A 55,892-nucleotide genomic window follows, 5' to 3' on the forward strand; every position below is an offset into this window, starting at 1 on the left:
CAGCATCTCCAATTCAAAAAGAAACAAGTTGTAGGTGATGTGAAAGACCTCTGCCAGAGATCTAGGAGAGCTGCCACCAGTCTGAATTGGCAATACTGACCTGGCAGGACCAAGGGTCTAATTTGGTATAAGGCAGCTTCATTTGTTCACTTCACTTTTAATGGCATTGATCTATCAGATTTTATGGCCTGCAGCTGAAAGAGATCTTGGGCTGGCGGGAGGAGGTTTGATGGAAATGTCAACCACTGTGTGACAGCAGTGAAAAAAGGAAATTCCATGCTAGGAATTATCAGGAAAGGGACTGAAAATAAAACAACTAATATTGTAAAAAAAAAAAAGCTACAAAACGGCCTCATTTGGAGCACTGTGTCCAGTTCTGGCCGTTGCTGTATCTTTAAGAGAGAATTGCAAAACTGCACAATATAGAAAGGAGGGCAACCAAGATGATTAAGGGATTGGAGCAACTTTCCTAAGCGGAAAGTATGGAGAATCTAGAGCTTTTCAGTTTATTTAAAAAAGAAGGCTAAAGGGAGACTTAAGAGAGGCTTATAAAATTATGCATGGAGTGGAGAGAAATGGATAGTGGGAGGGTTTTCTCCTATAATACTGGAACTTGGGAGTGGCCAAGAAAATTGTTGGGGGGAAAGATTAGGACAAATTTATCTAAACACTGCTTTACTTCATGGGTCATTAATCCGAGGGGTTCACAGTCAGTGGAAGTGTTGAGGGACACAAGAGACAGGTAGCTTTAAAAGGAGGTCAGACAGATTCAATGGCAACCAGTCATGGTGACTGAAGGAAGCCTCCATGTCCAGAGGCAGGCTACCTCCAAAAGCCAGCATTGGAAGCAGCTGCAGGGAAAGGTTTTGATGTCGGGTTGGCTACTGTGTAATACAGGATGCTGGACCAGATGGAGCGCTGGTCTGATCCAGCCAGCTCTATTTACAGTCTTATGTTATTAGGTTAACCACGCAGGGTGGGCGGGCTAGAAAAAGGAAGTGGTTATATTGATGGAAGGAACCTTTCTGATGAGGCTCAGATGTCAGACAAGCAATAAATAAACTCACCACAATGGAATGGCAAATATCAAATTAATTATACAAGTAGAACAGGTATACAGATATTCTTACAATTAGAAAAGGTATACCAAAGGTATAAACACAATTAACTATCTTCTATTTTCTTTATAAATGAACAGTAACTCCCACTTTGTGGATACTCCCAACAGGAGCCAGGAGCTCTGCCTGTTTCGCAGCAGCTTATGCCAGGGACCAAAATTTTCTTTTAATAAGAAGTGGATTATAATTTGTGTAGAAGAAGGAACATAAGTCCTTTGTTGGTAGCCAGAGCCAAAAACAGACCATAAAAAGGCTTAACTCTTCAGCCGAAAAAGGTTTAAGCAGGGGGTACCAAATAAGACATGATTGGGTACAAAAAAGACGTGCTCATAAAATATTTATTTACAGAAACAATAAACATATGTGCAATAAACTGACATAGCACCTTGAAAGTTTTAGCTCACAGGGGGAAGTTTCTCTCTTTCCTGCTTTTTAACTCCCTCTTTATTGTACAAGTTCACTCTTCTCTTCCAACTCCATGGCTACCAGTTCAGCCTTACTGATGTGTGTCATGAACTGTAGGCTGGTCCAGCTGACCATAGGACACCCACTCATAGAGAACTGCTCTGTATACATGTGGTGCGAGGAAATCAGTCTTTATTGAGGGATTCCATGGGGTAAAGCGGGACAGAGCTTGGCAGGAAGAGGATCATTGACAGAGACAAACACAGATGTAGCCCCCTCGGGTCTATAAATAGGGGTTCGTTTAGGCGGAAAAGCATGTTCTCATAGAGAAGGCATTTGATCTAAAAGGCGCGAATTCAAGAGATATTCAGTCTGTGCCCTCTGCCATTCCTGGCAGTAAATTTTCAACCCCTACTATGTGAGCCAAGGACAAAGATAGATAAGGGAGAGCTCTTTGCAAAGGGGAGGATGGGCTCTACCAATCATAAACTGTAGGCGGGAAGGGAGGAGGGAAGGTACAGAAAAGAAACAGGAATGTGGGGTTGGGGATGGGTGAAAGACATGCATATCCGTTGAACCTCTAAACTAATATTCCCAAGGAGACTGGGAGGGCAATTATGACAATGTGAAAACATCACTTGCAGCAGCCGTGGGGGAAATCTTTAAGATACGTAACAAAAAATCCAACAGAATGGAACTGATCTTTGACTGGCAAAATTGAAAAGACATGGAGACATGAGCTGGTATCATCCAGGAGACCAAGCACATGATGCACATTTCACTGGTAAGGCACCCTCTGTATGGTACAGCCGCATGCAGCAAGCATAATGCTCCAGCATTGCATTGTGACATCTACGTTATTCTCAGGTTATTTCAAAACTTTAAAAACCAATAATTTCATCTCGTTGAGATCTTTAATTGATATAGAAGTAATTTGGCATATAAAAACTGAAAAACTTTTAAAAGCAAAAATTCTATGGAACAATTACAGTTTTCAGGATAGCACTGCCAAAGTCGACTGCACAGTGTAAGAGAGATCAGTGACAGAAGCATGGGATGACATTGGCAATTATTCCTCTCTAAATTACCATTTTAATTAATTGGTTACAAAGATGGAACATTTAATTAGTAAAATTATTCTTTGTGAAACAATCCGGTGTTTTAATGTTTGATGTTTTCACATGTGGCAATCCAATTCTTGCAACTTTTCTTTTTCTCAAGAGAACTCTGACAGTACCGCATAAGAATTTAAGGTAGAAGTCTCTGCTTCACAGGATGCCTTTTAATCTGCACAACCAATCAGAAGCCCTGTTGGGTATCACATGATAGGGGGCACTCTTCAGCCAATAATAAATGCAAAGGACTCAGACTTCTGCCGTATCTTTTCATCACTTCAAAAAACTGCAGAGGCGGTCGCTATCAAAAGAGTCAGAGGTCACCACACCAGCTGGTATCTGGGACAATGTTTTGGCTCTCCACCAGGAGGCTGACTTGCCTAACCATGCATTTTCTAACATGGGACTCAACAAATGGATGCATCGTGCAGGTATTTTTGAAGGCAGCACCTTCTTTTGCCTCCTTCCTGGTGGTTTCCCATCTCAGTACCGATCCCCAGTCCTGCTTAGTTTTTAGGACAAACCATTGGAAACTGTCTCTTTTTTGAGGGGGGGGGGTCTATTTTTATTCATTATTATTTTAAAAGTTTGTCCCACCCTCTCGCAGCAACTGCAGGGCAGATCACAATATAGTTAAAATGACATGAATAAAATCCTAAAAGTAAAAAGTAAATTCTAATTCAGATTAAAATTACGAACACTAAACTAAGGTCCAGTGTTGCTCATCAACTTTCCTATTATATTGTATATCTTCCTATCTACCCCTCTGTACATATTCATGCAATGTAACATTTCATCGACTTCAGCTTGTGATTACAAATCGAATCATCGCTTTGTATAATTACTGTTGACTAACAGGCAGGGATTCTTGGGGCAAAGCGAGACTCAACTCAGATGTTGGCATAAACATGGCCACAGTTTATTTGACAACAAATCCTCCCGCTGGAGGGCTGGCCCAGCACAAGAAGAGCCACCCCGCAGCCGTCCAGCTGACTGAATACGCAAGGGTCGGTGGCACTCTGGGTCCTGCCCTAACCCACCCAGGTGGGAAGGCCCTTGCCTCCTGCCACCTTTCCTGGGAGACGCCATTCCCAAAGGGCAGAAGGGCACCCACCTCATTCTACCCTTCAGGCATTGGGCTCCAAGCCCCTGGTTACCCAGCTGGGTTAACCCCGCTTGTATGAGCCAGTCTCTTATTGGGACCCCCACCCTCAGGGGACCAGTACGCAAAGCAGCCCCCTGCCAAGGCTTCTTCTTGTGCCCTTAAACTGCAACTGTGATGAATATATATTTGGAACAAAGCCAGAACAAACCACATAACACAGGAAGGGAGGGAGGGAAGCTGTCCGCTCTGACTGCGGCAAAGAGGCCGGGGCCCGGCCGCATGGCACAATAAATAGGCGCATGCTCGGTCCCACCCCTTGCGCCTGCTGTGTGTCGCTGACGCACGGCTGCTGAGGCTGGAAGCTGTTTCGTCTTGCTCGCCCTGCCCTGCCGCCGCGTCACCGGGCTGCCCCACGCTTAGGGCGTCCACCACGCCTAGGGCGTCACTTTTTTGCTCCCAATTATTTCAATCCTTATTTCTTTTAATCCTTATTGGTTCTCAATCGCTCGTTGGTTTCGTTTCAGGGGGGTTATAAGGGTAGGATTCTGCTCCAATCCAAATTGAAACAGGAGAGGGAAATTCTGAGCCAAGTTTCCCATGTTTAAATATTCTTAGGGAGGGGGACCTGCTGCCCGGCATGCTTCTGTGCCCCAGGCTCGGAAGACGTGTGCCTCAAGTCATACTTGCAGACGTCTTGCATGGCTTTCTTCTAGCTTCGGGAAACCCCCAGCTTTTCTGCTTTCTCCCTAAACAATCACTTGTCAGATCAGGTTGATGGATTATCCCACCTGGCCCGCTCCAGTGTTCAAGCCAAGTTGCCTCGTGCAGGAAAATGAGGCTTCTTTCTGCTCTCAGGAATAGCAATTCAGCGTGAAGGCGGCCTCAGCCACAGCTGTGTGGAATTATCTGCCCAGTACAATATTCAGCTACATCAATGAAATTCTTGTCACCAAGTATTGCAGTGAACTTTTCAGAACGAATTTTGAGTCCAGCGGCAACTTTATGGCCAACAGGGTTTTATTCAGGGTTTGCGCTTTCATGGGCATGCACACGTCCTCTGATACAATGGCATGGAATGGAAGTAACCACTTCATAAAGGTGAAGGTATCCCCTGTGCAAGCACCGAGTCATGTCTGACCCCTGGGGTGACGCCCTCCAGCGTATTCATGGCAGACTCAATACGGGGTGGTTTGCCAGTGCCTTCCCCAGTCATTACCATTTTACCCCCCAGCAAGCTGGGTACTCATTTTATCCACTTTGGAAGGATGGAAGGCTGAATTGACCTTGAGCCGGCTGCTGGGATGGAACTCCCACCTTATGGACATCGCTTCAGACAGCATTTCTGCTGCTTACCACTTTGCGCCACAAGAGGCTCATCCATAAGACACTAGCTTGGGTAAATTAAGAGGGGGCTACCATGTTGAATTGTCTCCTTACTTGACGCTTACTCACTCTCTACCACCACAGGTAAATGGTGCTGCCTACTCCGTGCCTTTCCGCCTGGCTAGTGGTGGGGTGTGTGTCTTCTACCATGGTGAAAACCTCACAAGAGGTTCACTCTTCTTACTGATAGGGAAAGGATGAGAGTAAATCAACATGCAGCAAAATGAAAATGGTTGATTCCAGAGATAAATAGGGCAAAAACAGCAGGCATTTCCGCACCCCTTAAATGTAGTGAAATGGTTCTCTTACGTAGTCATTATATTCCACTCCCTCCATATGACGTCGCCAACATCCAGCATCTGGGCAGTAACTGTGCAGCTACATCCTCCATTTTAAAGCACCAGTTAGGGAATCACATAAAGTGAATTCACCAACTTATTTAGCAAGAGCTACAAGAGAGCAACCCGCAGGCAACCGGCAGAGGGAAAGTATGGAGGCTCAAATGCGCTAAAGTCACCTGCCTCGTCCCACCCTCACACCCACCTCACTCTCCCTTGTTCCCGGGGATGGGAATTTCTTTTTTTAAATGGCTAACATCCTGGAGCAACGAACAGAAGCATGCAGGCAATGCCAGAAATAAAAGATTTCCCCCCCAAAGTTGTAACGCAAAGCATGCCTCTCTAAAGTCCCCCCCACACACACACACAAAAAATCAGGAATGAGATTAATTTTTAAAAGTATCAAAAGACTCATGATTCCACAAGTGGTCGTGTTCAAAAAGCAGTATGCGTCTATTATTCTATGCATAGGCGTTTCAACAGAGAAGTACGATTTTTTAAAATAAATAATTAGTGGGCATTGTGGGACCTTTAACACATATAATCAACCGCTCACAGCAACTAGCTGAGACCTTGCCCTTATGCCTCCTTCCTCTCCTCCCCGGCACGGAAGCATCTTTTCAGTTTGCTCTACTTCTATGATTTCCCGGGGAGATTCTTGGAAACACTGGCTCAGTTCCGACTTTGCACATTTGTTTTTGGAATGTACTTTTAGCACGTGGGCTGTTTCTGCCAGTTTCATCTGCAGAGATGCAAAGAGTGCTTTGCCAACTCTGGGTTTGGAAATGCTTCAAGACGTGAGGGTAGAGCCTGAGGAGGGTGGGTTTAGGAAGAAGAGGGACCTGGGTAGGTTATTATGCCATGCAGACCACCTTCCAAAGCGGCCCTTTTGCCTAAAGGTAAAGGTAAAGGTGCTGTGCAAGCACCGAGTCATGTCTGACCCTTGGGGTGACGCCCTCCAGCGTTTTCATGGCAGACTCAATACGGAGTGGTTTGCCAGTGCCTTCCCCAGTCATAACCGTTTACCCCCCAGCAGCAAGCTGGGTACTCATTTTACCAACCTCAGAAGGATGGAAGGCTGAGTCAACCTTGAGCTGGCTGCTGGGATCAAACTCCCAGCCTCATGGGCAGAGCTTCAGACTGCATTTATTTATTTTATTTATTTATTTCAGACTGCATGTCTGCTGCCTTACCACTCTGCGCCACAAGAGGCTCATTCCCTTTTGCCTAGAAGTGGAATAAATATTTTTGACACAACTAAGCAAACTATGTAGTCCAGGAATCAGCTGTAATTGCAGGAGGACTCCAGCCCCCACCTAGAGGTTAGCATTCATAACTCTGGCCTACGCACTGGTGAAGGCAGCATTGCAGAATGGACCAGGATGCCTGTTTTTTTCATGGGAACTGGGTAGCCAGCTCTGGGTCAGGAAATTCTGGGCCATTTTGAGGGTGAGGCCTTTGGAGAGGGGCCTCAGCAGGGTCCAATGCCACCGACCCCACCCTCAAAGGTCATAATTTTCTCCAGGGAAACTGATTCTGGTCATCTGGAGATCAATCGTACTACTGGGGCGTCTCCAGGTGCTACAGAGAGAACTGACCGTGCCTGTCCGATAAACAGCCTAGGTACACGTTTCTATCATTTTTGAAGAATTATTATCATTGAAGAACATGGGCGTTGGTTATTAAAAATATAAAGCACAATTTCAATAAATATATTGCTTTATTGAACAGCCGCGGTCGGTCCTTCTCTTGGCTTGCGATCTCTTCAGACCGACGGTCTTTCTCCAGTGCTACCTGGAGGCTGGCAACCCTAATGCAGAAGCAGATTTAAAATGAACTGATCCCAACTCGCTTTGTGGGCCTGTCTCCAGTCACCACTGAGTACACATCTAGAATTCCCCCAAGGGAATTCTGAAGAAGGCTTGGTTCACATTGTGGCTAGAAATTACACATTGATGGTTCTCTTCCCCACATAGCAAGGCCTGCCACCCATCATATAGGGCTGCCTTTTTCAACCTTTTAACCATGGAGGAGTCCCTGAAATACTTTTTCAGATTTCAAGGAGCCCCGGAAGTGATGTCAGCTGATCATGTCCCCCCCTGCCACACCCCCAGAAATGACATCACTAGCCACACCCCTAGTCCTCCCTTTGCACCCTCTTCCCAGCTTCCCTCCCACTGCTCTGTATTATGTAGGCCAGAAAGAGCAGGAGCTGAGAAGACAGCCAGAACCCCCAACATAACATGCTGCTTCAGAGCTCCCATGGGACCCCCTTCAGAGCTCCATGGACCCCTGTTTGGGAATCCCTGATCTAGGGCTTCAAACTCCAGGTTGGGAAGATCCTGGAATCCTGGGAGCATGGAGCCTAAGAAGGGTGTGGTTTGGGCATGGGAGCGACCTCTGCAGGATGTACTGCTGTAGAGCTCATTCTCCAAAGCTGTCATTTCTTCCCCAGGAGAACTGATCTTTGACATATGGAGATCGATGATCATGCTGGGAGATCTCCAAGTCCCATCTAGCTGTTGGCAACCCTGTGGCTATCAACAGGAAGACAGGGTAGCTGGACATTTGATGTGGTGCGTGCAGAAAGAAAGCCAGAGTCTCCACCAACGGAAGCGAGCGCCCTCGGTCCCTTCTCTGTCCCTTCCATTGGTGAAACTGGAGACTGCCCACAGGCTCACTCCCGCCCCGTGACATTTCCCTTCCCCTTTTCTGAGGTTTCCTGCCTAAGCCATTTCGTGCTCTTCAACCAGAGACCGCCTCTGTCCTTTCAATTTCGGGATTCCTGCCTGTCGAGAACCAAGAATCAGCTCATCCAAGCAAGAATATCTCGGTATGAGCTCAGCTGTCAACTTGGGAACCTGCTCAATGGGTCGCCCACAATTCCCAATCCTCCACGTCCTTCTAGGCTTGGCTTCAGCACAGCTGGGTGAGTTGGATCAAATGCCTTCTCTCACTTCCCCTATCTCGCTCTCTTGATCCCTTCTCTCTCTTGCACAGGGTTGACACTTGGGCAGACCATCCCTTGCTAAAGGCAGATTTGTCAAAGCTAGGAACAAGCTGCCCTCAATAATTCAATGTAAAGAAAATCATCTGTGAACTTTGCCAGGGCTGTTGTAGCCATCCCAGAACTGGGCCACAAACTGAATTTGGACACTTCATCTCTGGATCTGATTTTCCTCCAGCGCCTCTGGAAGGGGGCTGTGGCTCATTAGGTTCCAGACACAACCCCTTGACTTCCCCAGTTATAGGGCCTTTGTCTTTCAGTCTGAGTAGACAGTACTGACCTTGGTAGACTCAGTAGAACGCAGGTTCATGTGGTCTTGCAAGGAAAAGAGCTGCACCTAGGCTGGCCAACCTCCTGGTGGTAGACCAAAACCATGAGATGCTTATTGAGAAGTTAAATGTAGGTTCACAAAATCAAAGAGTCCTTTTTATTTAGATAAGAGAAAACATAGGCCAGAACATGAACTGTTTAGAGACATGTTTTCAAAACTTCTTTTTCCTCAGTGTCATAGAGTTTTCCCATACATCAGTATTAGAATCTTGGCCTCACAGGATACCATAATCCTTATATAATTCATTAATAATGAGAATTTATAATTCTTGCAGAACATTCTCTGTGGGACAGAGTACCATATATTTCTATCCATCGCTATAGTCCAGTGGTGGCTGGAGAACTCCTGATCTCCAGGTGATAGAGATCAGTTCCCTGGGAGGAAATGGGCACTTTGGGAGTCTGTATGACTATCATGTTCTGAGGCAATTCTTCTAAAAGGCAAACTCAGAGCCCTGGGTGGAAAGCTCAGTAGTCTATTGAGGAGACTACAAAACGGCTACATAGGACATTTTGTTGCTAAAGCTAGAAACACACAAAAGCTTGGAGCAGATATAAAGCCAAGTAGATATAGAGCTCTTACCATTAGTTCCCACAGTCTGTGATCTTACAGGATGCATCACCTTATCATCCAAGAGCATGCATGGTTTACAACTTGACACCTAGAGACAGAAAAGGGACAGAACAGAATTGGAGACCAGAAGGCCCAAGGGATGGAGATTTGAGAAAGGAAGCTAGCCAGCTGCCCTAAGAGGATCCCAGGACAGTGGTCAACCCACTGTGATGTGAGCCAGAAGCAAACATGACGACAACATTATTTTCTATTGAACCCATCCCCTCCCTATATCCTGGCCTCCTCAAGCTTCACCCCCAAACTCTCTGGCTATTTCCAAATCTGGAGTTGGCTGGCAGCTCTGTCTGTAGCTCAGTACCAGAGCATTGGTTTTGCTTGAAGAAGGGCCCCAGTTCAATCCTTGGCATCCCCATTTCAGAGGAGCAAAAAGACGACTGCAGGAGCCCGGAGAAGTCCTGCCTGACCGATAACATGCTTAGGATGTCTTCCTGTCCTGAGAATGTTGAAAGCAAATTCTGCCATCTGTATGGGTCCAACCGGAAGACATGAGCAAGGATACAACATTATTTTGCAAGAGTATGGTGCATTGGCCAACTACCATTTATCAACCAGCTGTCCTCTAAGTTTCCTAACAGCTGTTTCATTATATGGTCTGCTCTGTCACTGACAGGAGACCAAGGCATTCTCTAGAGGACAGGAAGCCCTGATCTGGGACATGCAGTCAGCTCTGTGCAACATACTTGAAAGTTAATAGGGTATTGATTCGTGGTGGCTAACCTCTTTGGGTTAGTTTGCTGCACGGGTCATAGTGTAAGCTCTGCGGGACAATGTCACGCCATACACTTTCGTGAGGCTTTGCTTCTGGTGTGATGAGCTAGGGAACAGACATAGGGTTACCGACCTTCAGGTGGGGACTGGAATTCTCCTGGAATTACCACTGATCTCCAGACTACACAGGCCAGTTTCCCAAGTGTGTGCAGCAGTTTGTGGGGTCAATGTTGTGGCATCACATCCTGCTGCACTCCAGTCTCCAGGACCCCCCCCCCCCAGGTATAGTTGACAGCTATAAAGGACCAACATCACCGTGGTGGAGAGAGAGGCTGAACTGAAGGCCCATGGGCTGCCATCTTTTGGCTGGGAAATTCCTGGAAATTATTTTTGGGGGGGTGAAGCCTGGGGAGGGAAGGGTTTGGGGAGAGGATGGACCTCAGGAGAAATAATATCATAGTGTTGAGCCTCTAAAGCAGCCATTTTCTCCAGGGGAACCGATCTTCATCACCTGGAGACCATCTGTAATTCCAGGAGATCTCCAGATGCCACCTGGAGACGGTAATCCTATGCAGGACTTGGGTTGCCAGTTCTGGGTTGGGAAATCCCTGGAGATTTGGGGGATGGAGCCTGGGGAGGGCAGGAATTGGAGATGAGATGGACCTCAGTAGGGTATAATACCATGGAATCCTCCTTCCAGCCATTTTCTCTAGGAGAGCTGTGCATCAATTGTAATACTGTCTGGATATCGATAGTGATAGTGGGAGGTCTCCAGGTGCCACCTGGAGGTTGGCAACTCTATCCATAGCCTCCTTTCTCCTGCTCAGGAGTGACATACTTTATTAGAATCATAGAATCATAGAGTTGGAAAGGACCTCCAGGGTCCAACCCCAGCAGGATGCAGGAAATTCACAACTACCTGCCTACCCACAGTGACCCCAATTCCATGCCCAAATGAATAACCCCCCCCCCCAGAAAACCTGGAATCCCTGGCCAGTCTTGCCTGGAGGAAATTTGCCTCCCAACCCCAAAATAGCAATCGGCATTTCCATGGGCATGCAAGGAAATGATTTATTCATTTATACCCATCTTTCTCCCCAATGGGTACTCAAAGCAACTTAGTTCACCTTCATTTTGCCATGTCCCTCACCTCCACTTTATCCTCAAAACAACCTTGTGAGGTAGGTGAGACTGATCCAAGGTCACCCATAGCAGACTGAGGATTTGAACCTGGGTCTCCCAAATCCTAGTCGAACCCTAGTCTCCCAGACCCATTCTAAACACACGTTCAGGCAGATCTGCCAAAATGGGGAGGACAACATTCCAGCTGTATTTATCCAGGAGAGCCCAGCAGTGGTCTGCAAACTTCTCCTTGGTTATTGGCTGCACAATGGTCCACCCATGGGTTGGGTGGAAATGTACAAGATGAGATAGTGTATCAGGGTGAAATAGCATTCTATGCAAGAGATCCATGATAGGTTTCCCCCTGGTATTTTCCTTGTTATGGAAATGCAGACTTAAAGGAATGCCAATTTGATCAGAGCTGGAGATGGGGGTTAGGCATTGAGAGAGATCTATCTTATGCCATTTTTAAGAACTAAAATCTTCGCCCTCCAAGCTGTGGTTTATCTAAGGTTTCCAGTTGTAGGTTGGGAAACTCCTAGAGTTTTGGGGATGGAGCCTGAAGAGAAGGGGATTTGGGGAGGGGAGAGTCTTCAATGGGGTATAGAGTCCACCTTCCATAGAACCCATTAGCTCCAGGGGAACTGACCTCGGTAGCCTGGGTACCAGTGGTAACAGCTGAGATCTCCAGCCACAATCTGGATGTCACAACGAACAAACAAAAACCGGGTTGCACAGTGAATGGAAATCACAGTGGGAAAAGGGGGGGGGTGTAATAGTAGCTCTAAAATAAATAACAAATTGACTCAGAAGAATTCTCCCAAAAGTGAACTAATTTATTATATCTAATGGTACTTTTCCAATCAGCATGTACCCTGCTCCATGATCCAGGGAAGGAAGAAATTACAGTTCCATAGGATTTATTCCCTTGAGGAACTTGATATTATTATATTCCTCCTGTTGAGTCCACTGTAGAAGCCACCCTGCAGAATGAGGGACTGCCGGACCCCCATTTGGACCTCATTTGGAACTAAACTATTGGGCTTTTGCCTACTTCTTGTATTACATTTGTATTATTGTACACAATTTTGCAGCATTGTATGGTCATTATCAATTATTGCAGGGGTAGTCAAACTGCTGCCCTCCAGATGTCCGTGGACTACAATTCCCAGAAGCCCCTGCCAGCATTCGCTGGCAGGAGCTTCTGGGAATTGTAGTCCACGGACATCTGGAGGGCCGCAGTTTGACTACCCCTGAATTATTGCCTTTATGATGCTTTATAAATTTTTTGCACTTTTGGAGACATTATTTACTGTCGTTTCAGAGCTACTATTACACTACCTGTAGGTTACTTAACAGGTTTTTGGATTGCGTGCTTTCTGCACTCTTGTGGAACTTGTCTATCATCTCTCCCAAAAATGTGACTTCTGTTGTTTCCTTTGAGGGCAGGGTACCAGCCTTCAGATGGTGGTTGTAGATCTCCTAAGATGACAACGGTCCTTCAGGTGACAGAAATCATTTCCATTGAAGAAAATGGCTGCAGCTTTGAACAGCGGACTCTATAGTACCGTACCCCCACTGAAGCCCCTCCCCTTCACAAACCCTGCCCACCTTAAGCTCCACCCCCAAAATGTTCCCAACCTGGAGCTGGAAAACATATTCAGAGGGAAACCTGGGGGAATTTTGACCTAAAAAACAGTGAAGTTGAGAAGGTTATGCACCTCTGCTTACTTCACCACCACTGTTTCCGTGACACTAACGAAATTTCGTTACAAACACGAATTTTGAGAAATCCCTTCATGGATTTCCTGTGTAACCTATGGCTTGGGCCTAAGTCTCATCTCTTCCTCAATACTAAAAAAATTCCCCTTGGACCAAATTCTCATATCTTCCCCGAGATCAAAAGAAAAGACAGCAGCTATTGTTGATATTTTCTTTTCTTTCATAAGAATTGCTTCAAGAAGTATGACCGTTTCTAACGCAGTCAGTTTTTCCCTGAATAGAAAGTCCCTCTGCTGCATGCATCTCATTTGAAGAGGCATTTCTCTGCTGTTTTTCCATTCCAAGGGCTGAGGGCCTGCAGCAGACAAGTTGGTTCAGCTCCTCCACTTCTCTCCTTGCGCTCTTTCCTATAAACTGGGGTCTCTGGCTCCAGGCTGAGTAACTGCTAGAGATTGGGAGGGGGGGCTCATTAGGGCACAGGGGTGCCAAGTGTCATGTCCCCCTCCCCCCAGCCACCGGTGGGGGAGGGGATAGAGAGGGTAGGATTGCCAGAACGAAATGAGAACACTCAGAGATATGGGGGCGGAGCCTGGAGCAGACAGGGACCTGAGTGGGGTACAATGTCACAGAGCCCACCCTCCAAAGCAGCCATCCTCTCCAAGGGAAATGATCTCTGTACTCTGGGGATGAGCTGTAATTCGGGGTGGGAGGGAATCACCAGGACTGTTTCCACACTGGGAACTTTGCTGCCCTGGCTCCTGTGCAGGAGCACAAATCTGGGGTGGATGAGGTGCACCAGGCCAAATGCTCCCCTGGGCAGGAGCAGGAAGAGGCTGAGAAACCTGCCCTGCCTCAAATTCCAGCCTGGACCCCAGCATAAAGCTTCTGGTGCAGAAGTGATCCAGGTCCCACCTGGAGGGTGCCATCCCTATTAGGTCATGGTTTGGGGTAGGGTTGCCAGGTATGCTTTGGAGAATACCTGGAGAGTTCGGGGGTAGAGCTGGAAGAGGACAGGATTTGGGGCAGGGAGGGACCTCAGGGGAGTCTAATGCTAAGAAGAATTGGGGAGCTGGAGCTTGAAGAGAATGGGGTTTGGGGAGGGGGATGCCTTCAATAGGGTATAATGCCCTAGAGTTCATTGTCCAAAGCAGACATTCTTTCCAAAAGAACTTTCATCTGGAGATGTTTGGGGAGTAAATGAACCTCAGCAGGGCATGGAACCCCTCTGGGCAAAGGCTGTGCCCATTCGTTGCTTGGGGTTCACAGTGGGAGCAGCTGTGCCCTTTGTGCAATGTTTTTTGGTTTCTGCAAAACATACGGTTAGCCGTAGAAAATGTGATGCTGAACTAGATGTGTGTCAACGTCATCGTTTGCCTAGGCCCCAAGCTTTGTGCCCATCCTGGATGGATCACTATCCCCAGTAAATCCAGACTTCTGGGTCACCACACTGAAAAGGTTGGGAGCCGCTCCTGTAGATTGTCGAGGAGTCCCCATCTGTCTGGAAAGCAAAGCCTGGGAACATTAAAATAACACGTGAGGCCTCAGCAACATGCCCTGCAACCCACTGCCTTTTTCCATCTTGTGGGAGGAGAATGACCTCTGCAGCCATTCCATTTCCCGACTTTGACAAGAGCAAAAATAAGGTTAAGAATTGCTTTGCCGGATCAAATTAAAACTTCCCCTAGTCGAACTTTCTGTCCAGCTTGATGCCTTAGGTCTCTTGCAAGCAGGAAACAGCAAGAGAGAACCATCTCCCCTGAGGTTTCTCTCTGACACCTGACAATCAGAGATAAGCTGCCTCTGATAAACGATTCCATTTTTAACTCTCCGTGGCTATCAGGAGCCCCAGGCTGATCTCTAAAAAGTCTCTGTCTCGCTCCTCCCTCCCGGCTCATCTCCCAAATGTGGCAAATCACTTACAAAAAGGGCAGAACTGGATAAAATCGATAAAATATCACAAGTGCCTGATAAAACATCCAGCAGGAACCAGAAGGGGGGAAAGGCTGATCTAACTTTGAGAAAAGCTATGATTCTTGGTTGAGATGTTTTGTGTCTATTGTTTGTCACTGTAAACACCTCTGGGAATTCTAAAACTCTGGGAGGGGGGATGTTGGTAGGTTACGGCCAGTTGTAGAGCAAGGCTTAGGCCCATTCCGCACCAGGATCAATGTGGTAAATTGGTTTCGGAAAGAAAAAAATGCAATTTTAAATAGTGGAATTTGTCGTTATGCATACCTGCCTTTGTAGTGGAATCCAGTCGCGTTTCAATCATTTCCCACAGGTTTCCGGTCTCGGCAAAAATCGCTAGGAATGAAGCGATATTTGCCGTGCTTTGTCCCGCCCCTGGCCATCAATCAAACGAGCAGCCAATGGGCGGTTGTCGGAGGGTGAATCCACTTTTTGGGATTTCCCTTTAAGTGCTACAACGAAGCACTTTTTGCTGATCGGTTTCAGGAGTGTGGCAGATTGTGTGCGACGTAGTGCATAACTGCAAATTAGTAGCGATTACAATTTGCCAAACTCCTGCTACTTTGAACTCGTGCGGAATGGCCCTTAGTTTAGGTTGCCAGGTCTCGCACCCCACGGCCCCAGGATGGAGGGGTAAGGTTTCCAGATCCAGATTGGGAAACTCCTGTAGACTGAGGGAGGGGTGTACCTGGGGAGGATAGGAGCCTCAGTGGGGTACATTGGGTTTACTGTCTACTCCTGTCATGATCTTCCATGAGCAGTTGGTGGTAGTTTGTGGACAGAATGGAAAGCAGGGGTTTAAAGGGACACAAGAAAGCCTGAAACAACTTTCTGCAAATCCTGCTTAAAGGAACTGTGGTACCTTTCAGTAAGGACCCGTTCTGCATGCACTGCTTGATTCTGCTTAAAGAGATGGTGAGCTCCCCGTCACTAGCAATCTTCAAGCAGCAGCTGGACAGATACTTATCTTGGGTGCTTTAGGCTGATCCTGCATTGAGCAGCAGGTTGGACTAGATGGCCTCTATGGCCCTTCCAACAATATGATTCTATACAATATGAATACAATGCAAAACCTTTAATGGCATCCAGAATATAAAACAGCATTCAAATTAGTTCTGTGGTACACACCTATAAAACTGTAAAAATTACAGCAGACAAGGGAGCAGCAAGAACAAAAAGATAAAGATTCTAAGCTTTTAGAGTTTGTAAGGAGTGATTCTTAAAGCTACTTTTATTTCCAGCTTACCATCTTAGTAGAAGATCCCCCCTTCATCTTGTCCAAGTTGCAGTACTGCCTAAGAATTTAATTTTTATAAGACCCCAAGGTTCAGTGTTAGTGTCAGAACTATAGAGTAACCTTTCATATGCTTCCCCAACTTCTTCCAGCCACTCCCCTCTTTTTCTTCCCAACATGTGCATCACACACATACGCGCACACATACACACATAGAAATATATATTATCCTGAAGATCAGAAGGTTATAAGCTCAAGACTGCCCTAGGTATTAATTTGTTTTCCTCACAGAATTGGCCATGCTGATTGAGCTTATATTTTTAATTTTTGAAAATATGGACAGACTTTTTTTTTAATGAGCATCTAAAAACCAAAAAAAAAAAAGTAAACCGAATCAGCATAGACAATACTGCAAGAAAAAAAAAACGCCCATAACATCTTCTGTTCAAAGTTCAGGTATTGTGAAGCAACAACTTCTGTGGCCCCAAATATGTATTTGCTTGCTGAAACTAGGGGCCATTTCGCACGGGAATCTTTGTTGCAAATTGGTCACTGAATGAAAAATCGCCATTTAAAATAGTGGAATTCGTCGTTTTGCACACCTGGCTTTGTAGTGGAATCAGTTGCGTTTTTTAGCGTTTCCCACAGGCTTCCGGTCTCGGCAGAAATCGCTAGAAAGGAAGCGCTATTGCCAAGCTCGTCCCGCCCCTGGCCGTCAAGCAGCCAATGGGCAGCCGTTAGCATGCTCCCAAACAGCCCCTCTCCCTTTAAGAAAGGTTTTTTTAAAAAAAAAAACAGACCCATAGCAACGAATCTGGGTAGATTCCTTGCAATGGAGAGACCCATCCAGCTGCCTAATGTGAGCTGTTGTTTTATCGTGTGATTGTTGCCACGCTGCCTCGAGTGATAAAAAAAAAATCCCCCCCCCTCTCACGGGCCCGATTTTTGGCTGAATTAATGTGTAAAAAATAAAGGGACTTTATTTCAGCAAACGGGCTTTTATGTGGTTTGTGCTTAGTGACTAAAGGTGAAGGACTGAAGCCAGGGAAGCCTCTAAACAGAAAGAGGCTCGCTGGTGCGTTTATCCCCGCTCGCTCGGAGAAAAAAAAAATGGCGATCGCTTCGCCGGAAGTTTGGAGGACAGGCTCAGGAGGAGGGACTTTGAAGAAACCGCAACAATGGTAACGCACAGAACTTTCCCGCTATTGTTGCAGATTGGTTGCAGGAGTGTATCGCTTTCCAGAGGGTGAATCCACTTTTTGGGATTCCCCTGAAAGCGCTAAAACGAAGCGCTTTTTGCTGATCGGTTTCAGGAGTGTTGCAGATTGTCTACGACGTCGTGGGTAATGCCAAATTAGTAGTGTTTTCAATTAGCAACCATTGTGCTATTTTTAAGCCGTGCAAAATGGCCCTAGGAATTGGCCTTTGGAGTTATGAATCCAGTTCAACAATGATTTATGTGTGTTTTTTCCCTTTTAAAGCCATTAAAACAGAACTCATGCAACACCTTTTATTGTGATGACTCAAACCAACACAATGCAGTGGGCAAGGAACTGAGTTTGGTGAACACCACTGCTTCATTCATTAGACCAGGGATTTAAACTTCTGAGATACACAGTACATAATTCTTACAATCAATATACAAAATACAGTAATCAATGTATATTGAGTCCCATGAAAAGCGAAGAACGGCGGACTTATGGAGCAAACGCTATCACTAAACAGTCAGTGATGGTCCTGTATAAGGAATCAATGTACACAAATGCACCGAGGTGTTTACAATGCTGTTTAAACCTAAATCCACATCTGGCTCTGTTGCTCTGAATTTAAAGTGCAGCACTGAGGCATTGTGTCTTGTATACTATGGTGGAGTTCATGTTTCTGATAATATATAGTTCCTCTGATTACTACATCTGAATTTCTGCTCTCAGTGCTATTTTTCTGTAACTGGCTGGAGGGTTGTGACCCTAAACCTTACAATGCTATTAAAAGAAATCACCTAGGAACTCCTAAGCAGAATCAGGGGGAAACTCCCCAAATGATGGCTCAGCCATTGACACTGCAGCCCTAAATGGGTCTACGTAGATTCCTACTGAGGCTATACAATAGGCCTTACTCCCAGGAAAGTATTCTGAAGACTGCCTTGTAAAGCACCTGCTGGATTGTATAACTGGGACTTAGAGAGCAAGCCTAAAAAACGGATCTACTCAAAAGTAAGTCCTATTTCATTCCAAGGGGCTTGCTCCCAGGGAAGTGTTCTTAGGATTGCATCTTCAGTCAGTCACACTTTATCAACAATCAGACAGCAAATGGGGAAATCTACGCAAAGGAAAAGAGACGTCCATGCTAATCATATCATTATGCTATGTAACCATCAAAGCAGCCAAATCTGAGCACCCTTAAAAGTCAAGATACACATTTCTGCTATGGTTGCAGGGGTCACCCTCTGCTTGGCCCTGCCCCCCAACCACCGACTTACTGGTGGGCAGGGGGACTTAAGAGTAAAAAGAAGAAGGCCCACCGTACAGGAAGTGACATCATTGTATCAGCAACTTCCTTGTGGCACTCTGGTATTTGAACAAAATCTCTATGGTAGAAGCACGTTTTACCATAGAGGTTTTACCCTAGAGTTTTACCTTAGAGTTTCCAGAGTGCTGTCTGGAAGTCAGTGGCATGATGACATCTGTGTGACAGCAACAACATGGCCTAGGCCCCCTTGTTCTACTGATAAAGCCCCCTTCCCCCACTGTTTGCCAGAAGCAACCTAATCTCTGCCCTTTTCCTGAGGGAGCAGCTACTTTCTCCCATCTCTGAGGAGTACTTGAAGACCATCTTCTAACAGTTAAGCTGCATGGAAATTGAAGTTCTCAGAGATACAAAATGCCGTGCTCCGTACCCATTCCTGCGCTTGCGAATTACAGTTTCAGAATCTCCAGAGAGACAGACACAGCCTGGCTTCTAACCAAGTAATCAATAAAGCTGATTTCCTACCCTGGACCAAAATGAACAGGTCCGCAGAGCTGGAGCTGATCTGAAATAAATCTCTTCCTGCCGTAAGAAAGCAGATCAGATAATACACAAGCGTCATGACATGAAAATCTAGGCGGGGATACAAAAAACCCCAAAACACCCTGTATCTTTATGGTTGGGGAAAGCAGACTTCTACTCTAAGCAGGGCCCATTCTGCACACATTGGATAATGCACTTTCAATGCACTTTAGAAGTAGATTATCCTGTTCTGCACTGGAAAATCCAGCTGCAAAAGTACATTGAAAGTGCATGATCCTATGTGTGGACTTCACCCAGGTCTACTCAGACCTCTGTTCAGGGTCACCAGTGGGGCTTAGTGCTCTTGGGCTGGCACCCTAAAGCCGCCTGCACAATACAGCTGGTAGAGAACTGAAAGTTTTGCAGTAAGCAGTTGACTCCCTGACATCTGCTGATTTGTGAGCTTAAGAAGAGAGTTTCCAATTCCCTCCTGAGAAATACCTGGATATTTGAGCCTGAGGTAGGTGGGGTTTGGAGAGGGAAAGGATCTCAGCAAGGTATAATGCTATAGAGCCCACCTTACAGAGCAGCCTCCCCCCCCCTCAGGGGAATAAGAGACACGATTGCTCTCTTTAAGTACTTGAAAGGTTGTCAGTCACTTGGAGGAGGGCAGAGAACGGTTAATGTGGGCAGCAGAGGATAGGACCCAAAGAAATGGGTTTAAACGATGTATCCTAGAAACATAGAAACATAGACTTGGAAGGGTCCATACAGGCCATCTAGTCCAACCCCCTGCTGTAGTCCAACGTGTAGAAGCATGCCAGCTAGATACCAGGGGTGGGGGGGGAGCATTTCACAGTCAGAGTAGTTCAGCAGTGGAATTGACTGCCTAAGGAGATGGTGAGCTCCCCCTCACTGGCAGTCCTCAAGCAGCGGCTGGACAGAGACTTATCCTGGATGCTTTAGGCTGATCTTAAATTTTCACATTGAACTGTGAAAGTTCTGACAGGGCTCGCAGGTTTTCCGGAAACTCATTCCACCAGGTCAGGGATTGGACCAAGAAGCCCCTGGCCCAGGTTGAGGCCAGGCAAATCTGCCAGGCCTGCATAGAGCGAGTTACAGAAATCCAATCTGGAGGTGACTGTTGCATGGATCGATGTGGAACCAACTCTTTTTCTTCTTCTTGGTGCAATGGTAAGGAGCACTGACTTCTAATCTGGCGCACTGGGTTTGATTCCTTGCTCCTCCACATGCAGCCAGCTGGGTGACCTTGGGCTTGCCACAGCACTGAGAAAGCTGTTCTGACCGAGCAGGAATATCAGGGCTCTCTCACAGGGTGTCTGTTGTGGGGAGAGGAAAGGGAAGGCAATTGTAAGCCGCTTGGAGACTCCTTCGAGTAGAGAAAAGCGGCATATAAGAACCAACTCGTAGTAGTAGTAGTAGTAGTAGTAGTAGTAGTAGTAGTAGTAGTAGTAGTAGTAGTAGTAGTAGTAGTAGTAGTAGTAGTGGTGGTGGTGATGGTGGTGGTGGTGGTGGTGGTGGTGGTGGTGGTGGTGGTGGTGGTGGTGGTGGTGGTAGTACTAGCAGCAGCAGCAGCAGCAACTGGCCTATCATGCACTGTGTTTTTGCAACCAGAAAGCAGTTCTTGCTTTGAATACAGAAACTAAATCCTGTCCTCAATGTTCTCTCTCCCCTTCCCCGTTCTCCTTTGTAGGAGCTGCCCAGGCCCAAGGAGGTAAGAACCCTTCACCCTACCTGATATTATTTCACGTTATTAACTTTTCAGATAATGCTAGTGATATCTAAAGACGGCCCAGGCTGCTGTGGGGTTTGATTACTTTCCCCAAACTCTGTCCTGACAGATAACCACGCAACATGCATTGGTTCCTACCTTCAGCCAGCATCATGGCATCCTACCTTAGTTCTTCATGGGCTCAGATCCTTTTCCCCCAATGAGGGGCCTCACCCCCTGTGCCTTCCATGGAAGGCTGTTGCCCTCCCCCACCCAACACCACAAAGAACAGAAATAAAACCATTATCCCTGAGATATTCATCTGCTGCTGCAAAAATAATCAGGAGTTTGGTGTTGCCTTAAAATCTTAATCCAACATAAGCCTTCTAGGCCCATTCCACACACAATAGATAATGCACGTTCAATGTGCTTTGGCAGCTGGATTTTCCTGTGCAGAACAGCAAAATCTACTTCTAAAGTGCATTGAAAGTGCATTATCTATTGAGTGCAGAATAGGCAGAATAATCTACTTCTAAAGTGCATTGAAAGTGAATTATCTATTGTGTGCGGAATGGGTACTGGTCTATTTATACCAGAGCTGATGTCAGCATACCCTCAGGTGGGGCAGCTGTCAAAGTCCAGGTCTTGCAGTGGGGCCCACTGCCACTGCCTCTACCTGTTCAACTCCCCTGTTGCCTTCTGCTGGTTGTGAGCCCTTCCACCACCTGCTCTGCACCTGTTGCCCAGCACAAACTGGGAAGAGTGTGCAGGCCCTGGGAGGACTAGAAAATGAGAACATGGGGGGGACAGATGACATTGAATGCAAGGCAGGTAGGGAGGCAGGGAGGTTTGAGTGGGGAGGTACAACAGCAAGCGTAGGAGAGGAGGGGGGCCAGGTACTCCCCATCGGGGGCCTAACAACACCTGGAATCAGCCCTAATGTATACCCCACTTTTCCCCAAGGGTGTAAGTCTTTAATGTCCCTTAAGTTTTCTATTTTTTAAAGTCAAGTCAATAACTTTAATCTTCTCAGTTTGCTTTTTAAGCAAAGAACAAAAAACTCTTGCCTAATGTTCCTGGTATGTCTTATATAGACTTCCCCTTCCTGTTCAGGGCCCTGTCCTGACATGCAGAAAACAAAATGGGAAGCCTAAAAACCACCACCGTGGAATCTGTCGACTTTTAGTTGGCTCCACACGGTCTATGACAGGGTTTCCCAACCAAAGTAGAATCACCGAATGATCAAACTGTGTGGTTAGATCTGAATTTCTGGGCCCCTAACTAATGTGGGGCAACCTGTATGGCAGCTGACTGGGATATGCCCTGACCAATATGCCTTGGAAGCTAAGCAGGGCCAACCCTGTCTAGTATTTGTATGGGTGACCTCCAAAGGCCATGACGCAGAGGCAGACAACGGCAATGCACCTCCGAAGATCCCTTGCCTAGCTGCCGGACAATGCAAGAGTCTCCTGGCCTCCCTGCACATGCCATATGATGAATGAATGAATGAATGAATGAATGAATGAATGAATGAATGAATGAATGAATGAATGAATGAATGAATGAATGAATGAATGAATGAGGCAACTGCTTAGTTGCCAGCTTGATGTAATGGTTAGGAGTGTGGACTTGTAATCTGGCATGCCAGGTTCGATTCTGCACTCCCCCACATGCAGCCAGCTGGGTGACCTTGGGCTCACCACGGCTCTGATAAAACTGTTCTGACCGGGCAGTGATATCAATCTCTCAGCCTCACCCACCTGACAGAGTGTCTGTTGGGGGGAGATGAAAGGGAAGGCATATAAGAACCAACTCTGTTTCTTCTTCTTCTTCAAAGGAAAGAGGTTGTCCTTACTGTCTCCCATCTTATTGGAGCAGGACATGCTTCAGGAGGCCAAATATTTGGACTCCAAATATTTCCCAACTGCTCCCCTTGTGGCCATGATTTTGTAGCTGGCCTTAAGTCCCACGGGAGCCATTTCTCCGATGTTCCTGTGGTGCCCCCAGGGTGAACAAAGGTGGAGGACTGCTTGTCTCTCTCTCCTAGGATGGCTGTGCATCTCATGACTCTCTTCCTCTGTTTAGACTGTAGCAACTGCTACCATCTCCATCCTGGTGCCATCGCAGGTGTGGTGCTGGGGGATCTGCTGCTGACTTTGCTGATTGCCGTGGCTGTTTACTACGTGGCTACCTGCTTCTATCAACGCCAGCTGGCCAGCAGTGGTGAGGAGGATACGGGGCTACTGTGACTCTCTCCCCTGTCTTGTTTTTGGACATGCCCTGCTGAGGAACAGGAATAGCTCATTGCAGGCTTGTAAGAGGGACAGAGAAACTGAGAATGGAGGGGACAAGAAAATGAGCCCCGATTGTGATTGTGATCTCTGAGAAGGGCAAGGCATTCACAACTGAGGCCAGGTGTACCCAACACCTTTCCTGGTGCCCACCAAATATTTTTTTAGAAATTAGTTGGGGCTAGGTGACTTTTAGAGCCTCTTGTGGCGCAGAGTGGTAAGGCAGCAGACATGCAATCTGAAAGCTCTGCCCATGAGGTTGGGAGTTCAATCCCAGCAGCCGGCTCAAGGTTGACTCAGCCTTCCATCCTTCCGAGGTCGGTAAAATGAGTACCCAGCTTGCTTGCTGGGGGGTAAGCGGTAATGACTGGGGAAGGCACTGGCAAACCACCCCATATTGAGTCTGCCATGAAAACGCTGGAGGGCGTCACCCCAAGGGTCAGACATGATCCGGTGCTTGCACAGGGGATACCTTTACCTTTACCTTTAGGTGACTTCTGCACAGCAGGGCTTCTGGTTGGCCACACAGGTTAAAAGGCCACTTGTTAAACAGAACTTAGAGTTAGATATAACCTCAACCTTCTCTTCCTGCAGGCAACCATTTTGTGATTTGCTCCTCTGATTGCAGCAGCCATTTTGCGGTTGTGCCTGCCACTCTGTGTCAGAATTCCAAAGGTGCCTCAGAGTCAAAAAACTTGACTTATCCTATACTAGGGTGGACAGTCCCTGGCCACTGGAGGTTTTGTCCACGTCCTTTTTGAAGTGAGGCCTCCAGAACTGCACACAGGACTCCAGGTGGGGTCTGACCAATGCAGTATACTGCAGGACTAGGGCATCTTGCGGTTTTGATGTGATGCCTCTTTTGATTACAGTCCAAGACTGCATTGGCCTTCTTTACCGCCACATCACACTGTCTGCTCATATTTAGCTTACAGCCCACACGTACCCCAATATCACATTCACACACACGGCTACCCAGAAGTGTATCTCCCACCCAGTATACATGCTTCTAATTTTTGAGACACAGATGTAGAACTCTGCACTTCTCCTTGTTGAATTGCACCTTGTCCTCATTTGCCCACTTTTCTAGCATGTTTAGATCTTGTTGAACTCTATCTTCTGGGATGTTCACTACTCCTCCACAAATGGTGTCATCCGCAAATTTAATGAGGAGTCCCCCCACCCTCTTGTGGCGCAGAGTGGTAAGGCAACAATCATGCAGTCTGAAAGCTCTGCCCATGAGGCTGGGAGTTCGATCCCAACAGCCGGCTCTGGGTTGACTCAGCCTTCCATCCTTCCGAGGTCGGTAAAATGAGTACCCAGCTTGCTGGGGGGTAAACGGTAATGACTGGGGAAGGCACTGGCAAACCGCCCCATATTGAGTCTGCCATGAAAACGCTAGAGGGCATCACCCCAAGGGTCAGACATGACTCGGTGCTTGCACGGGGGATACCTTTACCTTTACCTTTACCCCCCACCCCCTCATCCAGCCCACAGATAAAAATATTTAAAAGAACTGAAACCTGTGGGACCCCACTGCTCACCTCCCTCCACTCTGATGAAATACCACTGACAACCACTCTTTGGGTGTGGTTTTCTAGCCAGTTCCCTATCCACCTCACCACCCGAAAATCCAGCCTCCAGTCCTCCAGTCTACCCATCAGAACATCATGGGAAACCTCGTCAAAAGCCTTACTCAGCACAAGCTGCATCCTGGTGTTTGTTTTTATTCTCTTTCACTTCTCTTTCCCAATGAATTTGTTAAAATTACTCCTCTTGTCCCCTTCTTTGGAGCTTCCTGTGAGGGTGGGTTGCTCCGCTGCCTGCAGGGCACTTGGTGGCTGCACTCACAACCCAGCGGGTCGGAATTCCTCAGGCGCTCAGAGACCCAAGAAGGTTTGGGACTGCTGGCGTAGACGTTTTAGGGGGTGCTGAAATTGGAACCTTGCTGCTTTTGTAGAGATCTCAACAAGCACCGAGATCTTTGCAAAGACTGCCGTACCAGTACAGATTACAGAATGCTATGCATCTCCTGAGTCGGACCTACACAGCTTTTTGTTGCTCATAGGTCTACACGGACCTATGAAACTTTTTGTTGCTCCATATAGACCAAGTTTTTAATCAAGAACCCGCCCCCCCCCTCCCTGGTCAATGGTGTCCCACTTTACCAATGTTAAAATCTGGTCACCTTAGATTAGGCTGACGGGAGATGGCAGAAGGCCTGGGCATGAGGAGGCCAGATCTGCCCCTCTCTGCTTGTTTCTCGGGTGCAGATGGGAAAGTGATGGGAAAGTCCTGCGGTTCTTAACATGAGTTTTTCACAAGGGATAGAAAGGTACACTCAGGCTGTTTCCAGTGTAATGATAGGCGCTAGGAAAATATTACATTATCCAGATTTTGGGAATGGGTTTCATATTGGTATTCCAAAATATTAACGCCCCCTCAATACCATTTTGGTATTTTGATTCAGGGAGTTCGGGGGGGGGGGTCTGAATTTCCTTCCTTCCTTCCTTCCTTCCTTCCTTCCTTCCTCCCTCCCTCCCTCCCTCCGTATGGAACATTAAGACGGATGAAGATTGGGGAAAACCTGAATACTGTTTTGCATTGGACAGGAAGTTCCAAATAAGAAGCTATCGTGTGACTTCTGTATCTGGCATCCTTCTTTAACTACCTTTGTTCGTGTTCTTCTCCTTGCTGCCTGCCTTTCCACTGGAGCTGGTGCCCCCAGGGTCTAAATTTAGAGCCATAGTTTCTCTCATAGCAGGAACCTGTGTGGCTTGCCTGTTCTGCAGCTCCAGATACAGGAGATGAGAAAGACCCCTGGAGAATCACTGCATAGGGGAGGGGGTACCGTGGCGCAACGGCAGAGAACTGGCTTTGCATGCAGAAGTCTCAGGTTCGGTCCCTGGAGTCCCCATTTCAAAATCTCTGGTGATAGGTGGTAGGAAGGACCTTGACCAAAGATCTCAAAAGGACAATGCCAGTCCAAATCACCAACACTGACCTTGATAGACTAGAGGCCTAACTCTGTACAAGGCAGCTTCATGTGACCTTGTTAGGCATGGGAGAGTGATAGAGCTCCCCAGGTCCAACCCCCAACATCTCCAGTTAAAAGGACCATGCAGGAGGTGACATGAAAGAAACTCTACCTGAGACTCCAGAGAGCTGCTGCCTAGGCAAAGCAGGCAATACTGGCCTCAATAGTAAGGCCCATTATAGCGCAGTTTCATAGGGCAGAGTCTAAATGTGCAGTAAAGCTGAACACATGCTACGTAAAGACAAAATAGATTCATTGAGGGAAATGAACACTTTATTGGCGAGAGAAGAGAGAGAAGCCTGGCTGTCTACACTAGCTGGGAGGGAGGAAGAGAGTAATTGTTCTCTAAAGCAGGGGTAGTCAACCTGTGGTCCTCCAGATGTCCATGGACTACAATTCCCATGAGCCCCTGCCAGCAAACGCTGGCAGGGGCTCATGGGAATTGTAGTCCATGGACATCTGGAGGGCCACAGGTTGACTATCCCTGCTCTAAAGCACCAGGCAAACCCCAATAAGTCAATCAAGAGACAAAAGAAGGGAACTATTTGAAATAGGGGGAGGTCACTATTTGCTAACTTTGCCAAGCTTGCTAGCTGTTCCCTTTACTGCCCCCTGGGTTTTCTAGTCATCTTTCTGCATTTATGCAAATTAGATCTTGTATATCCGAACGGTTAAAGGAAAGGGCCACATCTCAGTGGAAGAGCAACCGTCTGGCCTGCAGAAGGTCCCAGATATAATCCCAGGAATCTTTTAGAGTTGGATAGGAGGTGGTAAACCGGTGCTTCATAAACCGTCCTTTGGCCCTCCTGTTGCATTCTGGTGCGACTATCTTCTGGACCTAAAAAGGCTGAGAAAGGTGCTACTTTATATGATAAAAACGTATTTGAATTTTATTTATGGAGCTCAAATGTATAAAAGTATAAATAAAACAATAAAACAATAAAAACAGCAGGGAGTGACACAGGTCACACATATGTAAGTTAGTTCTGCCCTAACATCCAAAGACTGAATGCGTTTTGACCTATTCTTCAGAGGTCAATATTAAGTACACACAACTGTTTTTGAAAAACACAGAGATACACATAAAATATGTTTTTTCTATCATTTTCCCATCCAAACCTACTTCTATATTCAAGTGGAGGTCCCTTGCATATCCACTGGATGTTACATGTTCTTCTACAAATAAGGGTGTTTCAAGGGGCTGTCTTCAGTAACCTTCCCTGGTTTTGCACAAAACCTGCTGAAATACGTTTTTATTATATAAAGTAGTGGTTTTCTCAACCTTTTTAGGTTCTCGGCTCTATTCCAAGTCGGGGTTTTCCTCCCCTCTTTTTTTGTTGTTGTTTGTCTCTATCTTCTAGAACATGCAGGCAATCTTTAAGGCCCTTGATGCTCTGAGAATATTTCTGTCTTTAGCATAAGGGGAGGGGCGTGGCTAAGTGGTAGAGCCTCTGCTTGGCATGCCAAAGTTCCTAGGTTCAATCCCTGGTCTCTCCAGTAAAGACAATTTGGCAGCTAGTAATAAGTGAAAGACCTGAACTTGGGATCCTGAAGAGAGGCTTCCAGTCAGAGCAAACAGTAATGACCGTAATAGTCTCAGGACAATGACAGTTCATCTGATCCAAGCCCTGCCCTCTGCTTTGAAGCTCTGGAGAGCTCCTCTGACCAGAGGAGGTAGTTCAGAGCTTGACAAACCAATGGGACGACTCAGCAGAAGGCAGCTGGTTGTGTTTGCTCAGAGGTGGAAACAGAGTATTTACTGACCCGTCGGCAGCTTCGTGTAAGCTTATAGATGGTGCTATGTTGCTATAATGACATATATAATATTTTATAAAAAGACACACAGATGAAACAGTCCACAAGGAGAGGGCTGCCCCAGGTATGGGTTCCTGCAAACCTATGCTCACCACCTGGTCTGCAGGGGGGATCACACACAAAATGGCATAATGGGATGTCGTCCTTGTGAATCGCTTGCTGAATCTAGCCCAAAAGATAGAACCAAGGAACCAAGTCCTCTCTGCACGGAAGGGGGAAGGACTGGGAGGAGAAATGCTGAAAATAAAGGGTGTCCATCCCTTCCTCTCTCCATGTTTTATTCTCCCCTGGTCTAGATCCATGTCTTACTCTTCCTTTATTCCTAACAGACCTCAAGAAGCAACGCGCACCAGAGACTGAGTCCCCCTATCAGGTAAGTGGGACATCATGCCCATGTTGTTGTTTTTTACCCTAGGGATGGCTGCGTGAGTGTCAGAGCAATAAAGCCTCTGTTAATGTGGAGGACTTCAGGGAGGGGGGCAAGACATCGTGTTTCTCTCTGCCGCCCCAGTATGGTTTGGCAAGTCAGACTGCTACCCTCCAGATGGAACCTGGAGATCTCCTGCTATTACATTTGGTCGCCAGATGACCAAGATCAGTTCCCCTGGAGAAAGTGGCTGCTTTGGAGGGTGGACTCCCCAAGCACTGCCATCCTGAGGGTCCACCCTGAAAATCTCCAGGTACTTCCCAACCTAGAACTGGCAACCGTACATAAGTCTAAATCTTCCCCATGCCTGGCAAGAAGGCCTCTCATCGTCCTACGCAGGGTGGAGAATAACCCAGCCCAATTTCCCATCCCTGAGGAAGCAAGAGGAAAAAGTAACCTCAGCATAGTGAAGCTCCAGGTATTTCCACAGTGCCTATGGTAAAGACCATAGAGACTAGGAAACATAAAACAGGGAATGACATCACATCCTCTCCAAATTCCACCTTCCCCAGACACTGCCTCCCAGATCTCCCAGCTTTTGCCAGTACAGTGTTGGGAACTCTACTGGTCAGGAAAGAAAAAAGATAGACCCCTTTGAGGCAGGGGAGGTAAGTTTCAATTGTAAACCTGTTAAGGGATAGAAGAGTCTTCCTGTCTTCCAAGATCTTCATATTTAAATCTCTTTTGACAGACCTGTTCTAGTTAGGCTTCCAATATTCTTCTCTCCTTTCTTCTGCCAGTAGGTGAAGCCTATGTGTGTGTGGGTGTGGGTGTGGGTGTGAAGTGCCATCAAGCCGTTTCTGATGTATGGCAACCCTCTGAATTACTGGCTTCCAAAATGCCTAATCAATAACAGCATTGCCAGCAGATCTTGCCTACGGTGTCTTCTTTTAGTGGGTCAATCCATCTCATGCTGGGTCTTCCTCTTCTCCTGCTGCCTTCGACTTTTCCTAGCATTATTGTCTTCTCTAGGGAGTCTTCTCTTCTCATAATCTGCCCAAAGTATGATAGACTCTGTTTAGTTGTCTTAGATTCCAGGGAGAGTTTAGGTTCAATTGGATCTAGAATTCACATATTTATCTTTATGAAAGCGAAAACTTTCCTCCAACACCACATTTCAGATTAATCAACTTCCTTCCTGCCAGCTTTCTTCATTGTTCAGATTTCACACCCATACAATAGTAATGGGGAATGAAGTAACTTGATCTTGGTCGCCAGCGACACTTCCTTATGCTTAAGAATATTTTCTGGCTCCTTCAAGCCTCAGTCCCCTTCCGATTGTTGCCCAAGATGAGAGAACAATCATGAGGCAAATAATTCAGAGAACGGAAGACATGGGACATAGATGTACAGACACTGTGTTCAATGTCCAATGGTATTTGCTTCCTTCAATATTGGAGAATCCTCCCTGTGTATAGATCTTTTCCTGCATATTTGGGAATATTAGATGACAGTTCTCTAAGAAGAGCCTTTCTTTAGTGTAACTAATTATCCTCCCCTCCAATGTATCTAGAGGCTGTCTTCTGGATACTCCTTTCGCAGAAAGGATGTGTCGTCATGGATGTGGTGTCCCTGACACCTTATAGCACCTATTGGTGGAGTGCCCCAGATTTCTCCACTTGTAAAAATTACTAGTCAAATGCTGGAAGAAAAACTGAAATGTACTAGTGTAAATGAGAACCAAATAATACATAGAATTTCAGATGAAAGGGATCCCGAGATCATCTAAGCAGTGGCCAAGGTATTATTCACAATACTAAGGGTAAATCATTCATATTTGAACCCCATATCAACTAAATGACACATTTCTGTGTACCCCATTGTAAACTGCACACTGTAAACATTGTAAACTGCATATGACTACCTCATAATCCAGCGCCTACTGTTTTATACATTATTGAGGGATTGTATATATTATTTTATCGTATTATTCTTGTTTTACTGTTTTACCTTTTATGCCAGTAAAAGTACTCTATTCTGTATTCTATTCTCCTTTCGATTTCTTAGTTTCTCTTTTGGTTGGTGAGGAAGCCAAGGCAGAGAAAATCTTGAATAATTTCAGCTCTCCCTTATTAAATCTTTCTTCTGATCTGTTTGTCATTGTTATGTTCTTAATTTTGTTCTGTGTATTTTCTTAAGTTTTGACATTTTAAAATCGGCGCCAACTGGAGAGCATAAGCTGGGTGGAACGGCAGGAGAGAAATGTTTTAAATAAATAAATAAAACAAATCTGAGTGGCTGAGGCTGGTAGTGAGTTTAATTGTAATCTTTAAATAAGCCATGTTCTTCTGGCAGCCCAGACCTTGGGTGGCCCAGGCTAGCCCAGTCCCATGAGAGCTCAGAAGCTAAGCAGGGTCAGTCCTATTATTTGAAAGGGAGACCCTCTTGGACAGGGATGGCCAAACCATGGCTATCCAGGTGACCATGGGCTACAATTACCATGAGCCCCTGGAGACCCCGATCTGGACAGCCACAGCTTGTCCATCCCTGATCTAGAAAATCCAGGGTCGCTACACAGACGCAGGCAGCAGTGAGCCATCTCTGAACATCTCTTGCCTTGAAAACTTTACAAGGTGGCCCTAAGAAACTCTGACCTTGACGGCACTTTCGGCCAATGCCATCCTTCCTATGTACAGAAGTTCCATCAAGTCACAACCAACCCCAACAAGGGGCTTTCAGAGCATGTGAGAAGCAAATGGGATGGGCATTGCCTTCCTTTGAAGAGCCTTCCTTGGCGGTCTCTTCACCAATATCTGACAGGCTTTACCATGGCTGCCTTGCCTCCCGCATCCTTCCTAACCCGGTGCTACTTTCTTGTTTGGCAGGAACTCGACCCACGAGGACTGGACGTTTACAGCGACCTGAAGAATCCAAGAGGCAAATCCAGATAAATCTTCTGATTCTGGGGCTGAGCTTGTTCACAGAGAGAGGGGTTGAGAAGGGGACTTCTGAATACACGGCTATTTTTCAGACACCTCTAATGTCTTCATGCAAACTACTCTTCCAAAAAAGAAAAGCCTACTCAGAAGATATTCTTCAAGACAGGTTCCAACTGCGAACAGTTATGTAGTTCTTTTCCATGAGATCCTACCCTGCGATCTTGCTGCACTGGGCATATTTGAGGATGTCTCTGCCCTGGTCCATTGCAATGGTAGTGACAGCAGAGCTGCAATGAGCTGCCACACAACATCGAGCCCTCTGGGGGTGTAAGCCCTGAGTAAGCCACCAACAGTCCCCTGCTGGCTACCATTGGTTGCCAAATTTCATGTGATGTTTTCTGTTTTGAAGTACAATCAACTAGTATTGTGTGGCACACGTGCCAGAGAAAGGTGTGCTGTTCAAGTCTCTGATTTTTTTGCCAGTATCTCTTTTGTATTCTTTGAATCATAGAGTTGGAAGGGACCTCCAGGGTCTTCTGAATGCAGGAAATTTACAGCTACCTGCCTGCCCACAGGGACTCCAATTCCATGCTCAGATTTGCCCCCTCCCCCCCCCAAAAAAAAAACAGAATCCCTGGTCTGGTTCTTCCCAAAAAATCTATTTGAACTACAGCCTCCATGGGCTACAATCCTCACCATCACAAAAGTCCCTTAGCAGCCATTCTCTTTCAGACCTCATTTGTAGTATGGGAGTTAATGATGCTGGCCTACCTTCCAAGGTTGTTGTGAGGATCACAATATTATTGCCGGGGCTGGCCCTTGCTCTGTTTTGGTTTTTATCAATAGATGGAACCTGGAACCTTCCCTCAAACAGTGTGTCATTCACATACCTGAAGCTGCCTTATACCAAATCAGGCCATAAGTCTATCATGGTCTGTGCTGTCTGCTCAGAATGGCAGCATCTCTCAGGCAGAGCTCTTTCCTATCACCCGGCTCTCTTTAACTAAAGATGCTGGAGAATCGGGCGGCCACATCAGGAGCACTTCCTACGATGCGGTACCCTTTAGTCGAGAATGGGTGTTTGTGGGCTGAGGTTAAGGGTTTTTTTTTGGGGGGGGGTCACATTGATAATTGTTTTTGCACAGACATTAGTATTTGCTTTGTTGTTTCCCATCAAATATTTTGAATTGGACAAAGCCTGTTCTGCGTGTTGTTCAGTTTCCTTTTCTGGGAGGAGGGTGGGAAGGAATCCTGGGTTTGCCCGATGCCGGATCATACCTCTGATCAAAGGTGGGCTGTAAAAAAAAAAAAAAAAAACACTGCAAAATAAATGAGCAGTGGCTTCAGAGTCCTTGCCTCCCACTGGAGAGCCCCCAGCCCCCTTCCTGCTCTCTCCAAGCTGCCCTGTGACCTTTCCAAACACACCACTGTGGAAGCAAACACTGCAGGGTTGGAGTCTATGTACCTTCAGATGGGGCAGCTGCCATGGCTCAGGGCTGCTGCAGATCTCCCTCCCTCCCCGCTCAGGCACCTCCCCTCTGTCCCCTAGAGTTGAACTGTAAAGCCAGGGGACCCCAGGTCCCACCTGAGGACTGGCATTCCTATACTGCCTGCTAATCATAACAATAGGCACTCTCCAGGCACCTCCTGGAGGCTGGCAACCCTAGTCTCAATGGGTCTCAGTGCCTGGGTCCCAGTTTCTGGCTCTGACACCTCCCCTGCCACCTGTCTGCATGCCCATCCCCATCTGTTTGCTGAAAGGGCTCTGCCACCCATCCTCCCCTTGCCCAGTGCCACTGGGGGAAGGCATCTGGCATGCAACAGCAGGCGTCTGGTGGTTGTGGCCACACCCCTCCCGGCCATGTGCACTGGAGAACCAGGGCGCAGGTAGGAGGCACACAGGTAAGGGTGGGAGGGTCTGAGCGGGCTGGGGGATAAGTGGACAGAGGCTTCTGGGTCACCAACTTTGGGTTGGGGAATACCAAGAGATTTGGGGGAGCCCAAGGTGGGTGGCGTTTGAGAAGAATGGGACTTCAGTGCCATCGGATCCACCTTCCGAAGTGGCCATTTTCTCTGGAGGAACTGATTCTAGTTGCCTGAAAATCAGGGGTCATAGGGACTCAAGCCCAGGACCCCTCCAAGCCTAGAACCAGCCTTCAGCCACAGGGCGCTCCAAGGCAGGTTGCCAGCTCAGCATTGGGAAATATCTGAAATTGGCGGGGGGAATGCCTGGGGAGAGTTTGGGGAGGGACAGGACCTCAGCAAGGTTCAATACCATAGCATCCCCCCCCCCCAAGAAAAGCAGCCATTTTCTCCACTCTTGACTGGCTGGAGATCAATTGTACTAGCAGGAGATCACCAGGTGCTACCTGGGGGTTGGGAACCCTACTCCCTTGCCTTTCAGTCCATGCACAGGAGGGCCAAGTGTGGGGGCCAGAGATGACAGAGAGAACGGGAACTGAGGTGTGCGGGGTAGCAAGCTCCGGGCGCCATTCATCTCTTGAATCTGGATGGCCAAGGGGTCTGGCAATCGCTCCGAGTGGTTTTCTTTATCTGACATCTCAACAGCAAGGCTAGACCGCAAGTTGCTTCCTGTCAGCTTGCCCCTGCAGAGCAGGGTGGCCAGAACATCAGATTTCCATGCCACTGCCCTGAGAGAAAGATGGCCCTGCCTTTTCCTTGACTAAAGCGTCTTCTGGGGGGAGGGGTGGCGCCTTGTTAAGCTCCTCCCACTTAGTCCTGACTGACAGATATTTGAAAAGACTGCTGGAACCCGGTCCCCAGCCCACAAACTCCCTCTGCAGCCCAAAATTCCCCCACAGAAATATTTCCAGAGGAAAGGAGACTTGCAGCAACACCAGGGAGGGAGTTTCCGGCGATCAGTGACAGAAGAGAGGAATCTACACTAACCTCCTCCAATCTCTGCCAATTGTCCTCAGAATCCACTCTGGACAGACCCTCTGTTTCTGCATTTTCACCAACACTGTCACTGTTCCCAGATACTCATTCAGGGAAGCAACGGCCTCACCCGGAGCTGACGAAAACGAACAACAAAATCAAGCGGCAATTTCATGCAGAAGTTCCAAAGCCCCATAAAGGCTAGATCCCAGCTGTGCAGTGTGTGCTTTCACCGTGCTGTTACCCCATTTCCTGCGTGTTCTTGGAACGTGGCGCAACCCTTGAAACACAGTTCCGGCTCTCTGCTTTTAGCTTCAGCCCAGCTACGAGCACATGAAGTGACTCACGCAAACCATCTGATCAACCTTCATTTCAAAAGTTTCCGTTCTTTCTCTCGGCAGCCGTCGACGCTCACCCTGGTCGAATTGCAGCACCCAGATGCCAGGCCTGGTGAGAGTTTAGCCTCCTTGGTCAGAATTGGTGCTTCTTAAAGATCTTATCTTTGTTCGAGGGTGGATGGAGGCTGTAGGAAGTGCTATCAAGCTACAGCCAACATATGGCCACCCCCCCAAGAGGATGACCATTGCCCTCTCCCACCCACATACTAACCAAGAACAACCCTGCTTGGCTTCTGAAATTTATTATTAGTTTGTTCTATTTTAAGCCAGCTACCCCCAAGTTCCTGGCCGAGAGTGAGATATTAAGCTGCACCCAGCCAGGGTGGGTAGGCGTGCTTCCAGTCCTGCTCCTTTCCTCCTCAGCCGCAGGACCTCCGTCTTATGACTCTGCTCTAACCATCGAGCCATGATTTCCAAACATCCAGGGGATGAGGAGGAGTTTGGGTGGCCGTCCATGAAGAATCACAGAATCATAGAATCATAGAGTTGGGATCTCCTGAGTCATCTAGTCTAACCTCCTGCACTATGCAGGACACTCACAACCCTATCGCTCATCCACCGTAACCTGCCACCCCCTTGAGGAGGAGGAGCTAGAGCTGGAGGTCATCCGTATATTGGTGAAAAGCCAGCCCATCAATCAGGTCAAGGCCTGTCAGGGGGAAAGGATATTTTCCCCCCCAGGCCAGTTCACATCCCTAATTTGATCACTGGGGGAATAGGTCAGCACTCTCCAAACCAGGGGTAGTCAAACTGCGGCCCTCCAGATGTCCATGGACTACAATTCCCAGGAGCCCCTGCCAGCATTTGCTGGCAGGGGCTTCTGGGAATTGTAGTCCATGGACATCTGGAGGGCCGCAGTTTGACTACCCCTGCTCCAAACTGTGCAATTCTTGACATCCATGTAATCTTCATGACCGGGGGAGCTGAGGCTAGCCTGATCTCATCAGATCTAGGAATCTAAGCAGGGTTGGTCCTGCCTAGTATTTGGATGGGAGACCTCTGAGGACTACCAGGATCGTGGTGCAGAGGCAGGCAATAGGAAACCACCTCTGCATGTCTCTTGCCTGGAAAACCCTACAGGGTTGCCATAAATCATCGGTGACTTGACGGCAAAAAAAACCCTCACCCACAACAACAAAACGCTCATGAATTGGAGTCCCTGTGCAAATGCTGACCTTTAATGTAACCCATGCTGCCACCTGGAGGGTTCAGGCAGAACAGGTGGGGAAAGGATCCTGCTAGCCATTTCCCTTATTTTTGACTTAGCACAGTTGTGACAATCTGCTGCAGCTTCACCCCAATGTTGCCAAGAGCTACAGTCTGCCCCTAACACGATCAGACCCGCCCCTCACTTCTGAAAGCCTACAGTGTTACCGACTGTGACCTCAGCAGGGAGGTCTACTCAGAATGCTACACAGTTGGGCTTGCTCCCAGGAAAGTGTCCATAGGATTACAGTGACCGTCACACTAAGTTTATCCTAAATGTTCAGTCTGGGAATGTTCAGCCTGGGGAAAAGGAGGTTGAGAGGAGACATGATAGCCCTCTTTTAGTATTTGAAAGAGTGTCACTTGGAGGAGGGCAGGATGCTGTTTTCGTTGGCTGCAGAGGAGAGGACACACAGTAATGGGTTTAAACTACAAGTACAACAATATAGGCTAGATATCAGGAAAAATATTTTCATAGAGTAGTTCAGCAGTGGAATAGGCTGCCTAAGGAGGTGGTGAGCTCCCCCTCACTGGCAGTCTTCAAGCAAAGGTTGGATACACACTTTTCTTGGATGCTTTAGGATGGTTAGGGCTGATCCTGTGTTGAACAGGGGGTTGGACTAGATGGCCTGTATGGCCCCTTCCAACTCTATGATTCTGTGATTCTAAATGAACTTGATACTTGCAGTAGATGAGGAAAAGCTGGTCTTTATTTAGAAAAAAAATCCATGTAATCAAAATCCCCGATGAGTTCTAATGAGTTCTAATTTGACCCTTTCACAGTGGAGTCTCCCGTTGAAGTTCCTTTGTTGAGTGCTAGTGACATTCAGGCTGGCAAGACTCTTGTCACAAGAGTGTTCAGGGAGGCTTAAGTCTCTTCACTTGTCAATTGTAATGTTAAATTTGTGTCCATTTATTCTTCTACACCGCCAAATATTAAATTGTAGCAAAAGCAGGTATGTGAGCCTCTGATGATTTGGGAAATGTTATTACATCCTTTAACAGAATTCGCTGAATGGATAAGGGACCAGAGGAGCCAGCACCCAAGAGAATTAAACTTGGCATCGGATTGCAGTGTCAGAATGCATATGAAAAGGATATGTTCTAAATTCCCGTAGACTCAAGTTTCAGGGAGAGAACGTTGGATTCCAACAAAAATCGTCTCTGTGTTTTGTAAGGCAAGTTTGACGATTGTCGTGTGATTATCTCAGTATCTTTGGGGCCTACTTGAGACTCTTGTTTTCATCTTTCACAACCTCACTTGCTTCTCTAAATCTTTCTTTTCTTAATGGAGGGTTCAGGGAGTCGTCCCATGAAAGGTTTTGAGATTCTATTTCTGTGGTACGGGTGATGCAAAGGTTTCCTGCTCTTATTTTCCAGAATTCCAGCATTCATTCTGTTCGATCTGTGTATTAGGATTAACTCGCCCTCACTCATCCGCTGTTCAATTGGGAGCATGTTCTTCCGTAACAAAAAAAAATTCTTTTTTTTTTTAAGTTTCAGACAGAGAGAGCCGAGCACAGCAGTATTACTGCACCAAGGGGGACAGCCTGAGATATTTATAGAAAATGTTACTGTTAGAAATTGCCAAGGTTAGCTTTATGACTCAACTGATTGCTGTTCCGCTTTAGAAAGAAAACACATCTTCCGCCACTTGCTATGACACACAAAAATCAATAACTAGATTAAAAGATCTAGGAGGCATCTTCGAGGATTAACCGGTTTAAGCATATGCTCTGTATTCTGTCTCTTTTTACCTAATCCTTTTTTATTAAAGTAACCGGAGGGGTGGGGGGGGAAAGAAACCTTTCCACTATGTCAGCGGTAAATACAGACGGTCCTGCCAAACATGATCCACATACATAAAATATTAATGATTCCTGCTGCTTTTATGTGAATTGTTTCACAGTTGTTTGGGTGCTAAACTCATGCTAGACGCTATACAAAATGTATGTCACGAACCATAGGGTGGTCCGATTTACCAGTAGAGATCCCCTCGTAGAGAATAGCTCCGTACACATGCTGTGAAAAGAAGTCAGTCTTTATTGAAGAGTTCCATAAGGTAAATCAGGACAAAGCATGGCAAGAACAGGAACATCGACAGAGACAAGCACAAATGGCCCTTCAGGTCTATATATAGGGGGGATAGTTTAAGCGGGAGAAACAGTTCCCATAGAGGAGGCTTTTGATCTAAAAGGCACGAATCTAGGAGACATCCAGTCTGATTTCTCTGCCGTTCCTGGCAGTAAATTTCCAATACCTACTATGCAAACCAAGGATGAGGATAGATAAGGGAGAGCTCTTTGCAGCAGGTGAGAGTCTCTGCAGGTCATAAACCATGGGATGGAGGAGGGGAGGGGAGGTACAGAAAAATTAAAGGAACATGGGGGTTAGGGAGGGGTGAAGGACCTTCATGCCCGGCGAACCTCTTAGCTAACACTTCCAAGATCGGGAGGGCAATCATGACAATGTAGGGTTTCTCCTAAAGTAGCGATGAACTGGAGGAAGGGGGTTGAGGGTCATATAAGAAAACCCAACGTGAGTTGGATAGATTGAACAAAGGAAGCCACAGCCCCCAGGTTGGAAGGCAGTTAACGATGGGGCATTTTGGAAGTCTCCAGAGCTGCACCAGTGCCTTGCCCCTACGTCAATGGGTTGCAGGGGATCTATGGCGAGGGGGATGGCACCAGTCACCAGCTTGCAGCCTGAAGCTTAAGGTGAGGCCACACACGAGAGCAACCAGCAGCAACCTGAGATGGACGAGGAGTCTTCAACGTCCCACGAGCCGCCATGGTGTCCAGTAGTCTCAGAGAGAAACCCAGGGACCGAGTTCATCACCGTGGGCCTTGTTCCCAGGTAGCAGGAGGAACTACAGGGCTGTTGGTGCTCAACACCTCCTGCTGCAGATAAGCCAATAGCTCCTGGGTTGGGATTGGGGTGGCTGGAACATTTGACAGGTTTCATGCATACCTGTGTGGCAGTGTTGCTGTGTCTAAAGGGGACACTGTGAAGGAAAAGCCCCTGCCCATCAGGGGGGTCCTCCATTTCCAGGCACGTGTTGGTTCACTGTACACTGCCCCCCTCATCTTCCCCAACCCTCCCCACCAACCCTCCCCACCCATCCAGCTGGCAGCCCAGGGAGAAATCATGGATTGCCGGCCACAATCTCTGCTTTTAATTCACAGCACATCCTCCCTCTGAGCCAGCACCCCCCAAATCCCAAGAACTTGCAATGAGGACTTACAGGGCAGTGATTCCTCTGCCACAGAGATAGGTGGGGACTGGTGCCCACCAACTATCTTTGGGAGGGGGTGGGGAGGTCTTGGTTCTCCTAGGACAGGGGTAGTCAAACTGCGGCCCTCCAGATGTCCATGGACTACAATTCCCATGAGCCCCTGCCAGCGAACGCTGGCAGGGGCTCATGGGAATAGTAGTCTATGGACATCTGGAGGGCCGCAGTTTGACTACCCCTGCCCTAGGAGATCACCAGGGGGCTATTGAGAAAAAATTGTGTTTATCCGGAACTCGTTTTGATTTATGTTTTCATGCCTATAACTATGGCATCACAGATAGGAAGATAATATCTATTGAATATTAATGATTGAAGTTATTCGTGTGTTTCTTTCAATAAATCGGAACAATTATAAACAAAAACAGATTACTTTTTTGATAGCCAACCGGTCGAATGTTTCCATTTTGGCAGACCCATCTGTATCAAATGGTGTTTGCCAGGTACCATAGAGCCATGGCCAGTCTCTTCTCCACCATGATGGGCAGGCACATGTTGGTGGCCTGGTGCTGCAGCCTCCTCCTGAGCATGGAAATGAGCTCCCTGAAGGTGCCTCTGGTCATCCTGAAGTTCAGGATCCATGTGTTGTCACTCCATATGGCCAGGACAATGTTCTCCCACCACTCTTGGTTCTCCTTTCCACACACACCTGTTTTGGGAAGCAGACCTCTGTGAGAGCAAACCACCTGTGATCTCCAGGCACACCTGGAGATCGGTTGGCACTAAGTCCCTAGACACCTTCAAAGGGACATCCATGCAGAGAAGTGAGCTGTGTCCTTTCTGATGTGAGCAAGAGTGGCAGAGATGTATGAGGGCTACCACCTGAGTCAGCATGGCCATCCAGAGATTCTCCATTCTCAATAGACTCACAAAATGGCCAATCTCAAAGATCAAGGGGAAATGGTGGAAAGGTGTGCAGCTTAGCTGGTTTATAGAGGTCACATGGGGGTGTTCAGGGCATGTATGTGCACTCTTCCATGATGAATGAATCCCTGTCCCTATGATAAAACAAATCAACGCTTCACAGTTATTTTGGCTAACACATAGCAACATGTAAGTATCCTTTTTTATTTAAAAAATTAATTTTGGTACTCAGGGGAACTTCGTAATCCCTCAAACCACTGCTGAGAATGGATTAGTTGCCTCAGATGATGGACAAGCAGTGAAAAGGGAAGTAAAGTTTGCATTGCTCTCTCTTCTGCCTTAGCCTATGCCTTGTACGGAGGGGAAAAGGCACAATAGAGCAGCAGAGAAAACTGGGAGGGTCTCCTGTATGGAGGGCTGCAAATGAGAGGTTTACCACCCCGCATTTGAAAACAGGGGGCCATGCACGTTTTACCCCTCCGTGCAGAAACGGTCAGAGATTCTTGTTTCCAGAGGACAGGCCAACAAGCTTCCTCCACCACTAATGCTAACGTTTCCCAACTCTGGTCAGGCGTGATTGTGTTTGGGAAGCGGGGAATCCTCCACAGGGTACAAGTCCATAGCATCCATCTGCCATAAGCTACCATTTTCTCCAGGGGAATTAATCCCTGTCGTCTGGAGATCAGCTGTAATGCTGGGCATCGGCAGATCAGTTGTAATGCAGGGAGATCTTCTGGCTCCCCCTAGAGGATGCCAAAAAAACCCAAAGACCTGCCGGTTGTGCAAAGCCAAACCTATTAAAAACTGATTTAGGCTAAAAGGAAGAAAAATGCTTCCAGCCTACGCCAGTTTCTTAATAGGTCTGTCTTCCCCCTGGACGATGGCAACCCTTTTATTCCATCCTGAAAGACAGCTGCTGGGAAGACTGGGCATGCTCTAATTCCACTCTTAGTTCGAAATAGGTCAGACGTGCAGCACTCCATGCAAAACAAGCATATCCGAAGGACTATGCCCCAGAATTCTACAGAGGAGGATATGAGGCCCTAGCTCAGTGGTAGAACATCTGCTTTGCATGCAGAAGGCCCTGAGTTCAATCCCTAGCAACTCCAGTTAATACCATGTGAAAGATCTCTGCTGAAGAACTGCTGCCAGTCAGGGTAGACTGTGCTTATTTTGGTGCTGCTGCAGGTGTCCTGGCGATCTGTTCAAGAGCTCACAGCCTTGACTCTCCATGATACAGGAGCATTTGCCTCATTATATTCAAATATTAATAAGGAAGGACTCATTGCCACTGACGAAAGCCAGACTAAAAACGGAAAACAAATTTAGAGACCGTTTTGGCAGAGTCAAAGCCTAAATAAATAACATAAGAGACTTTTTATCTTCTTATGCTTTATTAAGCCACAGGATAGATTCTGTCTCTCCTTCGTCACTGTTTTGGAATCGTCCATTTTTTCGTGCAGCGTCCTGGCAATCTTATGCAGGGTCTTGGATAGACAGAGCAGGAATAGAGTAGGGAAGATTGAGAATTGTGAAATGATGCCCTGAAGTCACAGAAGTACGGGTAAGTGTTCATAAGTACAGGGATGAACCACTTGAGGAGGTGATCCTGTTTTGGAATGCTCTTCTGTGCTTTCCAATATACTCATGGGAGGGGTGGGGACAAGAAAAAACAGTATTTCAGTTTCACTCAGGGAGTCTGTGGAGAGGGTTGCCAGCTCTGAGTGAAGAAATACTGGAGATTTGGGGGGAGGAGACTGGGGAGGGTGGGGTTTGGAGAGGGAAAGAACCTCAGTGGGGTATACCAGAGAGTCCATTCTCCAAAGGAGCCATTTTCTTGATTTTGGTCAACTGAAGATCAATTGTAATAGCGGGAGATCTCCAGGTGCTACCTGGCAACTGGCAAGCCTATCTGCAAAGCTGGCCAACTCATCGGACCTGTTTTCAGATGATGTTAGTTTTCATCTTGGAAGGGGCTCCATGTCAACACTGCCAGTCGCAAGGCAGCTTCAGAGGGTCGAGTCTCAGAGAAACAAAAATCTACATTGACTCAAGGGGGTGGCGGGTTACAGGGGATGAGCGATAGGGTTGGAGCAACAACAACAACAACAACCTTTATTGGCATAAAAATAAAACAAAGAATCCAGTCAATTAGTTCTTAAATTCACGCAGCTTAATTGCCATTTGTAAGAATTTGGCCACTTTATCAATTGTATCTGGATCCTGATTGGAGAGAAGGAACTGTACCTTGCATTTATCAGAGTAGGCAATACAGTTAACTAGGAGTGGGTCTAGAGCTTTAGCCCGAATGGCATTGTATATAGGGCAGTAAAAAAAAACGTGCTGTATGGTTTCTATAGAGCCTTGTTTACATGGGCAGTGTCTCTGTATGTAAGGGATCTTCTGAAATCTCCCCGCCATGACTGCTGATGGGAGAATGTTAAACCTAGCAAGCATAAAAGCCCTGCGTTGTTGGGGAATAACAAGATGGGAAAAATAGAATGCTAATTTATCAGGTGCTGGAGAGATACCCAGGAAAAGTGGGGAGCACGTTTTTCTAGCTGCTTCATTCAGTGTTTGAAATTCGACATCTAATATTCTGCGTTTTATAGTTTTATATATTGATGTTGCAGGTGCTAGGGCCAGTGAATCCAAAGAGATGCCAAGCATTTGGATTTTCCGCTCAATATAATTAAACCAGTTGGAAGTCTGTAGTTCTGAGAGCATTAGAGAAGTGAAACTGGCGGAATCAGAGTTAAAGACTAATCGCAGCCAAAACTTAATAGTAAGCAGCCAAGCCCTGGTCTCCAGCAGTCTTAGGTTTGTTTCCAAACAGAGAGCAGCATAAGGTACACAATTTGGGATGCCCAGAATTCCTCGCAAAAAGGAAGATTGAATGCTTTCAACTGCATTGTTGAAAGCACTTATCCATAGAGGGATTCCATAGAGGAGCTGAGAGCATGACTTAGCATTAAAAACTTTGAGAGCTGCTGGTACAAATTGGTTACCCTTGGTGTAAAAGAAGCGGGCGACAGCCTGAGCGCTGTTCCTTGCAGTGTTTATTATGTACTTCCGGTGTACAGTCCAACTCGCATTGTAATGAAAGTGTACACCCAGGTATTTAAAATGCCTAACTTGCTCAATGATGTTCCCTTGGATGTTCCAGCTAAAAGGTTTCCATGACTTTGCAAAGACTAGCACTTTGGACTTCTCATAATTCAGTGTGAGTCTATTAGATTCACAATATGTAAAGCATTGATGGAGGAGGCGCTTTAGTCCAACTCGTGAACAAGACATAATGACAGCATCATCAGCATAAAGTAAAAGTGGAGTATGTAGAGAGCCGAGTTTAGGGCAATGGCCATCTACAGTAAATAGCGATGGAGCTAAATCATTTAGAAAAAGGTTAAATAAAAAGGGTGCTAGTATACAGCCCTGTTTAACACCCTTATTAATTATGATTTTTGGTGATAGTTTCCCTTGGGGGTTAAGTCTTACCTGACAGCTTGTATGTGAGTATAGTTTCCTTATTAGGAAAAGTAACCTTTTATCTATATTCAGATCAGCCAACTTATTCCATAGCAAGTCCCTGGGGATGGAGTCAAATGCTCCCTTAAGATCCAAAAAAGCCGCAAAAAATTTGGCTCTGTTTTTACTGCTATATTTATTAACTAAGTGAGTCAGGGTGGCACAGTGGTCTAGGGTGGACTTTCCTGCACAAAACCCAATTTGTTCAGGGCCAAGGATCTTATTTTCAGAGATCCATTTGAGGAGGTTGTTTAATAGCTGTTTGGCATAAAGTTTTCCTATGACAGAAAGGAGACTGATTGGTCTATAGTTTTCTGGTAGAGTAGAATCTCCCTTCTTAAAAATAGGGACTAAGATTGCATTTGTCCATGCTTTTGGCATAATGCCAGATTTGTTAATCATAGTGAATATGGCAGCCAGAGGTGGAGCCCACCAATTGGGGTGGGTCTTCAGTAATTCAGGAGGGATTACATCAGGGCCGGGTGCCTTCCCAGACTTTAATTGGCTTATTAATGCTAGAATTTCCTCAGGTGATACTGGTGGCCATTCTGGGGCATCTGTTACAAATGGTTCTGTGGTCTCTTTCATATCTGTCCTCTCTTCATAGAAAAGGTTCAAAAAGTATTTGTACCAAATTTCAGAAGGGATTATTATTGTTAATGGAGGTTTGCTGCCAAAAGTATTTGAAATTATTGCCCAAAACTGCCCCGTTTTGTTAGCTGTTGTGGCCCAGATTAATTTCTCCCATTGTTTTTCGGTAGAGTTCTGAATTTTTATTCTTACTGCATTTTTTAGTTGTTTTTTTAATTGAAAAAATTCAGGAGGTAAGGAAGATGCCATGGAGCAGCGATATTGATGGTAAATAATACGTAATCTGGATTTTAAATCATGGCATTCCCTGTCGAACCGGCAGCTAGGATGTTCATTATGGGGTTTGGTCACAATTTTAGTTTTCTGAGAGAGTTGGTCACAGAGGTTGGAAACTAAACTGTCCAATAGTTGTACAGCTCCCGATGGGTCATCAGCATTAATTAAGGAAGATCTTATCTTTCTAAACAGGTCTGATGCTAAAAGGTTGCCAGCTTTTTGATTAATATTATGGGACCATGGGATTCTGGGTAAAGTAACTGTGATTTCTTCTGAAATTAATGGTGGTTTGGTCAATTTATGTTGGCATTCAATGTTGATGGTTAATAGGAGTGGTAGATGGTCACTATCTGTCCGGCCACCAACGCGAAAATCCACTACATTATTCTTCAGGGAGGGAGAAATTAGAATATAGTCTATAACACTATTACCTCTTAAAGAAGTAAAGGTAAACTCACCTAAAGGGTCATAATATGGAAGGCCATTCATTATTAACCTGTCATGTTGCATGCAGTACTTTGAAAATAAAATACCTGCATAATTTATAATTAAGTCTTTCGAGTGCCTCTCAAATGAGAAGAAATTTGGTAAAGATTCATCAGGATCCAAATTGAGTGCCGTCGTCAGTGCAAAGTCATCTTTGCCTATCCTGGCATTAAAATCACCCACAATGATCATTTCAGTGGAGGGGTAGCGCAGCTCAAGGTCCGTTGTAAAGGTGCTTAGACAGTCCCAGTGGGAATGCAGAGAGACTTTATCTGAATAAGGGGGAATATAGACATTGATTAGAATAAAGGCTCTGTTACTTAGGTTAATTAGAAATGCCTGAGCTATAGGGCTACAGTCAGATAAAACAGTCAATTTACAGTCTAATTGTTGTGAAAAAAGAAGAGTTAGGCCTGCTTGGTGTCGCCCCCGTATGTTGGATCTGTGAGCGGGGACCGAATGGGACTCATATCCCTGGAGACATATTTTGGAGCTGGACCATGTTTCCTGGAAAAAGATAATTTCAAAGTCTCTAATAAAGTGTAAGAATTCACGGTCATTCATCTTGTTCTTCCAACCAGCAATGTTCCAGGATAAGATCTTAATAAATGGGGACGGGACATCCTTCCGCAGTCAATCAATCTGGATTATCTGTTCCAGTTCATTGTTCACATCCAGGAAAACACTGCCATTCGCTTGGTCATGATTTTTACTCCCCAAGGTTGCCAGAGGTTGCACTTCATCAGCAGCAGCAGCTCTTCTTTGGGTCAAAATTGGATCAGTTCCAGAGTTAGGGATCAGGTGCTCTTCCATCTCAGATATCAAACTTGCTGGGCATTCTGTTCCCTGTAAGATGTTTGAGGTCACCTTAGAATCAATCTTCACGTGAGATATGGGATGTACAGGAAGTTCAGTCAAAGCTGGAGTGTCATTCATACTTTTAAGGAGTGTTGATCTAAGCTTCTCAAGTCTATCAGTTATCTGTTGTTGTTCAATGGCAGGTAGCTCCTTAAAGGAATCCAATAAATTCTCTTCCAGTTCTAAATGACCAGAGGAGGATTTCCAAAGTGAAGGTGAGGGTTCAGATGCTTCGGTCAAGTCGATCAGGTCCATCTGGTTTACCTCTAATTTTTTCTCACATGAGTAGGTATTATCTACACATTTAGATGAGTTAAGTTTGCATTTGTTAAAATTAGGTATTAGTGGAGATAAAATAGCATTTGTAAAAACTCGATCTGGAAAGATTCCTTTTGTTTTCAGGAAAGACCTCCGACGAAATAATAGCCCCGGAATTTTAGGGCTATTAAAAGATAATAAAACTTTCTGGGTTTGGTTAAAATGGCTTAGTGATTCAACAGATATTAGGTCTATATTTCCTGTTCTCAAAAGAGTCCTTAAATGCTGTTTAGCTAAACCTTTGAAACGCCAAGATGGAGTTTTGCCATTGAGACTGCATACAGTTAAACAAGCTTTGTGTGCTTGTAAAGTTAGTTGGTAATGTTGTGCTAACCTCGTCTTTGCTATTGGGGTTGGAGATTCTCCTAATGTGATGATTGGGTTGTCTTTGGGGAGCTCCTTAGCTGTAATTAGGTTGGAATCCTCCACAGGTGTTTTGGGCCTCGATTCGATTAAAGAATCCAGCTTAAGATGTAAAGTTCTTAATTCACTATAGATTAGCTCCACTGTTTTTGCTGTTAAGGAGAATAAGCCCAATGATATATTGTCGGTTATCTTAGTCTCTGCTTCACCCCCGCAGGTTTCCAGGCTGTCAGCTGTAGCCTCAGCGTTTCTCATGATTACCGTCTTCCCGAGATTTTCTGCTGCGTCATCAGTAGACGCGTCTCTAGGAATAATATCAGAGTGGTCGGCCAGGATTGCATATCGGGTGCTAGTAAGAGTTTGGGAGGAAAAATAGTCCTCAATCTTTGATTGTTTTGGAGCTGGTGGGGGGGAATTTTCTGGGTCTCTTCCACGCTTAAGAGGCCCCATAGAGAATAAAGTCACACCTCCCAGCAGTTCTGAATTAGCCTAGCCGGTATAATGAGTTTAGTTGTGATAAATTACCAACCTGTAGGGTTGTGAGTGTCCTGCAATGTGCAGGGGGTTGGACTAGGTGACCCTGGAGGCCCCTTCTAACTCTATGATTCTATGATTCTGTGACTACAAAGGGCCTCTGGTTGGTAGTCGTATTGGTCTGAAGCAAAAGAACAAAGTTTGAGTTCAGTGCCACCTTTTAAGACCGACAACATTTAATTCTGGGCATCAGCAGTTGTGTTTTGACACACCAGAGAGCTTCTGTTTATCCTCTGCAAGAATCATAATTGCTAAGCTCCCTTCCCTCCCCCAAACTCTGCTCCCCCAAGTCCCAACCCCCAAATTTCTAGGAATACCCTATCTTGGAGTTGGCATGTGCACACGTAACAAGTTGGATACCTGGATGGCCTGAATCTCTAAGCCAGCTGCCCCACGGAAGTAGAAAGAGCCAGTTCCACACACCAAAAAGGGAGCAGGGAAGGAGCAGGTCAATTTGCACCAAGTATATAACATCATGAGCGGGGGGGGCAGTCCCCCTCCTTCCACCCACATATCTTGGTATTATTTCAGGAAGAGCAGATTTCTGGAAGCGAGACTCTGATTAGGAGGGGAGGTCAGCCTCGGATTCCAGGCATGTTCATGTAATTCCTTGTTTCACCTGCAGGGAGACAGAAAGGTTGACTGTTAGAATACAACATGGCAGTGATGATCAGGAAAAGTCTCCCCCAAGCTGGTTTACAATCAGCTAGAACTGGGTGTGTCCATTCGGTTTTTCGACCTTGATTTTTTCAATACCTTCAATTTTCAAATAAAAATGCGCCCTTGGTCCCATCCGAACAGCCAAGTTCATGTTTGTATACGTTTAAATCCTATTAAACGCAACCAAACCGGAATAAAATAATTTAATACCATGCTTTAAATCAACAATTGAATAATGTGATTGATTGAACTGAATTGCAATCCAAAATGGTTTGGGATCTTGGAAGGTGAGCAGCCACAGTGGGAACTCTTGCTAGGGCTGCCCACCAGATCAAGATTCATTGTGGGACCCTTGCTGATATATCGATGACATAATCATTTTGATTAATTTAGTTAATTCATTAGGAAGGCGGCCAAGAAGAGCAGCAGCCCGGTGCCAGCCACTCATGTCTCTCTAGAAAAGTTGTCCTGCTACCGGGCAAGGCCTGAAGTGACATCATTCCGTTTGTGTCCCTATCTTTGTGCCGTATCATTGGCTGCTGCTGGTGAGGGTGAGGCAGGGAAATCCAGAGCACAGAGCCACGGGTTGTATTCTCTCAGGGAGTCTGCTGCGTGCCTCTTCAAAATCTGAGCTTGGTTCTCAGATTCTCTCATCCTTCCTTCCAGAGTCTCCCTGCGTCTTATTGCAGAATCTTCTCTTTCCACCCAAAATGACTCAAGAGAACAGTGGTGTTTGTAGAATTTACAGTGAACAGTGCAAGGTTCCCAATGTGGTGTTCAGGGGTGCCAAGACACCCGGCAATCCCTTTCCGGGTGCCCACCAAGTGTTTTTACGAAGTGGGTGGATCCAGGTCAGGCTTTGGCCCACCAAGGCTTTCAACTGGAGATGTGATTGCCTGAGCAGTTTTTTTTAAATGCTACCTTGGCAGTACCACAAGGATCTTCACTGTGTGACTGGAAGTGAGCCACAACAGCCATTTTGTGGCTGGCTCTGTTTCCTGCAGCAGCCATTTTGTACCTGGCACTGTCTCCTGCAGCAGCCATTTTGTGGCTGGCTCCATCTCCTGCAGCAGCCATTTTGTGACTGGCTCTGTTTGGTGTAGTGGTTAGGAGTGCGGACTTCTAATCTGGCATGCTGGGTTCGATTCTGCACTCCCCCACATGCAGCCAGCTGGGTGACCTTGGGCTCGCCACGGCACTGATAAAGCTGTTCTGACCGAGCAGTGATATCAGAGCTCTCTCAGCCTCACCCACCTCACAGGGTGTCTGTTGTAGGGAGAGGAAAGGGAAGGCGACTGTAAGCTGTTTTGAGCCTCCTTTGGGTAGAGAAAAGTGGCATATAAGAACCAACTCTTCTTCTTCTTCTTCTTCTTCTTCTGTCTCCTGCAGCAGCCATTTTGTGGCTATGCCCTCATTTTGTCAAAGTTCCCAAACTGCTCAGAGGCTCATAAAGGGTGGGAACCTCTGGTACAGTGGTTAGAGTATCAGACTGGTATCTGGAAGAGCCAGGTCTGCATTTCAATTCTGCCACGCAAGCTCCTTGGGTGATCTTTCAGGCTGTCCTACCTCACAGGGAAGAAGGGGAGAATGATGTAGAAGACAAAATAGAGCCACTTTTCACTACCAGAAGGAGTCTCAAAGTGGCTTACCATCACCTACCCTTCTTCTCCACACAACAGACCCCCTTGTGAGGTGGATGAGGCTGAGAGAGCTCTGAGAGAACCATGACAGGCTCAAGGTTACCCTGCAGGCTGCATGTGGAGAAGAAATGGGGAATCTGATTCACCACTACACCATGCAGGCTCTGTCCAGACCTCCAAGCAGAAAGAACAGGAGACAAATACACTGAATCAGCAAAATAAATTAAAATGCATGTGGTGGACGGGAAATCTCCATCATTCCCAGACACCTGACTCTTCATCTCATAAAGTTCTCCATGAACACAGATTTCCCTTTTTCCCCTTTTGGCCCTCTTCCCGGCAGGGCTTTGAAGGGCAGCCGGCTAAGAGTTTCTCACTGACCTTTTTTGACCTGCACCTTGCCCTTTCGACGAGTGCAGTAATAGACGGGAATGAGGAGAAGCACGGTCAGAAGGATGTCTCCAGCTACGATCCCCACCATCGTATACGTGGTGATTTGGTAGCAGTCTGCAGAGCGCCCTGTGTGCAAAAAAGAGGGGGGGGGAGGCAAGCTTGAGTGTGCTTGCAATACCCCAGATCACCATTAGAAGGCAGAGTGCCCCAATAATCTTGGCCAGAGGTGGCTAAACTGTGGTTCTCCCGATGTCCACGGAGGAGAATGACCGTGAGTAATAGTAGTCCATGGATATCTGGAAAGCCGTAGTATGACCGCCCCTGGTTTAGGCCAAGGTGACAAAAGGCCAGGCAGAATTAACAGTTCTCTCGGGCAACTTTCGGACCTGCCTGGCTGACAATTTCATTTTATCAAATGGTGGAAGAACCTACGAGAAGCTCAACCGAGCTTCCTTCCCCTCCATAAACCATCCTCTGGAACCCCTCTTGGCTCCATTGTGGAACTGACGCAGAGCCATGAGAACTGGTGTCGAAATCTGGATCTTGGCAAAGACTGTAAGGTCTAGACCCAAACTGCAATTCATTGTAAGGGCATGCATAATTCAAATGGAATGAGAAGGGGGGTTATTCTTGTGGAGAGTGGGTGAGGATGGGGGGGGGGGCAGAATCATTAATAAAGTGCCTGACCAGATGGGTTTTGATCAATTATTATCACTTGAATGGCCTCATACAACAAAAGTGGAAACTTTTGGCACCTAAGTGTATCATTTTCATAGAAAATACTTCAAATGAGATGGAGGGTTGAGAACAATGTTTAAAATCATCCCTTATGTATTATAATTTTATATTCTATACCAGGGGTCCCCAACCTGAGGCCCGCAGGCCGCATATGGCCCCCGATGTCTTTCTGTGTGGCCCTCCAACCTGCTTATCCACTGCTATCAGCCTCAGGGCATCTTCCCTCAGACCCATCCTGTTCTTCCTGCCTCAACAGGCACCATCTATTGCTGTTCATCCTGCCCCTTTCTTGCAAAAAGGACAGTAGCAACATGGTTTGTTTTGGTCTCCCTGGTCCTTCTGTCAGCCCCCTCTTGTTCTTGTCCTCCATAATAGCATTTTGGCCATTCTAGGTGCTTTGCCAGCCAGCAAGGCTCAGGCACCCAAACCCCTCAGCTTTTTAACTCCCCATCTCCATGAATTACCGTGTCGAAGCTATGTATGTATATATGGAAGGTAAAGTCACTGCGTGAATGGGCTTAGGAGATGTCAGGTCTGTTTTTTGCACAAAAAAAAAAAAAGCAGGGAAAGGATAGTAAAAAGACTGGCATTTTTGAAACAAAAAAAAGGGATACAAAGCAGGGTATTAAAAACAAGTCTTCTTATTATTCCCTTTCCTGCCTCCCCTCCTCATCCTTGCTAAGCAGCCAAGAGACAGTCACCATGTCCAGCTTCAATCGACTGGGCAAGGAGAGGAAAGGCTGGAGGCAGGGAAGAGAAATGGTCAGCATGCAGCTGATCTCCCACCCCCAGTGGGGCAGAAGGAGAAGAAGAACAAGAGTTAGTTCTTATATGTCACTTTTCTCCACCAGAAGGAGTCTCAAAGTGGCTTACATTCGCCTTTCCTTTCCTCTCCCCACAACAGACACCCTGTGAGGGAGGTGAGGCTGAGAGAGCCCTGATATTACTCAAGAAGAAGAGTTGGTTCTTATATGCTGCTTTTCTCTACCCAAAGGAGTCTCAAGGTGGCTTACAGTCGCCTTCCCTTTTCTCTCCCTACAACAGACACCCTGTGAGGTAGGTGAGGCTGAGAGAGCCCTGATATTCCTGCTCGATCAGAAGAGAACAGCTTGATCAGTGCTGTGGTGAGCCCAAGTTCACCCAGGTGGCTGCATGTGGAGGAGGAGCAGGGAATCAAACCCGGCTCGCCAGATTAGAAGCTCTCAACCCCAACACCAAGCTCAACATTCCACAGTCACCATTATCTCCAGAGGAACTAACCTTGGTCACCTGGAGAGGGTTGTAAATCCAGACAATCCCCACCCACCCCCTGGAGACTGACCACCATAGCAGGAGACAGCTACTCCTCCAGGAGCCGGCTGCCTAAACTCCAGATGGGGCAAATGCAAACAGCAGTGGGGGAGACATCTGTAGGCAGTGGGACCCCAAAAACACGGGGCCCAGGGCAGCTGCTCTGCTAACCATTGCCCACGGCAGCCCCTGCGCCCTGCATTCTGTGCCCTCAGAATCACACCCATCACCCCTAAGCTGCTTGGGGGCATTTCCTTCCTCCTGTTACTTCATCTACAACAGGGGTAGTCGACCTGTGGTCCTCCAGATGTTCATGGACTACAATTCCCATGAGCCCCTGCCAGCTAACGCTGGCAGGGGCTCATGGGAATTGTAGTCCATGAACATCTGGAGGACCACAGGTTGACTACCTCTGATCCACAAAGTGATGGAGCCCTGGCCCTGGTCCTCCGTGACCGTCTGTCCGACAAGCAGCTTTATGACTGAGGAGGTGGGATAATCGCGTTTACCCCTCCACACCCCGTTCCACCTCCCCTGTTTGCGGCTGATCCTGTCTAGGGTAACAAATGTGTTTTCAGCCCTCGTTGCCGCTCAGCAGGAATCCCTCACCTTGCACATCAGCAGCGGCGCTTCCTGCGAAGAGAGAGAAAAAAAGACAACGTAATTACTCCCGACAGATGGAGTCACCCGCGCCCCTACGACAGCGGCCAAATCGAATTAGGGACGTTCCTGCGAGCGTGAACGGAGCGGGCTTGATAAAGCGGGTGTACAGCCGGTCATTCCAGGCGATAAATCAGGCCGGGGAGGGGGGGTGTTTTAAAAAGACAACATCATGTTCCTGATCCAGATCAGCACTCCCCATCCCCACTCTTGGCAGCTTTTTAAGAGCAAAGGATTTTCAGGTATGGAACTCCAATACCTTGCGGAGTTTGGTCCTTAATAAGAAGGGACTGGGATTTTAAGCCCTGCTGCTCCTGCCCTGCCCCGGAAGGCCCAGGCTAGCCTCATCTTGTCAGATCTCAGAAGCCAAGCAGGGTCAGTCCTGCGCAGTTTGGGAGGGAGGGAAACCACAAAGGAATACCGGGGCCGTGACGTGCAGGCAGGCATCGGCAAACCACCTCTGAATGCCCCTTGCCTTGAAAACCCTACAGCTGCCTTTTTCAGCCTTTTGACCATGGAGGTACCACTGAAACATTTGTCAGGCTTTGAGGTACCAGGGAGTGGTGTCAGCTGGCTAGGCCTCCCTGCCAGGGACCCTGGAAGTGAGAGGAGACTCATGCAGCAAAGGTTTAAATGACTGAGGCCCCTCCCCTCCCCACCTCCTCCAAGCCCATCAGTGGCCATTTTGGGAAGGGCAGGTCAACCTGTTTTCTTTCCTCTTCACTCAGAGCCAGAAACGGCCGGCAAAGGGTGGGAGGGCTCTCCCCTGTCGCCATTTTGAACCTCCACACACACCGCGGGACCATTTGAGGGGGCTTCAGGGTACCACACGGGACTGTAGTTGGGAAACCATGCCCTACAGAGCCACCATACATCAGCTTTGACTTGACAGCACTTCCCATCACCATCCCTCAGTGTTCTCATCCTGGAAGGCCTCCTTGGAGCTACTTTTTGCCCCACGGTACAGATGTGGATTTCTATAACTTTCCCCCTAAGACTAGCTGCTTTCTGGGATAAAATGAGAGGGGAGGGAAAGGGTAACATGTCCTCCTGCCCCGCGAGAGTCCCTCCGATTGCTCCCAATAAGAAGACTTTGTTGAAGAAAATCTCTTTATTGAAGATACATCTCTACATCCTTTGCTAAGACTTAACACCTAGGAACCATTGCTCCATCTTAACCTCCAGCCAGCCCCCCCAAGTTCCTCCAGATGTCCCCATTGCCAGGCCAGAGAGACATAACTGGCACCTCCTGCCCCAAGGTTGGGGAGACATAACATGTTCCAGCACATCAAAGCTTTATGACTGGCATTCCTGGTGCAAACTACACTGCCCTAGCCCAGCTACGTTCACACCTAAGGCAATCTATACAGAAAGAAAAGCAGAAGAAAACAACAAATGGCAAAAACTATATCCTTTAATTGGCCGTGTTGGGGATTAAACCTGGGATCTCATGCATGCAAAGCAGAGGCTCTACCACTGAGCCTTCCTTGATTATTGTAGTACCTGTTGTAGCCTAAGCAATTCACCCGGAGCAACCCCCAGTATGCTGATGTGAGGTGGAAATTGAATTAACTTATTTCTTATGCAGTGGAGGGCAACCTATATTCTGGACAGATATTATAGTAAGCGGCTCTGTCAAACAAAGATTCATTCAAGGCATGAGCTTTTGAGTGCAAGCACTCTTCCTCAGACTAAACAGACCAAGGATCGCAAGCGTACAGATATAAGGCAAAAGTACATTTTGGCAAATGAGTAAACTGCGTCATAATATTCAAATTAAGTCATGCGATAATTCCTTGCTGAAACATCAAATCAGTCCTTTTGAGTTCAGTTGTAGTTCACCAAAACACTGGAGAAATAAAACTGTCCACCTTAGTAATTAATACCAGGCACTTTCCCAGTTGTGGAAAGAAATAATTAAAAGAGACACCTTGAATAAATCTTTGTTGGTCTTAAAGGTGCTATTGGACTCATTTTTTGTTATGCAACTTCAGACCCACTTGAATCTGACCTTGTCAAAGAAAGTATTTGGGGGGTGAGGGGGGGGTAGGTGACCCTGGGCTCTGAGAAGCCAGGCAATTAGGAGGGCTCCTCTCTCATTGCTGTGAATTTCCCTTGCAAAATCCTTTTTGCACACCCACAATCCCCCCCCCCCACAGACACTCCACCCTTCCCCACACAGGAGGACCGATGCCATCGGTTTCAGTTCCTCCCAGACATAAGCCAACCCTCCGGGGCTGAGGAGGAAACAGCTTTGAACGGGGCACCCCTCCTCCCCCACAGGACACGCACCCACTTCCTGAAGCACGGCACTGCACTGGAATGGGGGGGGGGGCGGGGGCAGACTGTGTGTGTGCTGTCTCCCCCACCCCCACTTCCAAGGGACACCCTTCTGGTAACTCAGTAACGTTACCCAATTTTGTGATCTCCATAAGAACAGAACAGCCCTGCTGGACCCTGTGGTCCATCTAGTCCAGCATCCTGTCTCGCACAGTGGCCAACCACTTCCTCTGGAGGGCCAAGAACAGGGCAGAGAGGCTGAGGCCTTCCCCTGACGTTGCCCCCTGGATCTGGGACTCAGCCCCTCTGAATGTGGAGGTGCCCCACAGCCACCTCGGCTAGTAGCCATCAATAGATTTCTCCTCCACGAATCTACCTCATCCCCTTTTAAAGCTGTTGATTCCTTTGGCTGTCACAAAGTCCTGTGTGCAAAGAAGGATTCCATTTTGTCTTCTGTATCCCAAATCCAGCCAAATTGCCTCTTATCTACGGAGTCACCTAGTGAGGCAGGGATAGGTGGCAAGATTTGAACCTGGGACTTCCCAGCATGCAGTTTCAGCCATGCCATGAACATCAGCTCTAGGGCTGGCCTAAGTTGCCAACTTTCTGGAAAGCTCCTAGAATTCCAGCTAAACTCCAGACTACATTGAGCATTTTGCCTGGAGAAAATAGCTGCTTTGCGGGGAGGACTCTGGGCTTATACCTTACTGAAGTCCCATCCCCCCAGTCTCCATTTCCAGGAATTACCCGAACCAGAGTTGGCAACCCTAGATCCAGGTAGGGGTGTCGGCAGGGATCTGGCAGGCCACACCCCCTGGAAGCAGCTTGATCTTGCCCTGTGGTTTTCACCCCATTGAGGGTCTAAGTACTGTTACACGCTCCCTCTGCTTACCCAACATAATCCCAGGTATGAGACCCTGGATGGTGTGATCCTGAACGGAACGGCACCCTTCCAAGCAAACCAACTTCATTGGGCACTAATTGGACCGCAGTATCAGAACTATCTGTTGTCGCCAACCTCCAGGTGGGGCCTGGAGATCTCCTGCAATGACAGTGCATCTCCAGGCGACAGAGAGCCACTCCTCTGGAGAAAAGGTCTGCTTTGTAGGGTGGATCCTGTGGTATGGTGCCCTGCTTTGGTCCTTCGCCTCCCTACATCCCATCCTCCCCAGGCTCTGCCCCCAATCCGCAGGCATTTCCCGGCGCAGAGCTGGCCATCAATTGAGTGGAATCAGTTTCCCATTAGTGTTGAAGGGGAGTTTCT

General features: G+C 46.9%; 1 protein-coding gene and 1 long non-coding RNA gene across 2 annotated transcripts in view; one reads left to right on the top strand and one right to left on the bottom strand.

The window, feature by feature from the left end:
• The first annotated feature begins 8,177 nt into the window (after window positions 1-8,177).
• TYROBP (transmembrane immune signaling adaptor TYROBP) lies at window positions 8,178-32,555 on the top strand. Its single transcript, XM_077337037.1, has 5 exons — window positions 8,178-8,393; window positions 20,892-20,912; window positions 22,995-23,132; window positions 28,382-28,425; window positions 31,305-32,555. The coding sequence occupies exons 1-5, from the start codon at window positions 8,300-8,302 to the stop codon at window positions 31,368-31,370; spliced, it is 363 nt and encodes a 120-aa protein (XP_077193152.1). The 5' UTR covers window positions 8,178-8,299; the 3' UTR covers window positions 31,371-32,555.
• A 9,558-nt stretch (window positions 32,556-42,113) lies between these two features.
• The window catches only part of LOC143837345 (uncharacterized), a 15,106-nt gene continuing 1,327 nt past the window's right edge, over window positions 42,114-55,892 (bottom strand). The window contains exons 2-4 of the long non-coding RNA XR_013230960.1: window positions 52,298-52,321; window positions 49,649-49,786; window positions 42,114-47,586 (exon numbers count right to left, since the gene is read on the bottom strand). This is a non-coding gene — a long non-coding RNA (uncharacterized LOC143837345). The remainder of the gene's footprint in view (window positions 47,587-49,648; window positions 49,787-52,297; window positions 52,322-55,892) is intronic.

Source organism: Paroedura picta, chromosome 5, assembly GCF_049243985.1.
Source record: "Paroedura picta isolate Pp20150507F chromosome 5, Ppicta_v3.0, whole genome shotgun sequence".
In the NCBI taxonomy this organism is placed as follows: domain Eukaryota; kingdom Metazoa; phylum Chordata; class Lepidosauria; order Squamata; family Gekkonidae; genus Paroedura; species Paroedura picta.

Bases quoted from the DNA above. Each gene is read 5' to 3' on its own strand.
- TYROBP (XM_077337037.1), top strand. From the start codon at position 8,300: ATGAGCTCAGCTGTCAACTTGGGAACCTGCTCAATGGGTCGCCCACAA. The intron at 23,133-28,381 runs GTGAGGAGGATA...TATTCCTAACAG, and splicing joins ACGCCAGCTGGCCAGCAGTG to ACCTCAAGAAGCAACGCGCA. The intron at 28,426-31,304 runs GTAAGTGGGACA...CTTGTTTGGCAG, and splicing joins AGACTGAGTCCCCCTATCAG to GAACTCGACCCACGAGGACT.